Source organism: Candoia aspera, chromosome 2 (genome assembly GCF_035149785.1).
Source record: "Candoia aspera isolate rCanAsp1 chromosome 2, rCanAsp1.hap2, whole genome shotgun sequence".
NCBI classification, from domain to species: domain Eukaryota; kingdom Metazoa; phylum Chordata; class Lepidosauria; order Squamata; family Boidae; genus Candoia; species Candoia aspera.
The window spans coordinates 150,665,301-150,716,743 of record NC_086154.1 but is presented as its reverse complement, the minus strand read 5'-3'; the positions used below and the strand labels follow the sequence as shown (position 1 = coordinate 150,716,743).

Genomic DNA, 51,443 nt, shown 5'->3' with positions numbered 1-51,443 from the left:
CCTTGATCTCTGGTTAAATTACTGAGAATTTTTGTATTATTGGCCACTATTATTGGTAAATTTCAGTGTTTCTGACCTTTCCTTCTACTGTCTCCATCAACCTACTCCTCCAAACGGCTGTGTATATATAGTACTCCTCCCTATATTCCGTACATCTAATAATATGGACTATTACCCACAAAAAGCTATGCTATATTAAATTTAAGTCTTCAGGATGTCATAGGACTCATTGATGTTCTTGCTGTAGTATACTAATGGAATATTGTTCTGAAAATTATCTGGATTTTTGCAAGTATAAAACTGAAAACATAATGAGGCCCTGTATACAAATGGAAGGAATTATGTCCCTCAATAACCTGAACTTGGTTCTCCCTAGCTGTTTCTGGCTTACATTTTTCATAACCCAGAAAAAAATGTGTAACCTGTTCATATGGTACAAAGAGTGGCTGTAATTATTACACATGCTAATCTGGTATACACATTATATTTGTGCACTCTTACATCTATTTAGTTTCAACATTCATTACAAAGATTATCCAAAACTTCCTGCCTCCTCTGAATTACATATGATTATTGCTGTTCAGAGAAGAGAAAGCACTGATTTTTCTATCATGATGTTGGTGAGGAGTTAGTATATAAGATCCAGTGGGAGCAAAGTTTTGTACATTAATACAGATACCCAACAGTAGTTATAGAGATGATTTTTGATAACAATCTGAAATCTAGCTCTTATTGATAAATGATGTTTAGAGTACACAACATTGAACTGAAGGTGGGGGCTCACATTACTAAACACGCTCCATTTAAAAATAAAGTGCACATAATTGGCATGTAAGGAAGAAGAGGTCTAGTATAACTTTCTTCCATACATGCTAGCTTCCTACGTGCAGATGTTTTTGGCGAGAACCTTGAAACAACTTGTACTGTAAAATGGCCAGCTGGATGCTGAAGGTTAACAAAAATGATATAAAGTAAAAGCACTAAAGCAAGCCTGGTTTTACCAGAGCCAATCCAAAATACTTTGAAATCGCATACCCTCAAATCCACAGAAACCTCTTATTAACATGAAGCACATTCCACAGATAAATTCTATTGCACATGTTAACTTATACGACCAGGAGCTGTGCAAAAGCACAGGGAGGTTTTATGCAGCTTTTATGCATTTCAGTACAAGTTGTGCAGAAGAACTCTCTGAAGGATAGTACTCCATAAGGTATGTTCATATCCCACGGGGTAGTCCTTAATGTTATTCAAAAATCTGCCACCAGAGGCAGCCAGCTCACTTGACTTACAAAGACTTTGGCTTTGACCAGTGTTTCTACAGAAGTGTGGAGCATAATCAGTGCTTGCTTTGTAGCCAAGCGGAGGTACCAAATAATTTTCAGGACTTCTGTGGTGTGGAACATGTGTCGTCAGACATATTTATCTGATGAGGGATCTGACAGTTTGAATAAGGCAGAAAAAGGAACAGTGGCAGGACAACAAAAAATGTTAGCCTGGGACAATTAAGAAAAATATGTGTACATTCTCTCTCTCTCTCTCTTTCACACACATACAGACACACACAGCCGTGACTGCTAATACATTCTGATCTCAGCTTTTGTCTGGAAAATACAGATTTTTCTTATGACTGAAGTCAGGACAGAACTCTGATCTCTCTTCGTGAAGCACAACAGTATTCCACCTTCCAAACCTCCCTATGTTCCTTAGATACGAGCATTCACCAATGGATGGGGAAAGCAGGGCCAAGTCTGGATCAGCAGACAGAAGTGGCTTCAGAACCCATATAAATATCTCCACTTCCTCCACAAGGCCTCACAAGCTATATCACAGCAGCTGCTGACAGTACAACATTCAAGAGGAAGTTAATGAAACACATTTAGCAGCATGAAAGCGGGTGGGCTGCCTTCTAACGGCAAGTTCAATGCCATTTCAACCTATTGCACGTGAAGATAGGATGTTTCCAATTTACTGCTTTGCTGCAGACACCAAACATGTATATAAATTATTTTAATCTTCTGCAAACCCACCAGCCTGGGTTTGTACTGCTAGTTGTTAATAAATAAAATCTCTATCTTGGGATGAATTCTACGGTAGAAAAAGTCAGCCTTCCCACCAGGTACAAAAATAAATACGGGGCCATCTGTTTTAGGGAGCTTTTCTGTAGTCCTTTGTGTTGGACCCTGCTAGTGGCAGAGAAGTGTAGGATCCAGGAGTGAAAAGGCGTCCTAGAAGCACAGACAGTCAGCAGTCCAAAGTTTCTTCCTAAGAAGCTGGGTGTGGCTCAGGATTAGGGCATGAATGGAACTTGGCTGTGCAACTGTTGAGGCCATCTGGAATGGTTGTGATCGTATTTTGCAGAAGCTGTATGGACAGAAAACTGAAAATGTTGCCATCTTCTTTGGAATGGAAAACTTCTTTTTTTCTCCCCGTTTCATTCAAATAATGGGAAATTACGGAAATGTGGAGCACAATCCAGCAGGATATTCACTTGTACAAATCCTACTGAAATTATCAGGTGCTGAACAAAAGTGCTATTTTGCCTTTGGACTGTTCTTGTTAAATTCACTGAGGCTGGCACAGGAGAACATTCTGAAAGAAAGTGCTTCATGATATTTCAAAACATATTTACAATTTCCCAGCCTTGTAAAAATAAATGGGGATTAGGGTCATATATTAATCACCCTTTTTCACTTTTATAGACTGCTATGACATACAGCCTGCATTCTTTTCCAAAGAGCCAAAGGAACTTCTACAACAGATTACTGTTAAGAGTGGGGTCATTTTTAACTCAATGGGATTTTTTTTGTTAATGCAGAATACATTTATATAGTAATGGTTTATACTCGCCCATGAGAAAAGCAAGATAGAAACTGAGTTAGCTAGTTGGTTTCTCCAGATCTCTTACACAGAACAGGTTGGGACTTTGTAACACCATAAAACCAGAGGCTCCTCAGACTAACCAGGAATCTAGTTACCAAACTTTGCACTAATACTATGTAGAGAATGGGCATACAGTACTTAAATAAAACATTCCATCTTAAGAATTTTTATATGGACCATTTTGACTTTTCCCCCTCAAAATGTGAATGTTGGATTTGTTAAGATTTTCAAACAGTCTGAAATTATCCCTTAATATTTATGTTTTGCTTTGTCACAAAACAAGTTACAGTCAAAGCCTGCTAAAAGAGTATGTCTGAAAAAATATCAAAGAATATGGTCCTTTTAGGAAATGCTGGCCTCAGTCCCAAACTGGAAACAATTCATGACTTACTTACTTCTAGATAAGTATGCTAACTGGATTTCAGCCTGTGAAGGCCAAAGACCTGAAAGAAGGCCAAAAAAACAGATGAAGCCTACTAAATCCTAACAAGGAATTTTGTTTTTAAAGGCGGAAAAGAGAAGCATATTATTCTGGGTCTAGAATTTGAGGCCATTCAGACAAGGCACCCTTAGTTGCCTCTCTTCATTTGCAAATGTCAGGATGGACAATGCTGTTGCTTCTAGCTTTCTTGAATATTCTGTGCAAAGGGAGAGTGGGAGTGCTATTGGGACTTTGAGCCCTTTGTCACCCTCTGAGGCCTTGCAAATGCTATCTCAGATCCAATTAATGGTGATTTTCATATACAGCTCATTTTTTGTCCGAGCAATTCATCTCTTATACCAGATGATTTAATAAAAATAAATTGTTCTGAATCTTGGGAAATTTTGAGTGGATGTGCCGTTAACTCTCAAAAGATCTGACACTGCCCCCCTCCCCCAAATTTAGTTGATCAAGTGAAACAGGGATAGAGCCAAGTTACAGATCTTCTCATGGGCCTTTGACACTACCAATTATGAGAACCAATCCAAAAGGAGGTAAAGTGTAACGGCCACCAAAGGCATGCAGCTGTTGAAAACCACAGGAAGGAAGACAAAGAGGCTGAGGAACCGTAGGGAGCGTGTCAAGATCTTTTCAAGTTCATTATGAGAAATGGGACTGGTTTCAGGGGGCTTGTGGACATGAAGGCCCTCACCCAGCCAGAGGCTGCCATGCCCTATCAAGAAGCCCTGGCACTTGCCTTGTCCATGAGCATCAAGAGGGCTGGATGGCAGGTCTGTGGGCCGCTTTGGTAGGGGCACTAGTGTCCGGGCTGGAACTACAAGGGGCATCACCATAGCCTCTGGAACGACCGGCCTCAAGGTGTTGGGTGCCACAACTCTCAAGCTAGCAAAGGAGTCAGAGTCCTTCACTGGACTCTGCTGGACATTTCCCTCTTCCAGATGATTTAGAAAGCAGCCTTCTAATAAGACTGGTGGGCTATCACGGCCTGGTCCCACCAACTCAGGTGGTCCCTGTGTTGCATATCCTGCCACAATTCCCTCCTCCTCACTATCTCTGGAGTCATCACCCCGTTGCTTAGCATAGTACAGTGTGATCTCCTTTGCCAGGGAACTGTTGAGTGCTCTCTCTGGGCCTGTCCAGTTGACTATCAGGTCACGATCAGTCAAGACACTCTGCCGCAATGCAATGAGAGATGGCACAGGGCTGGTGGTGGTGCCTGAGCTCTCCTCAGACCACTCTCCTCTTCCTCCAAGCTCCTCTGCTCGAAGCCGGCTCAAATGGGACAGATAAAGCTGTTCCAGTTCTCGATCTATGGCATCTTCCTCCAAGCGATAGGGCAGCTCTTGGTATCTTCTCAACTGTTCCTCCATGCATTCTTCCATGAAAGAGCCCTCTGTGGTGAGGTCACCCTTGCCGAATTCAGGCGCATCCCACTGTCCCAAGGGATGGGTTTCGGTGCCTAGCATCAAACCCCATGGCACTTTCAGCTCCTCATGAGATGTAGTGTGGACTTTGGTAGCATGTCCCTGTGGGGAATCAGTAAAATCTAGAAGATGATCTTTAGAAGGCTCCTTCTTTTCTGGTGAGTTAGCGGTGATTGTGAGTTCTGGAATCTAGGCAGTGAAGGAAAAAACAGAAAAGTTATACAGAATGTGAAAAGGAGAAGCAAAATATTATATTTATCTACAGTGTGATGAATGCTTATAGCTACCTATGGAGAGGTAGAAACAGAGCATTAAGTTTCATCTAGATAGTAAGGAAAGTACTTTTTTCTGCCTTAGGTATTATAACTACTACAAAATTGCATACCCATAGAGGAAACAAACAACATACTTTACTTTCCATTTCCATTTGTTCCAAAAAGTATTGATACAATATCTTCTTCAAAAATACGTACCGGTCTTTGCAAGCACACTAACTGGAAAAATATGCTATAGGTCAGAAAAAGTCTACATGATAATTAATTGAATGATACAGTTATTCTAAAAGGACCTATAAAAGTGTGGTGTTCAAGCTCTGCTTCTTTTACTACCTATTTTTTAATTGTTCTTCCCTAATACGGGAAAATTATCATTTTTTATTTATTACATTTTTATCACCCATTTCTTCTGCGCACTCAAGGTAGCATACAGTCTTTCCTTATGTTATTGTCAGAGTGCCATCAATGCTCAAACCTGGTTCTCTCCTGTCCAATTCTGCAATCTTAACCGCTATATAACAGTTGTTTGCTGCCAAGATTTGATAGCTCATGTTTGAGGGTTGAGGGGGCTGCAAAAATATGTCTAGGATTACATACAATCTACAGTTACAGGATGCCAACCTTTATTAAAATTTTACTCTCAGTTTGTATCAAAACTGTTGTTTTTCAGGGTAAAAATGATAAGGTTTGCTTCAAACAGCAAGTACCATGGAGTATTAAAAACTGCTTATACTGATATCGGTGTTAGTGATATATTTACTTTAAGTATACTTTTTTTCCTCAGTATGTACTGCTTTGGTTAAATGGACAAATTATAAACAAATCTCATATATTTCTGCAAAACAATGCTGATTAAGATGGTCATATTAAAGCAACAAGATAGTAGCCAAACTATGTATGATGTATTACGAGAACAGCAATTTTATTATAAATATTCTTCCAGAGATTTGGGATAAAGATTACATATAACAAGTAGCTGATATTTGTATCACACTAGCATTATGTATGAAGATGTTAAAAATAGTAATTCAAATATTAAAATACAAACCAAGATGATTTCATCACAGACTAATAGGAAAAAAGTAATTCAGTGATTCGTATGAAAATGTCCAGAAAAGAATAAAAACATTAACACCTCAGTGAGAAAACAAAGATTTTTTTTTGATACCTATAGAATGGTAACAAATGATCTAAGTACATAAGTTTTTTTCAAATGTACTAGTACAAGGAGCTGTTTGCTACACTAACAGGTATATTGGGATGAACTGTACTGTAAATATGAATCAGTCAATCGATATTAAATCAATCAAAGAGAATGCTGTGGAGGAAGAACTCTTTCTAGAAAGAAATGATATTGTTGAAGTTTCAGTGTTCTGAAACAGGTTGCATCTTCAGAGTGATGAGTGAATAAGAGTTTTTAAAATGTATGTAGCATGATTTTTTTTAATAATTCAATCTAATTTTCAAAATCTATAAAATACTAAATTTCTCTTTAAAATACAATTAAAATTATTTTAATTTTAATTGAATTAAAATTAAATATGAATATAAAATATTCCATTATAATTTCATTAAAATATTTTATCTTGATCCCTAGTGAGTGATGGGCAAAAGTCAAAAACAACATGCTAGGTTTGAAATAGTGGTGACCATTTGAAAGCAGTGACAGAAATCTGGCTATTTTGGTAAACTGGAATCGGATCTGCATTCTTATAAAAAAAAACAGTAACTGATTCGCTGAAGAGAAGTGTGGAAAAAATTGAGAACTGATTAATTACTTCAATAAAAACATCACCATGGAGGAATTATATACAGTATCTCCTTTCACTTTCACAACTAAGGTTGAATCCTTACTCTCTGCTGAACCCTCAGGTAAAGCAGGTATTAGTGGAAATTTCCTAGATACAGTAAAAAATAATTTGACAATGTACAATAATTTCTTAGAGGAAATTTAACAATTTAAGCCTCAACTGTCATGTTCACTGTTTCAATGTGCACTGTACATTGTAACGTTTCACATGCCATGGTGCTGACACGCATTTCTGTTGGGAGGGAGCTGCTGTGAATCCTTGTGCCAAATCCAAACCCACAACCGGGAGACTTGAGGAGCCGACTGGCTTGATGCCCGAGTTAACGGTCAGGAGTGGAGAATGGAGCCTCACACCAGAACCTTCAGGGTTACGGGCGGATTCGGGTTCCAGCCTTGAGGGAGAGCACCAGAGCAACCGGCACCCAGTGAATCGCCCGCAGAGTTGATCACCTGGGATGAAACGGAAGAACCCCGGCCAGGGACGTCCCGGGCGTCCTGGAAGTATTGGGTCCCGCTATCCCCAAATGTCACGGTATTAGAAGGGAGACAGCATAACGCGCGAGGGAGGGAAGAATCTCAACCCCCTGAAAGGCTAAGAGTAGTAGAGGTTAAATTGGAATCGATGGAGTACATGCTTAAAGCCCTGTCTCTGTCATGGGGGGGGGGGCAGCCGAGGCGCGAAGGAGATTCCAGCTCCACGCAATCATCCTCCATCCCCTCACCCGGACCACCGGCAGAGCGGGGCTGGAGACGACACCGGGATGAATCTCCACCCCGCAGAGCTCATCCATCAGTGTCCCCACCCAGAGACAGGAGAACTACTGTAACCTGGGGTCCAACCACTCAAGCAGGTGCTAATTCGGCTCCAACAGGAGCGGGGGTGAAAGACTTTTCTGTCAAGTTTGACGGGGATCCAACTAAGTTGTCTTTCTTTCTCACTAATGCTAAAAGTTATATGAAGCAGTTTGGACCATGTTTCCCTTCCAAAGAGGCTAAAATAACTGCCATTGCCACCAAGCTGAAAGGACGAGCGGCTGACTGGTATGTGCGATTAAGTGAGGCTAGTTCCCCGGAGCTTGAGGATTTCAAGGAATTCATGTGGGCATTAATGCTGCATTTTGAGGATCCTCTAGCCAAGGCAAGGGCTAAAAAGGCACTGAAGGATCTTACCCAGGGCCAATTGTCTGTAGCTGATTATGCCCTGGAGTTTAAGGCTTTAACTGGGAAAGTCCCCAACTGGTCTCAGTCAACCTTAATAGACCAATTTAAAGAGGGACTCAACAGGGACGTCCTGCGGTGGCCGTTGTGTAGAGACGACCCAGAGACCTTGTACAAATGGATCTGCCTGGCCGGCAAGGCTGAGCATGCCCAGCATACCTACATGCAAACCAAACATCCTGAAAAGCAATCAGCTACCATGAGGGGACCCCGAAGTGCCGTAACTGCTACTCAGCCAGGCTATAGAGCCTGGGAAGAGGAGAGAGATCGGCGTTATGCGAAGGGTCAGTGTCTCTGATGCGGAAAGGAGGGCCACCGAGCAGCTGATTGCCCAAAAGCCAAAGCTGGAGATCGAGCTGGGAAGCCGCCGGCCAAATCGCCACCCTCATCCCGGTAGATGATGGCAGCCAAAGGGGCGGCTGACGCTGAAGAAGTACCCTACTTGTCGGGAGAGGCTGAAGATGACTCTAAGGAGCTGGCGGGAAACGCCAGCCACCTGCCCTGAAAAGCGCCTGCGGGCAGGTGGAGGAGGATGGGCGCGAAGATGCCATGGTGAGTGCTGACTGTCCCACTCTAGCAGTGAAAGTGAAATTGGGCTCCCACACAAAGACTACAGAGGTCTGGGCTTTAGTTGACTCTGGGTGTTCCAGGTGTCTGATTCACCCTGATTTGGTTGCTGCTTTGGACCTGCCCAGCTTTCCCCTCCAGCAGTCTTTGATCTTCACACAGTTGGATGGTTCAACAGCAAGGGGGGGGGGCGGCCCATTTCACTGGAACTGTTGCAATACAAATGGGCAGCCACCGTCTTTAAAATTTATAGTAGCACCCGTTGGCAACCCCTTAGTAATTCTGGGAATTCCCTGGTTGACTTATCAAAGCCCCCATATAAATTGGGAACACAGAACTCTGACTTTTAAGGATGGGTTTTACCAAGCCCCTACCGTTGAGAGAGCTTCAAGTGCGGGGGTTGGAAGGGCTGCAATGGCCACGCCGTGCCCTAGTGTGGCACGTTTAGAGAGCTTGCCCGATCGATACCAAGATTTTGCAGATGTTTTTGGAGAAATGGAAGCAGATCAACTACCCCATCGGAAAACTGATTGTGCCATAGAGTTGGTTCCTAACGCTCAATTGCCCAAGCCTAAAATTTATCCAATGACTCAGAAGGAGCTTGGGGTATTACGGGACTTTATTGACAAAAGTCTGTCAAGGGGGTTTATTGAACCTGCAAATTCCCCAGTTGGGGCCCCTGTGCTATTCCGGGAAAAGAAGGATGGCACCGTTAGACTCTGTACGGACTATCGGGGGTTAAATTCCTTCTCGATCTGCAACAAATATCCTCTACCACTAATGAAAGATATGTTAGCCCATTTGTCAAAGGGCAAGATTTTTTCCAAGCTCGACCTTCGTGAAGCCTATTTTCGCATTCGCATATGAGCTGGAGATGAGTGGAAAACTGCTTTTAATCGTCCACTGGGTTTGTTTCAGTATAAAGTCCTCCCTTTTGGGTTAGCAGGGGCGCCCGGAGTCTTCATGCAATTGATTAATGAAGTATTACATGATCATTTGTTTAAAGGGGTCCTGGTTTATTTGGACAATGTGCTCATTTACACTGAATCTGAGGAGGAACACGAACGCCTTCTCAAACGGGTGTTAAGTAAGCTTAGAAATGCCAAGCTTTATGCCAAGCTTTCCAAATGTGAATTTCACAAAACCCAGCTTGACTATCTAGGCTATAGGGTGTCTGACAAGGGCATTGAGATGGACCCTGGAAAAATTCAGGCAATTTTAAGTTGGGAACGTCCCCGCACCTGGAGGCAACTACAAAGTTTCCTAGGGTTCAGTAATTATCATCGGCAGTTTATCCAGGGGTTTGCTGAGATTGCTTTGCCCCTTACTGACTTGCTACATACCAAGGGTTTGGGAGAGACATGCAAGGTGAAAAACCCTGGGGCAGTGCTGAATTGGACACCTGAATGCCAGGCGGCATTCCAGAAGTTAAAAACCCTCTTCACTGCTGAGCCTATTTTACAGCACCCCGATCCTGAACGCCCCTTTGTGGTTCAAGTTGATGCTTCTGACTCCTCAACTGGGGCTATATTGTTACAGAGAGATGTTGAAAATCATTTAAAACCCTGCGCTTATTTGTCTAGAAAATTTTCTGAAACTGAATGCCGGTGGCATGTTTGGGAAAAAGAGGCTTTTGCTGTAAAAGCCGCGTTGGAAGGCTGGCGTCACCTCTTGGAAAGCGCTAAATGCCCTTTCGAGGTTTGGACTGATCACCGGAATTTGGAAGCCCTCCGCACCCCCCGGCGACTCAGTCCTAAACAAATTCGCTGGGCTCAATTTTTCAGTCGCTTTAATTTCCAGTTAAAATTTATTCCAGGAAAGAAAAACTTTCTGGCCGATGCTATGTCATGTTTACCTCAGGACTCTGACCACGTGGCAGATATAGTGGGTACTGTTCTTACTGAACCACAATTGGGCTTGGTTGCCGTCACTCGGAGCCAAACCCGTGCGCAGGCAACCCCACCCCCAGCCCCGTCTGGGAGGCAAAAAATGCAAGTTCCTTGTCAGTTGCTGAAGGACTTTCTCCAGGCACTGAAATCTGACACTTGGTTGCTAGCTAATAGTGATGATGTTTCTTTTGAAAACGGTCTAGCATGGGTGGAACACCACCTTTATGTGCCTGAAACTTTGAGGGCTGATGTTTTGCAGCGTTCTCATGATGACAAGCTTGCTGGACACTTTGGTTTTGTAAAAACCTTGCATTTGGTTCGCTGTCAATTTTGGTGGCCAACTTTAAGGCGTGATGTAAAGGACTATGTTGCTTCCTGTCCTGTTTGTGCCATGTCAAAGCGAAAAGGGGGTAAACCACAGGGGCTTCTGCAGCCAGTGGCCAGCCCATCCCATCCCTGGGACGAGATTTCTATGGATTTTATTGTGGACTTACCTCCCAGTCAGAAGAAAACTGTCATTTGGGTTGTAAAACATTTTTTCTCCAAACAAGCCCATTTCATTCCATGTGCGTCCATCCCGTCGGCCCTGCAATTGGCCCGCCTTTTCCTCATCCACATCTACTGTCTCCACGGTAGCCCCTCCCATTTGGTCACCGACCGTGGGACACAGTTCACTTCCCAGTTTTGGAAATCATTTTTAAAATTGATTGGCACCAAACAGGCGCTGTCCACATTGTCGCATCCTGAGACTGACGGATCTACGGAGGTTTTGAACTCTGCCCTTGAACAATTCCTTAGAACATACATAAACTACCATCAGGACAATTGGGTGGACTTGCTGCCATTTGCTGAAGTGGCTTACAACAATGCTGTCCATCAAAGCACCGGGCAAACCCCTTTTCGTGTGGTTTCTGGTCACGATTTTGTTCCCGTCCCTGAGCTGCCACAAACCCCTCCCCAAACCTGTTCTGCTTCTGATTGGGTTGTTAAGCTGGCTGATTCCTGGCTGGTGATTCAACAGGCTTTGGCTGATGCCCAGGCTGCTTACAAGTTTCAAGCTGACAAATGTCGTTCTTTGTAACACGATTTCAAAATTGGGGATCAGGTTTATCTTTCTACCAAATTCATCAAGTCCCCACAGCCCTCAGAAAAGCTTGCTCTCAAGTTCATTGGTCCTTTCCCTATTGTTGGTCTTATCAATCCAGTTGCTGTTAAGTTGGACCTGCCTCACAATTTGAAACACTTGCACCCTGTTTTCCATTGCAGCCTGCTCAAGCCTGTCCACCACTCTTCCCGCTGGCATCCCGAACCACCTCCTCCAATCATGATTGATGGGGAACAGCACTTTGAAGTTAAGGAGGTCGTTGATTCTCGCAAGCTTCGGGGCACCCTCCAGTACCTGATCCGCTGGAAACACTTTCCTCATCCTGAATGGGTGCCTGCTTGCCATGTCAATGCTCCTGATTTAGTTAACCATTTCCATTTGGCTTACCCATTGAAACCTTCCGCTTAATGTTTTTTTGGGGGGGGCAGTATCTCACGTTCACTGTTTCAATGTGCACTGTACATCGTAACGTTTCACATGCCATGGTGCTGACGCGCGTTTCTGTTGGGAGGGAGCTGCTGTGAATCCTTGTGCCAAGCTCTGTATCTGTGTTTGTTTCAATGGAATGTGTTTGGGTTATGTGCTCGGCTCAAGGACTTTTCCCCGCGGACCATCAGAAGCCGTTAGGAGCACCTGGGATTGTGAGCCTGGGAAGATTCTACGGGGGGAGGGATCTTGTTTGTACCAAGGGTTTTTTAGTTTGCATTTGGCACGCTTTTTCCATTCTCAGCTTTCTTTGTGATCCTGCATACTATTCTTTAATAAATCAGATATCTTTATGAACTTGTTCATGAGTCTGATGGTGTTTTAGGATAGGCAATCATCACATCAACAGGGGGAGTAATATATGCAATGATCCATTATTATTATTATTATTATTATTATTTTATCCCTTTATATATTTTGGTCAACTCAAGGCAGCGAACAAAGCTAATGCTCTTGCTTCCTATTTTCTCCTGAACAGCTGTGGGGTTACCGCTACACCAAACTGGCATTCTAATTCTAATTCTCTTACAGTATATACTGTACTATAGATTGGAATGGCATGTGTTTTGGAAAATGCATACATTCAAAATGTCCATGCAGCAGGATATTTCAAAGGGGTATCAAAAGTTATGCTAAACTGTGAACAAAAACTGAAGTGTCACATGTGCAGCTTTGTCACAGATAATGCTGAAAACATGATAAAGAGGAAAACAGAAGGAAGCTCCTTAGTAACATACAGCTGCAGTGCCATATATCTTCTTCCTCGCAAAATTTGATCAAGCTCTGTATGTGGTTTTTAAAAAATTAACCTATTCTAATAAACAGGTGAGAAGAAAACTGATTTCATCCTAAGTAACGAACCTCAAAGAAAAGAGGAACATAGTACAGGTAATCTTCGCTTAATGTCCATTTGTTCAGCAACTCCTCAAAGTTATGATGGCACCAAACAAAGGGACTTACTATTGGTATATTGTTTTCTGCTACAGATTAAGGTTACTGTCCTAACAGCCAGGAACCACGCTGAGACAAGGAATAGGTCTCTAGTACCTTATTACTGCTACATTAGACAGAAAATCCTAACAAACTGAAGAAGCGTGGGAAAAACCCAGACAGATAAACCCCAAAGGTTAAGGCGGGTCTGATCTGTGTCTCTCTGAATGGCTGCTTAACTCCTCAGTACTACGCATGCGTTTTCCCCCCTGGATAGAGGCCCCCTCCTGCTCACCATCAGTACTCATGACAGTTACCATGGTAACTAATGATTTTGGCCTGGTGAAGAGGTTGAATTTAATTGTCCACTTTTCAGGTGTTAATAGTTGTTAATAGCCTGAAGCAAGGGCAGTTCAGTTTTCCTTCTCTTTAGGCATGTAGAGAGTATGCAGCTGAGGGAGATCTCTCTCCTCTTTGAGAGCCTGTGAGAATGCAGAAGCCTGTAAATATGTTTTTGTGCTTTCTGTAAATAAATTTATTTTTATAGAAATGCCTGGTGTGTGACTTTTTCTGATCTCTCCTGAGAGCCTGTGAGAATGCAGAAGCCTGTAAATATGTTTTTGTGCTTTCTGTAAATAAATTTATTTTTATAGAAATGCCTGGTGTGTGACTTTTCTGATCTCTCCTGGGCCAAATGCTTTCTAGCATTCTGCCAACAGGTTATGGGCCCAGTAAGCAGCCCAGTAAGCCCAGTAAAACCCAGAGAGATCAGCTCCACACCTCATGCACAATTTAAAGGCAGGTAGCAAAGACCTGTGAAGATTTTCTTTGGAGCTGCCTGGAGATTTTCCAGCAACTGCCGGTCTACAGAACAAAGAAGCCAGCTGGGGTGACTTGCAAAAGAAGGAAGAAGCCATGGCTACCTCCCAGCTCTCAGCGATGCTTCTAGAGCACCTATCAGAGACCAACTATTTGAACTGGGCCCTGAAGATGGAGATGTATCTTCACAGAGAGAATCTTTGGCTGCCAATTGGTGAGCAAACCCCCCAAAATCCCGGTGCTGAATGGCTTAGACAGGATGAGCAGGCTAGAGCCACCATTATCCTGGGAGATGAGGACAATCAGCTAGTCCACGTGTGAGGTATGCAGTCTGCAAAGCAACTTTGGGACGCTTTGAGAGACTTGTATGTAAAGGCAACAGCAGGGAGTAAAGTTACCCTGACAAAAAAGCTGTACAAAGCCTACCTTGAAGAAGGAGACAGCCTTCCTGAGCACCTGCATTATATTCAGCAGCTGTTGGTTGAGTTGCAGGAGAGAGGAATGGAATTTACACCTCTCACAAAATCCTATATCCTCCTGCCCTCACTGAATGAAACGTGGGACACACTGATTTGTACCCTGGAGGCTATGCCTGAAGCAGATCTCACCCCATCGTATGTAACACAGCGCTTACTCGCTGAATGGGAGAAGAGAGAGGAAAGATCCCCCCCATCTCTTCTGGAAAGCTGCAGTACCAGAAATCAAGGGAAAAGAAGGGAAAAGAAGCTGAGGCCACAGCGCTAGCCAGCCAGCGATGCTTCACTTGTGGTTCAGCTGGACATTTGCAGAAAGACTGTGCCTTGAGACCCAAGAGTAGAAAGACAGAGAAGAAGAACACAAAGGCAACACAGAAGAAGGCTCTTCAGACAACCCAAATTGCACAGGTTGCTGAGAAGGGTAATTCTGATGTATGGGTATTAGATTCTGGGGCCAATTGTCATTTATGTAATTGTAAAAGCTCTTTTGTGTCACTGTCTAAAACTGAAAGACAAAGTGTATATTTGGCTAATGGGTCTGTGACCAAAATTATGGGACAAGGTGACTTGTATTTATCCTGCTTGGGAGAAACTGTAAAAGGTGTGTTCTATGTGCCAAATTTACAATCAAACCTTTTATCCGTGGCACAATTATCTGCAACAGGGTATGTCATGACATTTAAGAAAAATGGTTGTGAGATACGTAAAAATGGAAAATTGTGTGCTACTGGTATATTAAAAGACTCCTTGTACATTGTGCAAAATGCAAGGAAGCTAAGCTGCAAGGCTGCAGTTGGCAACACTCCATATCATGACCAATGTGTACACCTGATGCATAGAAGATTTGGTCATGCTAATTTCAAGTATATAGCACAAATGCCACAACTGTGTGCTGACCTAAAGATAAAACCCTGTGACAAATACTTAGATTGTGTAGTTTGCAAAGAATGCAAAACACTAAAAGCTCTTGCGAGTAAGCACAGTGACAGAGTTACAACTAGACCTTTGGAAATTGTACACTCTGACATTATTGGTCCTTTTGCTCCAAGTCTTGGACAAGCAAGGTATGCAATGACCATCATTGATGATTTCTCAAGATACACATTTATCTACATCTTAAAACATAAAGATGAGGCATTTGAGAAATTTAAAGGTTTTGTGACAAGGGCAAATGGAAAATTCCCTAGGCCTGTATCTGCACTCCAATGTGATAGGGGAGGAGAGTACCTTTCTCACAAATTCAAAAGGTTCCTAGTGGAAAAGGGGATAGAACAAATTATTTCTAACCCTTACACCCCTCAGCAAAATGGTGTTGCTGAAAGAAAGGGCAGAACCTTGCAAAATGCGATGGAATGCATGCTTAAAGATTCACATTTATCTTTTAAGTATTGGGAAGAGGCAATATCTACTGCCTGTTATGTACAAAACAGATTGTATAATTCTGTGATTCAGGACACTCCATTCCATTTGTTTTATGGTGTGAAACCAAAGGTAAACCATCTTAGAGTGTTTGGTAGCACTGCTTGGGTTCATATTCCAAAACAACAGAGAAGGAAAGGAGGCCCCACAACAAAGAAAGCCATCTTTGTTGGCTATGAACAAAGCCAAAGGAGTTACAGGTTCATAATGGGAGAGGAAGTAATAATTAGCAAAAGCGCTTCTTTTGCTGAACAAAACTGGGGGAGATTAAATTCTAGCTCTCCAGTTGATCTGACCACCACAAGAGAACAGCAAGGACTTGCTGATGGTGATCTTTTGCCTGATGAGGACATTAAACCAGAAAAGCAAACTGAAGATCTGTCTGATGAGACAGATGCTTCTCAGGAAAGTGATAGGAGTCAAAATTTAAGCCCTGTATTACCTTGCAGATCTCAGAGGAGTAATTAAGGTGTTCCTCCATCACGTTTTCAGGCTGAAACAGTAAAGGCTTTTCACATATTCACAGAACCTGAGTCTTTAGAACAAGTGAATGCTTTACCACCTGAGATTGCACAAAATCGGCATTCTGCCATGCAACAGGAGTTAGCATCCTTGAAAGAAAACAGAACTTGGAAACTGGTAAATCTACCTCCCAATGAACGCTGTCTAGGTTGTAGGTGGGTTTTCAAACTGAAAAGGGATGCTGATGGCAAAATCCAAAAATATAAAGCAAGGTTAGTTGCAAAAGGGTTCACTCAAAGGAAAGATTTAGACTTTGACAAGACTTTTGCACCAGTTACCAGTCCTTGAAGTTCTGGCCACTGCAGCGCCCCCACGGTCATATGAACAAAATTTGGGCCCACTTAGGTCCACTTGCATTTACGGCCTTTTGGCCAGCTGCCTACCCGCTGCTGCCAGCTGCCTCTGACACCCAGCCCTGCCCCCTGCCCCCACACCCACCACTCCATGTGCCACTACTGTACCAGCCAGGGTCTTCTTTCACACTGGTGCAGCCAGGGCTTCTCTCATGCTCTGTCCAGAGTTTCTTTCAGCCGGGGCCTTCTTTCACACACCAGGTTTCCTCAGCGAAAGAAGGCCCTGGGTGGGGCATGAACAGAGGCTGTGGCTGACACATGAACGGAGGCCCTGGGTGACACACAATAAGGCCCTAGCTGGCATGCAAACTTAGACCCTGGGCAGGGCATGAACAAAAGACCTGGGTGGCACATGAAAAGAGGTCCTGGCTGGCATGCAAACAGAAGCCCTGCGCAGGGCACAAGAGAAGACCCGGCTGCACCAGCATGAAAGAACGCAGTGCAAAAGGCAGCCCTGGCCGATACAGTAGTGGTACACGGTACAGCGGGCACAGTGGCAGCGGGCAGGACTAGGCAGCAGGGGCAGCTGGCGGCAGTGGGTAGGCAGGTGGCCAAAAGGGCAGAGGTGGGGGGGGGAGATAGGCAGATGGGGGGAATTTAAGAGGAGGCAATCCCTTACCTTACTGAGGTGCAGGTCTGGGACGGACCAAGCTGGGAATGGCTTGGATCGGGGTGAGTCCTCTCCTAACGACCGGTGGGATTCAGTTAACAATGGCAATGGGGACTGCTGGGATTGCCGTCGCTAAGTGACATAGTCACGTGACATCGCAGGTTACAACCACATTGCTTAGAGTCAGAAATTCCAGTCCCAATTCCAGTCGTTAACCAAGGACTACCTGTATACTGAAGCTACAAATATATCCTTAGAAATTTTTTGGAGAAATGGGTACTGCACTGCTGATCTGTTGTGATTTGGAAGGGACTACAAGAGATGCTAAAGAAACAAAAAATCTAATCAAAACATTAAACTTAAGGCAATAATGAAGTGGTGGGATCAAGTACTAATTTCAAACATTTTGGGGGAAATGCTATCAACCCCAGATCACTGTTGTCATGACACAAGCATCTCAAAAAAAACACCAGTTATACTAAACGTAGTATGTTAGGTGAGGAACTGTTTATACAGGACATATTTAATAATGGAGCTTTAAATGAAGCCACTTCCCTGAAGTGGTGGAAACTCTAAGTCAGCAACCTTCAACCAGCTAATAAGCCAACCTTTCACTGGACTGGCAAGCTGAGGTTGTCATTATTTGGCATTATTTGATCAAATCAAACAAATTAACTGAGTGTTGAAAAAGCAAGAATAATATATGCACTTCAGCCATGAATAAAAATATCAGTGGAATGGGCAGTATGAGATCTACTTATGTAAATATTAAGGATAGTGTGCATTTACAGCTGTGATGACTTGAACATTAAGAGTAAATGAAGTTTAGGAAAAAAGAATGAAAGGAAAACTGCCAGCTGAAAAATCAGGAAACTGCTCAGTTGGAAAGGTGAAATATATATATATATATATATACACACACATACACACACATACACACACACACACACACATATACATACACACACACAATGTTTAAAATATTATTGAACCCACTATAACTATGTTATTTGTGTCTGTATGATTTATAATTCCTAATATATTATCATTAAGTATTATGTATCATTTCCTAAATTAGCACAATTATTACCTAAAATATTGCACAAAGTATACAGATAGTCCTCAAGTTATGATCACTTGTTCAGTGACCATTCCAAATTACAACGGTACTGAAGAAGGGGAACTTACGACCAAAATTGTGGTCGTCACAGCATCCCCATGGTCACATGATCATGATCCTTGCGCTTGGGTGCCTGGCTTGCGATTACGACATTACAGCAAGCCACAGCCATGAGATTGCCATTTGTAACCTTCCCTGCCAGCTTCCCACAAGCAAAGTCAATGGGGAAGCTGGCAGGGAAGGTCACAAGTAACTCCCTAAGTCGCTCCTGCTGCTTTTTCTCAGAGTAGCCCCGCTACGGAGTATGAGATCTCAGGGACCTGCAGCACCGCCTCCCCCCCAGCGGCACCTGCGCACCTTCCCCACTCCTTGCTTGGGACTCCTGCCCCTTCTCGCTTAACAACCCATGTGATCCTATTGTTACAATGGCAACCGGGACTGCTGTCGCTAAGCGGTGCAGTCATGTGACATCATGCTTTATGACTGCATTGCTTAGTGACAGAAATTCCACTCCCAATTGCTGTCATAACCCACGGACTACCTTTACTCTCATGTTGTGTACAAATATGTTTTGAAGTGTATGAAGAATTAGTCGTGGTAAAGTCAGTCCACCCTGAATTTGTTGCTGTTTACCTGTGTTATCGGAGATGAAGGCTGCATCACAGAAGAGTTTGGAAATTCCTTGGACAGATTTCCTTCAACGCTTGTTTCTGCAGTGAGAGACAGGAAAAGTATGGAGAGTGTTGTGGGATGACAGAGAGGGAAAATACAGAATTAGCATTCAATATGGAGAACTATCTACTTGCAACTCGCAGTCTCTGAACTGCTGAGTGGAATCAGCATTTTATACTTCAGTGAGCCCAGAATGGGGTCCTGGATATCTAGTGTCTTAATAATCTTAGTTTACACATATTTTAAACATAATTTTGGGAGCCCCTACAATCACCACTGAACTTATACAATACCAATGATTCAATAAACAATAATCTAACTAACAAATCTGAGGACACTGTTGGCAAAAATACCACAAATCCATTGTTTCTTCTTATTTATTTAATGATGTAGATCAGGGTTTCTTAAACTTTTTTCTCTCAAGACCCCTTCCCACTTTTAAAACTTATGGAGGACCTTAAAAAAGCTTTTGTTTCTATGGATTATATTTATTGATACTTATATTAAAAATTAAAATTGATGCATTTACTGCCATTACCACTTCTCATGATTGTTCAATGGGATTTTAATATTGTATTATTTTTCAACATAGGCTGGCAAATAATTTAGATTTCGCGGATCCCTGAGAGGGTCTTAAGGTACCCTCAGGGGTCCTAGGACCACACTTTTAAGGAACACTGATGAAGATCTTTAAAATACATACTATTTCAGAAGGACTTTGAATACAAGACCGTACAAAACAAAAGTGAAATAAAGGGTTTACAAGTTTAGAAAACAAAAATTAAATACAGTTGTTAGGGTCCAGAGATACCCTAGTTGACTGGTTCAAGGTTTAGTGTACTTTCTGGTTGTCCATCAAGCCATCAAGAAATAATAGAGGAAAGTTATGGATATCAAATATTACTTTTCATCTTATGCTGAAAAGATACACTTTTCAGTTTAAATTTTTTTAAAACTTAAATTAAAAAAATAAACTGAGGACTTCTGGTGGGGACATGGACTGAACAGCTGTGCTCGTGGGCTCCGTGGGCAGAACTGACAATGCAGCAGCTTTTTTGGGGCTCAGGGAGGTTTTTCCTGAAGCCCAGAAGTGTTTTACCAGGAAAGGAAAACGCTCGGAATCAAAAGGGACATTAAGACCAGCTACCCCATTTCTAAATCATCCAATTTATATATATTTTTAAAGTATATGTACCCTAAGAGAGGCTTTCCACAGCAAGGAGAAGCAGGCTTTCTTGGTGCTTATTGTTATTTTGGGGAGTAATTCTTTAGAAAAATTCTTTTTAAGTTTTGGCTTGTTTTCCATCCAAATATTAAGGGAGATTGAGAGTAAATAATTGTCTCCCTGTTATTATTTTGTACTAAATTTGAAGAAATTAGCATTTTCCTACACGTTGAATCAGCTGTTTTGAACTTTCGTTTTTCTGCTTCTACTTTCTCTGGGGAATTGTCTGCAATCTCACTCTCACTTAAGTAAACACATTCCTTCGTATTTTTGACTTTTGCTGGTTAAACTTTTAGGGGGTGCCATAATCTACTGTGTGAGACATGGAGGACCTTAAACAGACCTTCTCAGACTTCCATTGAGACTTCAAGCAGATTTTTTCTGATTCTGATGAAGTTTTTATGCAAGGCATTCGGGATATTCTGGAAAATATGAGCTTTAAAATGTCTCATCTGGTTGGGGATGACGTGGATGAAATTGAGGAATTTAACAGTGTCAGGAATGTCTCAACTTCTGCTGAGATGCTGGAGGAAGATTGGATAGTTGAGTTGAAGAAATTAAAGGGAGAGATCGAGTTATAAGCCATAAGTGAAACTGATCTTCTGATGGAAAGCCATGGAAAAGAAGGGGTTATTATGTATAGGTGGTTTCCTGAAGAAAAGTTGGAGTTTTTGAGGGGGGCAGTTGGGCTGTTTGATTTAAGAAAAAAGCTTTGTGTGTATTGTGGGGATATGTAAATGCTTTGGTTTATTTTGAAGTGGGATAAGGGTTTATCTGGATTGCTTTTAGGGTTTGGTTGATTTCATTTATCTTTAACAATTTGGATTAAGATTATTAAGATATAAAAACAATGTCTGGTTTTTGGTCTGACATGATTAAGATTATTAAAATTGCTGTACAATTAGTTTGGCCTTTATTAAAGGAATGTAGAGAATAGAAGTAGGAAGGCAATAATTAAATGAATGTTATCTTTGGGGGGGAAGTTGATTAGAAGGTGTGTGTGTGTGTGTGTGTGTGTGTATGTTCTTTTTTCTTTAATATAAGGGGAGGGAGCAACTATACTTGGTGATTTTTATAGTGTGTCAATGGTATGATTTTTAGAAATAATGTGATCTTGGTCTAATATTGAGTAAGGGATTAATTATGGATTTGTTGTATATCCTTGCTGTTAAAAGTTGGAAGTCACCTCTTTTTGTAACCTTAACATTTTTTTTCTCTTGTATTTCTATACCTTTTTAGTTCTTTTTTTCTTTGTAGTTTTTTGTTTTTCTGTAGCTTTTATCTTTGTTTGAAACTTAATAAAATTCTCACAAAAAAATAAACTGAAAAATTGTTTGTTTTTCAACAATAAAATAAACTGCAGAAGAAACAATTCAAAGGAACTCCTTGTGTGATTTGTTCCCCCAGAAGTGTGGTAATTATTAAGCTACAATAAGGCTTATTACAACACAACTGAAGAACAACTTTACATTCACCAAGGACTGTGAATTGTAGGGTGAGAACTCTAAGCTCAGCACCATCCTTTGAATTGCTGATCCCGGGGCTATATACTTTTTTGCTGACACCACTGTTTCTAGCTGTTCACCTTGATGGACAGGGACAGAGAAAAGGGAAAGGAGAGAAATAAGGTTCAAGAAAGAGAAACCTAAGTTCCTCTTGGAGGCACAGAGTTGATTTCTCAGCTCTTTTGGTCTTGACAACTGGCTGCAATTCTACATACAAACTACTTCCATTTTACTATAATAATACGCAGGTAGCTCGCCTGCCACTAGATTGTCACAACCGAGAACCTTAAAAATATAGCAATCTAATTCCCATAATGTGTTGTTGCTCTACATCCAACATATTTTTGAATTCAATGCAGCATTAATTTTGCTTGGTATCCATAACTATTCCTTGCAATCCTTTCCTAGAACTATCTCTGTTCTGCTGCCTAGCCCATGTTTCCAGGACAAGAATTCCCCATTTCTTTGCTTGAACCACCTTACTGCCTTATTTGCTTTGTACAGAGAGAAAGCATTAAACCTGTGAAATTCCAGTTGAGTTCAAAGTCTGATTCTGCATGTGGTAAAGAGCAACCTATAAACTGTGGAACCTTCTTCCATTTTTGGTATCTTGCAGGAAGCCACAGCCTGAATGATTAATTTTGAAGACAGTGATAATCATCACACAAATGCCATGCTTTACATATCTGCACCAGATATATGCAACATTTGTGTGAAGATGTCACTACAAGTATGCTGTCAGCTGCACCTTTTGGTTTCCTCATGCTTGCTTAATGAAAATCCAGGAGTCCAAGTAATGGCTTTTCCTGGATGATATGGTTCTCAAGCACATATCAACACCTTGAGGCTTTTGGCTTGCTTTGAATTTATAACTAAAACCTAGGGGATTACAGTAACCTGGCCAAAGACATTCTGTTAACTTTTTGACTATGGAAATTAAGTCTTATTATCTTTCCTGTACTCTAGAACATATATAACACACATACCTATATACCATCATGCTTCATTTCTTCTTTCCTTCTCTCAGTGTTTCCAATTCTTCCCCACAGTCTAGTATTTTCACCAATATTTGACTTCTCTGGCACCTTTTTGAAATGGCTTTGCTACCATTTGCTACCAAAGGTAACACTGGGAAAATTCTGCTTGGCCATTTGAGAAATGGCTCAGGGAATCTTGCAAGATTCTACCTGATCTCACATTAATTGATATGTTTAAGAAACCATAGGAATGGATCATATGTGGTTGCAGAACTAACTGCTGCTAGTATGCTGATGATATTCAGCTATATTTGTCCTTTCTTCCATGCTGGACTTGGATGTCTCAAGAAGCCTCCCTGTGCAGGTCTCTAAGGTGTAAATACTTAACATCAACAGCTAATTTTGCCTTTCCATAGTGGAGCCCAGTCTATGGAACTACTTGCAGTTGGAGCTGAGGCTGTCCCTTTCATTGCTACAGTTTTGAGAAAGGCTTGATATATTTGGATATTATTTGCATATTATATTTGTATTTATATTTTTATGGTATTTTAATGTTTTATCCTGGTTGTAAACCGCCCAGAGTCCCCGCTTTGGGAGGAGATGGGCGGTGGCAAAATTTGATAAATAGATATTTATTTTTATTCAGGCTTTTGATATTTTTAAGTTTTAAAGAGTTTTAAACAGTTTTTAATCATCTAATATTTGGCTTTTATTGATCATGAAGCCAAAAGCATATACATTTTAAATACATGTTCTTTCCATATTTGGCAAACACTAATTTATTTACCCAATACTACCTTCCTACTCTCCAAGCATTTTTCTCTTTTGTGGCTGATACTTGTCTATGTTAAAAGTTAAACTGAATGGTTGTTGAACTAATACTCCCCCAGTTTAAATTTAGCTATTCCTCTTTCTGTTTATATGTATCTGCTGAGTGCATTCCACACCTCTGGCAAAATTACATTCCTGCATCCATCTGTACACATGTGAGCTTGAATGTGTGTGTGAATAGATGATGTGTAGTAACATTCCTAATTTAAAAAAACTCCAGTAGGGGAATTGAGGATTTTCCCCCCAGTTTCAGTAGGTATAACAAAATGGATCTAACCCAAAGGCTTCATTTAGTTCATCATCCTGTCCCAGTTTTAAATGTTCAATGGAATTATTTACTTCATCTTTATTGATCACAGTGACATTTTCTTCTTTGCCCTCAAATGCCAGACAAAGAAGATCCAGCAAGCAACTTACCTTCAGAATAAATATACTGAGCTATGTCCTCTACTTGCAGCTCATTTTCACTTGACCTGCAACAGAAAGACTTAGTGAATACTGGCTGTTAGGAGTCACATAAATTGTTGATATGGTCCCCAAGATGAATAGGTATCAAATACTTATTACACAATAGACACTTCTGATGCAGCCTATGTTCTCTGCAATTTAAAGTTTTCTTATTAATCAACTTTATAAAAGCATTGATCATGTTGTATTTCACGTGCTAAAGGACATATTAGGAATACAGAATAGGACTGTTATGCACCAGTTCTGATAACCAAGGACAGATAGATGCACCTGAATTCATTGCTTAAACCTTATTAGACCAGACACAGCATATCTTTCTTTTAGATATTTCAGTTGGAGATTTGGATTCAGTAGGAACTCTTATAAGAGGATGTGCTTCTGAACATGTACAGAGTATTAAAAGAATCCCAAGTAATTAGCAGCAGGTCCCATTCAAAAAGAAAAACATTACCTTTGATGCAGAGTAAAGGCTTAGCACAGCTATCAATGAATACTAGCATACATTCATTATATATTAAGAAATATGCAGGACAGTATTTCTATCTATACTATATCTCACTTCTATCTAAACTATAGCTTCAAGAGATAGACAAGAGGGAGAGAGATCGGCAGTCTCTTACACGTAAGAGTCTTATTTTACTAACTATAGGCTGGATGAGAGACAGACATATGGACAGTGTAAAAGAGACCTTCCCCTTATCTACAGTGGTGCTTAAAAGTTTGTGAACCCATTTGAATTTTCAATATTTCTCCACTGTATCTCTTGCCATTAACTTTAGTAGTCCAAAGGTTCTTAGCTGGAAAGAGCTGATGCAATCTGAAACACCCCTTCTCATTGTCTTGGACACCCACTTACTACTCCATCTTCTCTTGAAACTTCTAGAATGGATCTTGGGATAGGAGCTTGGTTGGCACATCAGCCATCATTTGTTCTACAGGATAGTACTTCAATCCTTGCTCTTGTATATCCTGTTTACAGTGCCATTTGATGCCAATGTGTTTTATTTTTTAGTTATTTTTTTCCTGTGGCAACTGAATACAACTTTGGTTGTCTTCATATATAGGTTCAGGGTTAGTACCTCCAAAGTCCTCAAGCAATTGTAAATCCATGACTGGCTTTACAACTGACCTCACAAGATGAAATGTACTCAGCCCTGGTGTAGAACAGTGCCATGGTAACTCTGCTGTAACCAACCGACTGCTCTTCTGCTATACCAAAATATATTCCTGCCTATTGACTTGCAGCCAGCTCTATCTTCAGTCTAATCTGCATCCATATATCCACCAAGTTCAAGGTTCCTGCTTGCTGGGAGGAACTTTAAGTAAGCAGTGCCTTTGAGGCATCTCCCCAGCTGCTTGAGTGGAGTCCAATCATTTTGGGTTGGTGCACTTACTCTTCTATCTGTAACTTCCACTGCTGTACCCAAATGTGGTCTGGCTATTGTTGACACAGAGAAGCTTTCCAAATGCAGTTCTGTGTTTACTGTTATCAGATAAGGTTTGCTCTTCTTTCTTTAGAAAGTTAGCCTCCATAGATTGCTGACTGAATTGGTCACAGTCAGCCCTAGGCATTTTAAAAGATCCATAATTTTCTGTTTCTGGCTGAAGAGATCTCTTTCTTCCTCATCTTTTTCAAGCTATACTTCAGATAACAGGAAATGCTGCCAAGCTCTTTCATCTCTACTTCCTTGGTCAAGTGTTCCAGAATCTTCCTACTATCTTGCTTATCCTCATAAGAAATTATTAAACTATCAACATAAGTCAGGATAAAGGCGTTTGTTACTCATAAACCTCAAGTTTAGGCAGGGATCAGCCTTGCCTTGCTCAAATCCTTCCTTAAGCAACATTTGGTTTAGTTTCTCATTTCACGCACTGACAGCTTGTTTTAGTCTTTTCTGTAGTTTGCACATAAATCTGTTTATAAGTCTGAAAGAACTCTGGGGGCTGTTCCACATGAATTTTCTCCTCTAATTCCCCACGTAAGAGCACAGTCTTTTATATCCAGGTGGTCACAACCTGTGCTTCTGCTGCTGCTATGCTTAAGAGCATTCTGACTAAAGTATGTGTCATAACAGAGGCAAAGGTCATCACAGTCCTCTCCCTATTTTTGGCTACCAATCTGGCTCGGTAGTGGTAGACTTCTCCATCTCCATTGCATTTGGTCTTGAAGACTCATTTGCATTGTACTGCCTTTCTTCCAACATGTAGTTGTCAAGTGTTATTTTTGTAAAGAGATTCCATCTCTTCAATTGCTTTCGACTTCTCAGCTTCATGAACTGGCAACTTCTGAATATCTCCCAAAGTCTTTAACACTTCATCCCTTTTCTCTTGGCCATAAATGAGAGCTTGCCTGGGGGAGTCTCTTTGTTAGATCTCTGTGAACTGCACCTCAGCTTCTCAGTCCCATCCTGAAACAGGCTGTAGTGCTGGTTTGACACCAGAGGCAAGGAACAGCTGTGGTAGTGTTGCATACTAGTGGCTGCTAAAGCTGGCCTTACTTTCTCATCAAAGTAAGTCACACTCATTTTAATCCTACCAGTGGACAGATCTAGGACCTCTGAATTCTTTTGTGTCAGCTGCATATACATCCAACTGTATTTCAGATTCCTTTTTTTCTCTTTAGAAATATATATATATATATATATATGCTTTAGATCCAAACATTCTAATTTGATTTAAACTGAATTTTCTGTCGAACCACAGCTAATAAGGATTGGCTTTAATGGCTAGCCTGTTTAGAAGATAGTTGAAATAGTTTCTTCCTGCCATTTCTCATCCAAGCCTGAGTCAACTAGCATATTCCTACATACATTCAGCAGAAAATTATCCTTTCTTTCTGTCGATCCATGTTGTTCTAGTGTAAAGGGGACAGATCTCTCATGAATAATCCCATTTTCCTTTAAATAATTAGGCATCTGTCCATTCACAAATTCTGTTCCATTATCAGAAGTTAATTTCATCTTTCTTTCAGATATGTTTTCTACATAAGCCAGAAATGATCTGAATTTGCTGAACATTTCATCCTTATGCCTTATCAGATATAAACAGCAAAAACAAGATGTTTCATGAAAGAAAATTATGAAGTGCTAGTTTTTTCCATTTGACTCAATGGGAAGGAAACAGAGGTCAGCGTGGATTTGCTCATTTACGGAGTATTGCTGTGGTGAAGCATTTCTCATACCTTCAGTGCTGTCAGTAGTTTTTGTACTGTGTGATTCTTAGGGACATTTACTATAGATACATACAGAGCAACACTCATTTGAAGTCTATGATTTAGAAACTGATGGTCAACTCTTCCCTTTGTATCTGCCTGATCTTCTCTATATTCTGATCTAGTTTTCTAGGCCAAGATTCAGTGCAATTTCCCTCTTCTCCTTTACAAGCTCAGTTGTTTTTCTCTTATCAGAGAAGCTACAATTTTCCAAGGAATCTACTCTGAAAAGTTTAGATTCTAACCAATATTCCTTTCAACAACAGATCTCCATCTTATTGAGCAATTTCCTTCAGTAAAATCAACTCCATGTATCCTTCTGACTACACAACTAACAATCATTTGGAGCCCAAATCTGGAGAGTACAGTACAACATGCCAAGCAATTGTCTTTTCATCAGTCTACATTTTATTACAGTCTCTCCAGTCTCTTGTGAGCTTATTTGCTTATTTGTTTGTTACTGGATCTGCCCTTTGCAGCTTGTATCAAGAGTCACAAAGGAATCCTTTTTCTAAAACAACAGAGCACTTGCTCTGCTACCCAAATAAACTGAATTCAGACCACTGAATTCTCTGAGCAATTCTTTCATACAATGCATTATTCCTGTGCTTTAGGGTTAGCTCTGCCCTCTTCTTTAGCCTTTTCCCACCCTGGCCATTCTTCTTCCCTTGAGAGAAAAATCCTTGATCTTGGCTAGAACTCCCTCCATCCACATCTTTAAAGGGCTGGCCAGGAGGTTAGTCCCTTTTCATGCAAAATGCCCTCAAGTGTAATCAGCTTTTGCAAATAAAGCAGGCTTTTTCTCCAGCTTTCAAAACAGAAGTTTGTTACCTTAGATAATTTCTCTGTTGCTATTAGGGATTCCTGCACATCTATTTTGGGTATTATCTGATCCAAAGTCAGGCTTTCCTAATGCTTGCTTCAACACATTAAAACACTGGAGCAGAGACATCAGAAGGAAAGCAATCTTGATATAACTTTACCTTGCAACACCTCGTTATTTTTAAGCAGCTTTCGATCCAGTATCTGGTTCACATAGTCTGAGATGCTTGTGCCATCCTGTCTTTTTAAAGAGCACATTATTTTTCATTAAGCAGATGGAACAGTAGGACTTATAGCTGTTATAGATAAGTTTTCTTTAATTAGTCCCAAACCTCACTCACAGTTGTTGGTTCCTCAGTATGAATAAGCATATTGTTATTTCCATTTGTATAAATATGTGCACAGGCTTTTCCATTTCTGGCTTCCCAAGATCTTTGCTTCTTACCTCCAGAGAGTCTTTGGGTTTCCAGAATTTGCCATTATCTAAAGGTTGCCAAGAACAACTCCATATAGCAGACCATTTTTCCCAATCCTGGCTTTTGAAAATTTAAAAAATGGGGTACATTATCTCATGTAGCTGTATCTTGCAGCTGCTTGCTAAGTGTCAAAATTAAAAAGAAAAATCAATAAAAAATCCTAGCTGGGTATTTTGCCACCTTAGTCCTGGGACCTCTGCACTTATGTTGGTAATCCCTAACTCCTGGTTATCCAGTAGCTCATAGCTTTGAAGCTGGTCTGAGCCCATTACCCTATTGGAGATTTGAAGTCAGCACTAGCCCTTGTTAGAAGATGTACTCCTGAACACATGCAGAGTGCTAAAAAATACTGAGTAATGAAACAGCAGCAGGTCCCATTCAAAAGGAAGAATGCTTATAATATATTTGCCGTGGATGCAGAATATAGCCTTAGCCCAGCTATCAATGAATGCTAACAGACATAATATTTGAAGTAAACAGATTTCTTAATACACAGAATAAACGCTTCCCTTTTATCCAAACTACACCTTGAAGAGAAAGGCAAGAAGTTCCCTAGTCTCTTAAACACAGAGACCAATAATAGGCCAGGTGAGAGAAAGATATATGGAGGGTATGTAAAGCCTCTTCCCCACATCTATGAGGGTAGAATGAAAAGTATTGCCTCCAATGTTGTAAGTCATCAATAAGTGGCAGTCCCAATGTGCTACAAGCTCTAACATGTTCTTTAACATCTATTCTTTCACTTCTTGGTGGAGAGTTGCTGTGAAAAAAAGTTGCATTGCTATTGTTCATGAAAGGGAAGCCTGCAGTAAATACTCGTCAGTGCAATTTAAGGAACATGCTGTGATTGAACTGACTGCTGAAGAAGTCTCTCCAACTGAAATTCACTACCAAATGCAGGTTATTTATGGTGATGACTGTCTTGATGTGAGTACTGTGCACTGCTTGGCAAAAAAAATATAAAAACAATGAACTGGGAAGAGCTGATTTGTGTGATCAAGCATTAAGTGGACAACCTGTGACAGCAACCAATGAGTTTCACATGAGAAACACTGATAAACTGACTAAGGAAAATCCCTGGATCACTCAAAGGGAAATTGCTGTTAAACTTGACATTTCACAGGAATGTGTGGGTCACATTACTGATGTTCTTCAATATCAGGTTTGAGCAAGATGGTTCCTTGCATGCTGATGACAAAGATGAAAACTCAAGAGTTGAAATTTGCCAGCAATTGTTGTCACACAACAAAAATGAAGGTAAAGAATTTCTTTACAGCATTGTGACAGGCAATGAAACATAGGCTCATCATTATGACCAAAAATAAAGCATCAGTCCATGGATTACCTTCACAAATCTTCCAAAAAAAAAAAAAAATTCAAAACCCATGCTTCGATAGGAAAACTCATGGTTATGTTTTTGGGGGATGCAGATGGCATTCACATAGATTTTCTTGAACCTGGCACCACTAGCAGCTCAGAACATAACACACAAAACTTTAAAACAATGATTAAGCACAAGAAGGAATTTTGCTGCAACTTGACCAGGCCTCACACCTGATAAGCCACCCAAGAGGCGACTGTGAAGCTGGATCTAACCGTCTTACCCTGTCTGTCATACAGTTCACACTTGGTACCATGTAACTTCCCCCTTTTCCTAAAATTAAAGAGATACCTTCATGGGCATCTGTTTGACTCAGATAAAGATGTAGAAAGAACCTGACTGAAAAGACAAAATGTGGAGTTCTTTTATAATGGCTTTAAAAGGTTTGCCCATTGTTGCTAGAAGTGTATGGCAAATGGTGGTGATTATGCAGATAAATACAGGTAACGAAAGAGCTCATTTCAAGGATTATTTTCCTGTTTCATTTATTAAAATATCCCTATTTAAATTAAAATTAAAATTATGGAGGTGGAAGAATTACTTTGCATTCAAGTCACCATCTGCCTTAACGTTCACCAGGCTCCTAAGTGCAAAGAAAAAATGCAAGCCATTTCAAACTCTGGGAGTTCACTGCAGCATCCAACCAAAAACATGCAAATCAACTGCCATGACGAAATTGTGGTTTGTGGTCAGTTCAAAAGAGAATCTGCCTTTAGCATGTGGGAATATGATCTGTATAGTGTTCAGAAACACGTCTTAACCAAAAGGCCACAATGGCAATATATCCGGAATGACATTAAAAGTTGGGAGGTAGGATCCTCTCCCCTGCATCCTCTGCTTTTTCTTTTAATTTTATTTTTTAAAACTATGTTTTACGTATCACAGAAACTGCAAATGAAACTCTGAACACCTGCTGCTAAAACCAAGAGATTGTTAGAAACACAAAGTAAAGCTCTGAAGCTGGCAAATTTGCATACCCTCCCCCAGACTGTAATTATGTCACACAGCCCTCTCTAGTTTCATACTGGGGTTTGTGGTAAAAGGCACAGGTCTCACGTGTCTGTGCAAACATTTTGCTAGGAAGCCACCTCTTTAGAAGCCACCTTCAGAGTCTGTCTACCTGAGAAGTATAGAAGGATAAAATTTAAGGCTGATCTCATCTCGTTTCACAGCTGCGCAACTCTTTAGTTCTTGCTTCTGATTTAACCTATAAAAACTGGAATCAGAAGCTGTGAGCCTCTCTACGTTTATATGGCAAGAGAAGCAGAGTACTTCAAAGTAATGGAGAGTGACTGAAGGTTATGAGTACAAGTTAATATCCAAAGTAGATGGCAATAGCAGATCCATTTCTGCCAGCAATCTATATAAAACTATGCATGTATGTATAAATGTATTTCATACAAAACAGAACTCTTGTAAAGTAGCCAAAGAAATAGTGTGCCAGAGCATGGAGAGAAAAACACACACACAAATTATCTATCTATCATCTTTATATATATAAACTTTTATTCAAATAATAAATGCAAGCTAATCTAAAAACAATGGTTCCAGTGTAATGCAGTATAGAAATATAATACTGAATCATCTTAATCTGAAAGGAAGATAATTTATTTGTAAGATTCATACCTTGCTTTTCTCCCAGGGCTCAACATTTACATGTAACACTGCTCATTCATTTGTTCCCCACAACAACTTTGTAAGATTTGCTGAGCTGAGAAACAGCAACTGTCCCAAAGTTACTCAGTAAGTTTCTGTGGTGGAAGATGGACTTAAACCTGCGTCTCCCCATTCTGGTCTTAACCATTACACCCTACGTGCTCTCAGTTTAGGACAATAAATTTAGGATGACCTAAATTCAAGACAACTTCCCTCCACTGAAAAAATATACAGTGAAAAATCCAGTTTTGTTATATCATTATCTCCAAAGGACTGAGTGGTAAATGGGACTGGACTGGTGACCTTTGCTTATAAAAGTTGAGGGGACTGGAGTCACTTGCCTCTTCTTGGCATCTGGCTTACCTTCCTTGGTCTAAGACTGTTTTTGTCCAGGTAAGAGCTAGGGGGAGGGGGGAGGGGGGAGGGGGGAGGGGGGAGGGGATGGTGTGGGTGTGTATGGATGTGGAGTAGTACACTGGCCAGCTGACCACAGGGTCTCAACCAGTACTCTGGTTTTTGGGTGCTGAATGATTTGCAGACGCATCCTGGTGCCAGATTCAGTCAGCTGTTTTGGAGGTGTGTCATTGGTCACAGCATCTCCCCAGAGCAGTACAGCTTCCCCCAGTGATGTTCAGAAAGTGACTGAAAACCTGGCTGTTCTCCCAGGCCTTGGGGCAGAGTACTGGTTGAGACCCTGTCAGATATTTTGTTGGTATACACAATTTGCCTTCTGGGTACTTATGATTTTTTAAAATTGTTCTTACTTTCTTTTAATGTAAGCCATCCAGAGTCATCTGGAGTTGGGCAGCCTCCAAATCGTATTAAATACATACATACATATCTAGTAAGTGATGGGGCCTTTTGATATGCATCACTGAAACTGGTTTGGTGCAGAAGGGGGTTGCCCTTTTGGAAATGTGCCCACCTGAGTTTTGGATGTGGCACCAGCCATGACTCTGGGCTGGTGGCAGGGAAGTGGCTATTGTCAGCCAAAAAGTTTGATGGCTTCCAGGGGTAATGCTCTAGAGACAATGGATGTGAGATCCTGTTTGTGAAATTGAGCCTTAAGGTGCAGATGGGTTGCTGCTACTGTACTGGCATACAGTAGAGCAGTACAGAGATAGCCTTGAAGACAGTATATGGCAACCATTACAAAAACATCAGCTTAGCCTGGAAAGACAGGAGGGTGTCAGGAAGAAACTCACAATTTGCCCACCTTGACTCTCTTTAGTATAACAGCAAGGGAAAGAGAAACTCTGTCAGGGTTTCAAGATTCTGTTATTATAGCCTAGTGTCAATGAAGTAGAATTCTAGTAGTTCTTGCCGTGTCTGTTTCCAAGTCATATCTACCTCAAAGGCTGATAAATCAGCCTCCCTGTCTCACAGCTGCTTCCCTACCTGAGCTGCTCAATGCTAGGCCAAGTTGTTGCTGGAGTTCCCTAGACCTATGGTTCTGGGGAACTTCAATTTGCCTTTTGTGAGCCCAGAATCAGAGGCGGCTTGGAATTTCATGGCCACCATGGACTGAATCTAGGTTATTGATGGCCTAGATCACATGCTAGATCTGGTTTTTCTCTTAGAATTGTAGTAACATGATCTGGAGTTGTGGGATGTTGTCATCAGTCCCTTGTCATGGACTCCCTGCTGGCCTTGGAATTTTCTGTGGTTATCCCCTGGTGCAGGGAGAAAGTACTTGTTTGGTCAGCCTTCCCCAGGCACCTAATGGACCCAGTGGGGTTCCAGAGGAATCTTGGAGTTGTCCTTGAAGCTTTGTTGCACAGCTCAAATGAGGCCTTACTCATTGTTTAGAATGAGTGGGAGACAATGGCCTTGGATCAGATCCTGTCTGTGTGGACTCTGTTATGGCCTAAGGACTGGGCTCCAAAATCTGGGCGAACTGGGCCTGCCAGGTGCTGCACCAACAGATTCATCAATGGCAGGCCTTTCCTCTGCTAACACCAAAGCTATTCAGGCTCCTCCTTGACTAGCACTGAAGCCTCTCTGGCCAACTGGGGTGTCAGGAAGCTGGGGGAGAACCCCTAGCCTGCAGGTCTGATGCTCCATCAAAGCCAGCACCTTGCAAGTAAGCAGCAAGCCACTGACTCCTCAAGCAAGCCAAGTGCCTTATTATCAGCAATCACTAAGTGAAAAAAGACTCAGCTGAGCACACTCTGCGGGGAGAGGATTTACACCGCTCAGGTTGTTGCTGGAAGCAATTTTGGCATCTGGTATCATACTCCATGTTTCATGCTTTCTGGCTCCTGATTCCTATTATGCTCTCGACCTTGGCATATTCCTGACCAAGTCCCTGGTTTTTCCCTAAGCACTTTCAAATACATGTTTTCAGTTTACAGACTGTCTGACCCAGCTTTATGCCTCCTGCTCAGACACCAGTAAGCTGTTGTGCACATGCATGCTCTTCATTCTCCTTCCCTAACTGTTCCTGCACTCTCCTCATGCCTCTATCTCACTCTGCTACCACCACCTGTCCAGCCAAGCACTCAGCTTGTGTGTGCTCAGGTCAATGCCTCCACAAACCTCACTGCTCCAACTGTTACCTCCAGCACTCTCCTTGCAGCTCTCCTACCACTGCATCTTCTATCAAGCCCTCTCCCCAGCGTGTGCTTGGTTCCTAGCATCTCTGCAAGCCTTGCACATGATTGCATGCACTGCACCTGCCAGTTGCCAGCCTGCTACATAGACATTTGCTCCCTTGGTTGAAGCCAGGACATTCTTTGTGTATGTGGATCCCAGAGAGCCTCCTGATTTTCAGGGGAACTCTGGGAAATGAAGTGCACCCACTTCTATTTAACATCTGTATGAACCCACTGGGTGAGGTCATTCATTAGCACAGGGTTAAGCATCAAATATGCCCTTGAAAAGCACTCAGAAACTACAATTGGTCCAGAATGCAGTGGCAAATGCAGTTCTGGTGCATCACAGTATGTTCATGTGACACCACTGCTATGTGAGCTGCACTGGCTCCCAGTAAGTTTCTAAGTTCAATTCAAGGTACTAGTTGTCATCTTTAAAGCCCTGCATAGCATGTGGCCAGGTTACTTGTGGGACTGCCTATCTCACATGGTTTCTGCCCATCCCACCAGATCTGGTAGGATGGGCATGCTCTGGGCCCTTTCTGTGAAACAGTGTCATCTAATGGGACCCAGAAAAGTCTCCCCACTGGCCTTTCAGAAGGCCTGGAAGACCTGGCGTTTTTGCCTGGCGCTAGGGCCAGGGTATTAGTGAAGCCACATGTGTATTTCTTTTGTTCTGTGAGAAAGCTCATGAGGAAACTTGGTCATTTTTAATTATGTGTGGCCTTATCACTTTTACCTTGTGTTATTTTATGTATCAGTAAGCCATCTAAAATTTTTTGGTTATGATGGATGGCCATATAAATTATTCAAATAAAATCTTGCTTCCCTACTAGCCTAGTTTGCTAACTCCAGTTGAAATCTCACCTGGAGATTCCTCCTTCCCCCTGCCCCAAATAAATATGTGCATGAAACAGTTTTGTGTGGCATATGTATATGAGACTACCTAGGTGTAATCAAAATTCTTTGAGCCTGGGTTTTGGAATGAACATTTACAAAATATTGCAGGAGCAGATCAGATGTGTTTCCTCCTCCTTATCAGGCAAGCAGGTAGTAAAATCTCTCTGCATCAAGAATCTCTCAGGAAGAGCATCAAAGGCATCAAGAAGGCCCCGTTTTAACACACTCACTGATAAATGGGGACTAAAGTATACCTATCCAGATTCCAAGATTCTATAACCTATCCCATTTTTTTCTCACAATAAATCTGTCATGAGTAAGGATGGCGAGCAGGGGGCTCCCATCCAGACTGTCAAGCACATGCGTAGCACTGAGGAATTGGTCAGCCATTCAAAGAGACACAGATCGGGACCGCCTTAACCTTTGGGGTTTATATGTCTGGGTTTTCCCACGCTTCTTCAGTTTGTTAGGATTCCTGTTAAGTACTAGCAATAAATATTAGAGACCAGTTCCTTGTCTCAGCGTGTTTCCTGACTGTTAGGACAAAATCTGACTATAAAACTCAGAAATCTAGCTTTCCTGGTTATAAGCAGCCTTTGGAATCAATGCTATACATACTAGAAGACGTACTTGTAAAAAAGAATAGGGTCAAATTTATACATGCATATATTCAAATTGCTTTGTAAAGTAAGATGCTCCTAATCGATTCTGCTCAAATTAACTGATCCTCTTTATGCATGTACACTACCATTCTCTCTTACGCACACATAACCGCACACAAAGAAATACTGTATACAAATACACACAGATACTTTTTCCCCTCTTTTTCCAGAAGATGCAACAAGAAAGTCATCTATTACAATAGCAATAGAATGGAGAAGGGGTACTTTACTTGCATTGAGAAGGAAACAGAAGAAAATAGTAGAACTACCAGATCTGGGGTGCAAAAATCCACACAACCTCTAGATGCCAGCAAAGAGATACAGAATACTCTAATTTTTGCATCCCACATCTGTTAACCCTAAGAAAGGGAAGAACAGAGAGGGACCAAAGGTGATAAGTGATAAGAAAGGGAAAGAAAAGACTGTTTTGATGTTACAAAAAGATGTGAGCAAATCCTCCCAAATATTTACTAATCTTCAAATGCATTCATGCTTTTCAGCAGGGGTATCTGCAGTCATGTACTGTATACCTTCTGCCTATTTGCTCTCCATAGTTTATCAAACATGACCCCCACTAATTCACAGGTAAGTATTTGGAGGAAAAAAAAGTATAATTTTCCTATTGAGTTAATATTTAACACAACATGTCTAAATATAATGGGAACCTACTCTGTCCATATTCATATGTAATCATACACTGACACTTGTTATAAATGCTGTGCCAAACAAACCCTAAACTATATTACAATGTCTCTACTCTTGAATGTAGTAATATTATGTAGTAACATCTGTTGAAGTAGAAGGAATAATTCAAGCATGAACAGAAATATAACAAACACATTATTCCCTGTAGTAGAGTATCTCAGCTCTATAGTAAGGTATCCCTATAAATTGCAAAATTCTGGAGTGTTTTGCTTACCCTGCTTTGGCAGAAGAAAAGTATTCATCAGTTTGCACTGCACCTGAAGCTAAATATCTAAGACAAGCTCTTTTCTGGAAACTCATTCAAAATGTAACTTCAGTAATTTCTCCTCAAACTCTAAATCATGTACTTTGTGCAACATCAATTCTATTCTGTCAACCTCCATCTTCAAAGGAGCCCCCCCTTTGCATAAATTTTCACTCTGTCTTGAAGCGGACTTTACCCATAGAGTAACTACTCAGGTATCCAGGTTAAGCTTCCAATTCTATCATGTTCCAATCGTGGGATTATGTTTTACTTCTGTTTTTATACAAGGGTGGGACATTTCAGATACTTTCTAGCATGGCCTATGGTGAGGAATGTTGGGAACTGTAGTTCAACTAAATCTGGAAGACCACTGTTCCCCAGTCAAAAAGGGGATATATGATGTAATCTCTTCTGGATATATTATACCCCGCTAATAAACATCTGCAACAAAAAGTACTTGTATACTCCTTCACGCCAGACCATGAAGGCATAATACTTATACAGAAATCATACTTCCTCTGAGGATGGAGAGTGGGTAGAGATAAAAGTTTTCTTTTTCTTTCTTTTACTAAGATGGCCTTACCCAATCCAATACACTCCAGACATTTCAAATCACATCTTCTATCATTTTCTACACAAATGATTTGATTTGGTGTATTTGTGTGCAGGGCTAATGTTACTATTCAACTGGACATCTCTCTAATCTCTAATACACCGACACACAAATGAATGCAAAGTGTCAAAAGAATATTCCTGTTGCTTCCACTATTTGCCCTGTAAGAAAAATATAAAATGTGTCTGTAAATAAAATAAATATTAAAATAACGCAGATTTGCTTACCAATTTCAAATGGGATCCAAACAATATTGCCTATCTATTGTGCCAGTAAAATAATTTTCTGAAAGCCCCAATGATGTTCTCCTTACTATCTATTGCTACTTCTTGGTATTTAGCCAAGATTAGGAGGACAAAAAATATGCCATGGTTCCTGGGCAACTGTGCGCTACAAATCTCACACATTTTTAGTCACTTTTGGGTCAATGGTTGAGCTGAAGAAGTCCCACAAGGTAAAAAGTTGCTAGAGTAGGAATACAATGCTAAACTGGGGCAAAACTGAGCTTGGTTTAGGCTCAATCCTGAAACTCAAACTACTGGCTGGAAAGAAAGGCTAGCCAACAGTAAGTATATCCCCTCCTGTATGTGAGGGTTTCTAAAAAATGAGAGCAGATATCTGTGATAGGCAATAGTAAGTTTGTAACTTGTATCTTATTATTCAGTGGAAAAAATCAGGTTTAGTGCACAGTACTTTCTCTTCCTTGATTAGATAGCAGAGGAGGCAAGTCACAAGTTGTATAGACTCTCCAGCTTTGGAGGACATGGCTGTTGTCAGAAATGAGATCCATGGATTTATGACTCACACATTATACTCTTCACCCAAGGTGACTCTCGCAAGGAAGGAGCTCACTGTAATGTTTGAGCCAGCAATATGTATCATGTTAGTTGTATCATGTTAGTTGTACAGAAAGAGAAATACCAGATATTGTGTGCTGAAACTCTGCACCCAATCTCTCATGAGCGTGGATGAGCTTTTTCTTCAAAGCTTTTATTAATCTTCACCCAGCACAAATTGAAGGAAAGAAGATAGAAAAGCAGGCTTCATTATGAAGGTGGCAGTTAACATCAGCATATCCTCTTTGTAGCCTTACTTGACTTTTTAAAGATACCTCAGTCTAAAATTCATGTTCAAACTGAATATTATCATCATCCAAAATATTGCCAGTAAGCTCAATTACTCAACAAAAAAAGCAGTACTGGAATAGAAATCACCCTTTTTCCAAGACAAAGAAAATTTTTAAAAAACGAAAAGAAACATTGCAAGAAAGAGAAGGAAGGAGTTTCAGAGGAAAGTTACCACAGCCCAAAAAGCTCTGGAATTAACTGGCACTTTCAATGCCATACAAAACCATCTTCTCAGCAGATCAAGAAGTGTGTAGGAGCACATGTTAGAGGCAGAGCTTTTTATAACCTCTTTCAAATAGATATTTCACTTGAATGTATACTGCTGGGGCACAAAGTAGAAATGTGTAACTTCTTCATGCTAAGGGGTTCCAGGGGTTGTTCTTCAGAAAGTGAGTAGGGCCAGAAAAAAAGAGTAAATTAGCTAAATTAATTTAATGTTAAATCTAATTAATATTAATTAATTATATAAAGCTAATGTGCTTCCCCTGAGTATTTATTAATTTCCCTCCTTGGTGGCATTCAGCAGCAATTTTGGAAGGACTGCATCCCAGGGACTGCAGGCTATGCAATCCTGGGGCAAAGTGTCCAGAAGTGAAGGCAGACACAGAGTCACCATTGGTAGCTTGAATGCTTCAAAACACTTGTAGATTTTTCTGAGGGCAAGCTCTGAAAAAATTATTCTATGATTTTCAATGTGCTTCACTCTGAACCAGGGAAAGGTCTGCTTTGGGAGACCCCTGTTTGCTTAGGGTCACAAGTACATAATTTCACCAGTACTGGCTTCTGTCATCCATAATTTCTTTGATTGTTGTGAGCTGCCCAGAGTTGTTGAGAGTTGGGCGGCATACGTTTAACAAATTATTAGTATGAGACTGCCAGTATATTACTGGTATCACTAACATGTGTTAAGTATGCATGTCTAATTGATGTTTTTGTTTTTAATGGACAGTTGCCTAAATCTGATGGGAAAGCAAAACTGAAGTTTATCCAGTATTCAGCTCACTGGCAGATAAGTGGGCAAAAAAAGCTGCAAAGTTATTATCACCTCATGAGTGAAGTAGTTGCCACAAACACTATTAAGACTTAAAACATTGTTTCTGTCCTGACCCATATTCAGGATAAGATATGATTTTTATTCATTCAATTTCTATAGCCGCCCATCTCAACAAGTGACTTTGATGCTCCAAAAGCACTTTCTGTTGGCTGAGAATCCTGGAAATTTTATCCCAGCATATCTGCAGAGCTCCAGAAGGGAAGGTTAGAAGAGACTTTTCCATAACTTCTTCCCAGAACTGTGAAATATCACCTGACAAAGCAACTTACAAAGGGCATCACTGAACCCGCACATGAATGGGTGGGGATTTCTGCTGAGAGTAAAAATCAAGATGTAATCTATTCATTTTAAATACTAACATCAGAATAGCAACAGACCACAAAGAATAGTTGTTCCCACTTGAGGGTGGCAGATAAAATCATTTCTAACTTTTTATTTTTTAATTCTTCCATCTACAGAGACACCTTTTAAAGCACATTTAAATATTTTTGCATACATATTTACAACTCTTTTTTACCATTTAAAAGAATAAAAAGTACTTTTCCCTCTAGATAATGATAGGTAAATTTCCATGGTCCTTTATATATTGCATTCCCAACAAAATCTTTTCTTGTCTTATATTTTAAATTGTATAAAAATATTTTGTTACATACCCTAGTTTTTAATATGAAGCATGACAAGTGGCAGAAAAACATGTTAAATGCTTTATCTTCAAACCAACTACAAAAATATCAGCGGAGTATATGGGATTAATAGATACATGAAAACGCCACTCAAGTTGTGATAGTTGCTCACTTTAAATATTTAACTCTGTCCTGCCGTCTAGTGGTCACCTGGATTTTTGCAGCCCAGATTTGGTAATACTATTTTTGCACTTATTAATTTAGGATTACTTCTGTAATCCTTGTGCCAAACTGTTCTACATTTTTTCTTATTGCCTGAAACTGCTTCCTAGAACACCAATATATTGCCCCTTCTCTTAAATCATATGAATTCTGCCTCAACATCCATCTGTTCTATGAAGACTTTGGCACTACCCACTTGTCATAAACAGGCTGCATAAATCTGGATGACTATTAGAAGACAGCAAAGAATTAAGAGTTTACCGTGAGTGTTTGCTGCTATCTAATGCTCAGCCAGATTTCTGCAGGCCAAATACAGTAGCCCTCTCAGCACATAAAGCTAAAGCAATTGTGTATAGCTTCCCTGTTGACCTTACTTCCCTCCTTTCCTGTTGTTGCCCCTGTGCTGAAAATCAAATGGTAAGCCTCTTGAGGCCAGAATCTACCTTATTATACACTTTACACAGTGGATTAATACATTTTTAAGGAAAACCAATATTATTATCCTCATAATGAAGATGAAAGGAAGATGCTGAAAAATAATGATTCTATACAGCCCATTTAAAAGGTTCATTATAACAGTATTGCTACAAGGTTATTGAGATAAGAGAAGGCAGTAAGGCTACAGCAGATAGGGTGCTGGATAAATCTGAAGTGTGAAAGAGATGTATTGACTCTACTGTTAGATTTTAAGGTCATTTGGAGTAGATTGACAAGAGTTTCCAATTCCTAAATATCAAACACCAGCAGTAATAAATGACTCCACCCCCTCTAAATCTAGGCTGATATCACTACTTACTCTGAAAGGTAATAGTGTGATGAGTAGGTATGTGTTATATATCTATGTGTGTTTGGCTACCAGATCGGGGTGGCAAAAAAACTCTAAATTTTTTGGGCTAAAACAGGTTGGGTTATACGTGCTGTGTGTATGGCTGTTTGCACGTTGCACTACCTGTAAATGGACTCGGGCAGTTGTATTTATTTCCTGCCAGTGACAACACTAAACAAACCACAGAAGCTCCTTTCATAGCATGCTTAGTGTAGGGCTGGGCAACATGTGTCACTGGAGCCCAAGGGCTACAGTAGGCAAGATGACACTATTACGTGGATGGAGCTCTCTCTCACATGCAAGTACAGGGATAGGATTTTCCTTCTTTCCTACAGGCTCTGCAAGCTTTTTAAATTGCTTTTAAAACTATGTTACATGCAACTACAAAACTGAAGTAACTGCTACATGGAAAAAAAGAGTTTTCTGGACTGGAAGAAATAGAAACTGAAATTAAAATTTCTGAGTAAAACATCAAGCAAGCAGGTGAAGTAATAACAGACTTTATTTTCTTAGGTACAAAAAATCATAGGGATGGTGACTGTGGCCATGAAATAAAGAGACATTTGCTGCTTGAGAGAAAGACTAAGACTAAGATCAAGACAGAGTATTAATGTATGCAGAGACATACTGACAACAAAGGTATGAACTGTCAAGGCCATAGTTTTCCCAGTTATAAGATTTAGCTGTGAAAGCTGGGCCATCAGAACAACTGAATAAAGAAAAAATGATGACTGAGTTGTGCTGGAGGAAATTGTTGAAAAAACCATGGGCTCTAAGAAGAATCTTCAGCAAAGGATCGTTACCTTGTCGTGGTGCTGGAGCTTGAGCACCTCAATGATGCCATGAGCTAAACCGTGAAGGGCCACCCAAGACGGGAAGGTCGTGACAGAGAGGTCAGACTAAATGCGATCCCTGGGGAAGGTAATGGCAACCCACCCCAGTATTCTTGCCGTGAAAACTAAATGGATCAGTACAACCAGAGATATGTTGGTGTACCATTGGAAGATGAGACCCCCAGGTCGGAAGATGGTCAAAATACTACTGGGGAGGAACAGAGGATGAGTTCAACTAGCCCCAGACGTGATGATGCAGCTAGCTCAAAGCCGAAAGGATGGCTAGCGGCCGACGGTGCTGGTGGTAAATGGCGAATCCGATGTTCTAAGGATCAACACACCATTGGAACCTGGAATGTAAGATCTATGAGCCAGGGCAAATTGGATGTGGTTATTGGTGAGATGTCAAGATTAAAGATAGACATTTTGGGCGTCAATGAACTGAAATGGACTGGAATGGGCCACTTCACGTCAGATGACCACCAGATCTACTACTGTGGACAAGAGGACCACAGAAGAAATGGAGTAGCCTTCATAATTAATAGTAAAGTGGCTAAAGCAGTGCTTGGATACAATCCAAAAAATGGTAGAATGATCTCAATTCGAATTCAGGGCAAGCCATCTAACATCACAGTGATCCAAATATACGCCCCAACCACAGATGCTGAAGAAGCTGAAGTAGAGCAGTTCTATGAGGATCTGCAGCACCTACTGGACAACACGCCTAAAAGAGATGTTATTTTCATCACGGGAGACTGGAATGCTAAGGTGGGCAGTCAAATGACACCTGGAATTACAGGTAAGCATGGCCTGGGAGAACAAAAAGAAGCAGGACATAGGCTGATAGAATTTTGTCAAGACAACTCACTCTGCATAACAAACACTCTCTTCCAACAACCTAAGAGACGGCTTTATACATGGACTTCACCAGATGGACAACACCGAAATCAGATTGACTACATCCTTTGCAGCCAAAGGTGGCGGACATCTGTACAGTCGGTAAAAACAAGGCCTGGAGCTGACTATAGTTCAGATCACGAACTTCTTCTTGCACAATTTAGGATCAGACTCAAGAGATTAGGGAAGACCCACAGATCAGCTAGATATGAGCTCACTAATATTCCTAAGGAATATGCAGTGGAGGTGAAGAATCGATTTAAGGGACTGGACTTAGTAGATAGGGTCCCGGAAGAACTATGGACAGAAGTTCGCAACATTGTCCAGGAGGCGGCAACAAAATACATCCCAAAGAAAGAGAAAACCAAGAAGGCAAAATGGCTGTCTGCTGAGACACTAGAAGTAGCCCAAGAAAGAAGGAAAGCAAAAGGCAACAGTGATAGGGGGAGATATGCCCAATTAAATGCAAAATTCCAGAGGTTAGCCAGAAGAGATAAGGAATTATTTTTAAACAAGCAATGCACGGAAGTGGAAGAAGACAATAGAATAGGAAGGACAAGAGACCTCTTCCAGAAAATTAGAACCATCGGAGGTAAATTCCAGGCCAAAATGGGTATGATCAAAAACAAAGATGGCAAGGACCTAACAGAAGAAGAAGAGATCAAGAAAAGGTGGCAAGAATATACGGAAGACCTGTATAGGAAGGATAACAATATCGGGGATAGCTTTGACGGTGTGGTCAGTGAGCTAGAGCCAGACATCCTGAAGAGTGAGGTTGAATGGGCCTTAAGAAGCATTGCTAATAACAAGGCAGCAGGAGACGACGGCATCCCAGCTGAACTGTTCAAAATCTTGCAAGGTGCTGCTGTCAAGGTAATGCATGCTATATGCCAGCAAATTTGGAAAACACAAGAATGGCCATCCAACTGGAAAAAATCAACTTATATTCCCATACCAAAAAAGGGAAACACTAAAGAATGTTCAAACTATCGAACAGTGGCAGTCATTTCACATGCCAGTAAGGTAATGCTCAAGATCCTGCAAGGTAGACTTCAGCAATTCATGGAGCGAGAATTGCCAGATGTACAAGCTGGGTTTAGAAAAGGCAGAGGAACTAGGGACCAAATTACCAATATCCGCTGGATAATGGAAAAAGCCAGGGAGTTTCAGAAAAACATCTATTTCTGTTTTATTGACTATTCTAAAGCCTTTGACTGTGTGGACCATAACAAATTGTGGCAAGTTCTTAGCGGTATGGGGATACCAAGTCATCTTGTATGCCTCCTGAAGAATCTGTATAATGACCAAGTAGCAACAGTAAGAACAGACCACGGAACAACGGACTGGTTTAAAATTGGGAAAGGAGTACGGCAGGGTTGTATACTCTCACCCTACCTATTCAACTTGTACACAGAACACATCATGCGACATGCTGGGCTAGAGGAATCCAAGGCTGGAGTTAAAATCGCTGGAAGAAACATTAACAATCTCAGATATGCAGATGATACCACTTTGATGGCTGAAAGCGAAGAGGAACTGAGGAGCCTTATGATGAAGGTGCAAGAAGAAAGTGCAAAAGCTGGCTTGCAGCTAAACCTCAAAAAAACCAAGATTATGGCAAGCAGCTTGATTGATAACTGGCAAATAGAGGGAGAAAATGTAGAAGCAGTGAAAGACTTTGTATTTCTAGGTGCGAAGATTACTGCAGATGCTGACTACAGTCAGGAAATCAGGAGACACTTAATCCTTGGGAGAAGAGCAATGACAAATCTCGATAAAATAGTTAAGAGCAGAGACATCACACTGACAACAAAGGTCCGCATAGTTAAAGCAATGGTGTTCCCCGTAGTAACATATGGCTGCGAGAGCTGGACCATAAGGAAGGCTGAGAGAAGGAAGATAGATGCTTTGGAACTGTGGCGCTGGAGGAAAATTCTGAGAGTGCCTTGGACTGCAAGAAGATCAAACCAGTCCATACTCCAGGAAATAAAGACAGACTGCTCACTTGAGGGAATGATATTAAAGGCAAGACTGAAATACTTTGGCCACCTAATGAGAAGACAGGACACCCTGGAGAAGATGCTGATGCTAGGGAGAGTGGAGGGCAAAAGGAAGAGGGGCCGACCAAGGGCAAGGTGGATGGATGATATTCTAGAGGTGACGGACTCGTCCCTGGGGGAGCTGGGGGTGTTGACGACCGACAGGAAGCTCTGGCGTGGGCTGGTCCATGAAGTCATGAAGAGTCGGAAGCGACTAAACGAATAAACAACAACAACTAAGAAGAATGAATAATTCAGTATAGTATTAGATCAACTAAATCCAGACTACTCATTAGAAGCACGAATAATAAAATTAAAGCTTAAATATTTTGGATATATAAGCACAGACAAGAATTATTGGAGAAGACTCTGATGCTTGGAAAAACCAAAGGGAACTGAAAAAGGGCTACCAAAAGACAGGTGGCTAGGTACTAACACTGATGACACAAGCAAGAGCTTACAGGAAGACAAAGAAGCAGTTACCAACAGACAATCCTAGTGAAATGAGGTTCATCAGGGTACAAGGAGTTGAAATACTGGTGGACCTTGGGTTTCTGATTAGGGTAGCTAGATGCAGCAAGCCTAAATGATACTCATATACCTCGTTTATTGTTGCCCTTGACTTGCAAGCCAACCCAGAGGTGCACAGAAGAGCAGCAATTATGGTGAGAGGCTTGAAAGCTAAATTCTATGAAGAATGGTTAAAAGAACTGAGTATGTTTTGCCTAAAGAACAGAAGGCTAAGTGAGAATGATAGCAGTCTTTCAGTTCAATGTCACACAAAAAGGGTGTAGATTCCTTAAACACTTCTAAGAAAACCAACAAGGAAACCTAAGCAAAATCCATTTAGAGCTAATTGCACAAAGTACTTGTTGTAGCATCACAGAATGGCCACAAACCTTCCTGATATGACATTACATTTCTAGATGCCTCTTTTGTCGGACAATATACAAAAGTGTCAGGAGGAATAATATCCACACTTCTCCATGCTTTTTACCCTGGGTCTCCAACATGGCACCTGTAGGTACCAATGTGCTTAAGGATAACCTTAACCCCCATGACCTTACACTCCATGCCCCACCTGGACTATATATTCATATATATATATTCATTCATTCATTCATTCATTCATTCATTCATTCAAAAAAGCACTTTGCATGCTTCAAGGCAAAGTGCCAACCTCAAACATACTTATTTATGGCCATGCTTCTGGGGCCTGCTTATATCATGGAGGACTTTTTAGAAAATAAAGGTAAGAAGTAGAAAACGCAATTATCTATTTATAAATTTGCCCACCTACCAAGAAAAATGACAGAAATAAATGAAGTGGTAGAAATCATCCTGGGAGTCTAGAATGAGTAACTGAGAGAACCATATCAGTTTGCCTCCTAATAGATTCCACCAGAAATCCCAGCATTGTAGGTTAGATTGAGAAATCAAAACAAAACATCATGGAAGAGGACAATGGGAAATCACTATCAAAACAAAACATCATGGAAGAAGACAATGGAAAATTACTTTTGCTACCAAGAAACTACAGTATATAGATGTACAGTATCCATACAGTATAGTCATTATGAACTGAGTTTCACTTGAAAAATGTGGCAGCCATTTTTGTAACAGTGCAACATGTCTGAAAATCCACCCACCAGCCCCCAAAACTGGGGACTCCTGAGGTCCATGAGATAATGGATTTTTATGATTTTAGAAATAATACTGAGGACTTTCTCAGAAGGAGCCCAAACTATCACAACAAACCTATGCCTAGACAAGGAAACACCCGTTTGAGCTTCCTCAGACAATTATGGCAAAACAATAGTTGAATCACTCTTATACATGTTTTTTTTTTAATCATATGGCATAGCAGTTTGGTGTTCATGCTGCTTTTTTTTTTTCCTTTTCTTGCGGGGAAATCCTTGTGAGGTCCAGCAGCCAGATGTGTAGACTATTTAGCCGTGACAAGTCACGTTGTCTGGGGTGCACCACGAGGAGGCTAGTCTACATTGCACTGAGTTGTACATGGTGAATGCAACAGATACAAAATTATTAAACTTCACATTCTCTTTAAATTTTAACATTCCCGGGGGTCAGGGGAATCTACATTTCTATCCAACACTTTGCATGCAGACAGAATAAAATGCATGATAAATGGACACTGGGTGTTCAACCTTCTCTGCCCTTTGCCAGACAGAAAAGTGCTATATATAAATGTTATACTGCATTTAGAACACAGAACTGTGGCATACGCAATTTTGACTATGTTTTGTAACTTATGCTTTTATTATTCCTTTGTAATGTAAGGTACCTGGAGTCTTGGGAAGGAAGGCAGGCAGGTAGGCAAGATCATTCCTCCCCATGTTCTGCTATTAATGTGGGCCTCTGTATCCATTGTCAACCCTACTCCATGGTTCCCTTAGTATGTTTTTAAGAAAACTCTTATCCTTGGACCAATCATTATTCATGAGCGCATAGTTACTCATAAGGAACTTTGCTTTAAGTCAAGTGAACTTTCCTTAACAACTCTAGTGGGAGTGCCTTGCTTTCTCCTGGATGAACAACTAAGAGAATATATTATTTGCCATATTTGCAAATATGTTTATTGTTTCTCCATACCAAACTCTACCTACCTAGGCATACATCTTTTATGCCATAGTTGTAAGCCCTGTATTTTTAGAACTTAAATGGAGGGAAACGCTCCTAACTACACACATTAAATAAATGGAACATGGTCGTATAACAGTATTCCTGAGAATCAGATGTGTTGCTTCCAGACCAGAACTCCTTAAGGCAACTAAGCAGTTTTTTATACAGCATTTACTATATTATAATATTCAACAAATTTCCATATATTGTGTTTGTTCATAGGTAAATCTCATTCAGCAATGGTCTCTGCAGGTTCTACCCATTTTGTTCCTTCCTGTTAAAAGTCTGGAGGGATCAATCGTTAATAACGTCTTAACTGACCTTTGAATAGCCTCTCTAAATTAACACAACTTTAGCTGCTGTCACTATGGGTTGAGAAGCTAATCCCCGTCATAATCAAAAGGAAACAGTAATATGGACAGAACCAGCAAACAGGAAATTTTTAATTAAATGTAAAGAAGGAGTAAAAGCTTCAATAGTGTTTTGTTTGTCTACCATGGCCAGGCTGATGCTAAAAATCACTTTATTGCTTTTCCCATGTGCACATTCAAGTATCCATAAAAGTGTTTTAAAAACACCCGAGAACAGAAAATACTAGGCTGCAAAATTTTTGATGATTTTTCATATTCTTTTTCCAAAACATGTCTATGAACAAGGTAAGGCAATTCCAGAAAAAAGGCTATTGCAGAATCAAGATGGGAAAAGCTGTGGAATGCTCTGCTTATAAAATACACAGCACTGGTGATTTATCACCTCTCCGTGATTATCTGCTTTATTACAGTACATAGAAAAGGAGTTGTGCTTATGTTGGTTCTCAGTTCTGGCCTAGAGAGGACTGTTTTCACAAACAGCACTGAAAGGAACAAATTCACCTGTTGTGTACACACCATCATTTCTTACACCATAACCCAAAAAATATCTTTCTTGTAGTGTGAAAAATATGCTATTTGATCAAAATAAGTTACTCAGGAATTGACAATTCAGTATCCTTAACAACACACTAAAATCTCCTGCCCAGTTCATTAGGTAAAGGGAGCCAGATTGCCTCAGTCAGAAAATCTGGGGTTATCAGTAAACATACAACATGAGGACAGGAAACTATAAAGCAGTGATAGCTCATATGTACCCCCGCCTTGACATTGAATTGGTACAGTCCATATGCAGATTTACCACTGAAATGAAAAGTAGGCCTAAGAAACCTGAACCAATCAGGGCCCAAGATGCATATGTGCATACCTTTAAAACAATCCATGTTGATACATTTGCTTCTGGAAACAGTGCTGCATGTGCAGCAGTTGCCTTTACTGCATGCATAAATGTAGGGAACCTCCCATAAAACATTTTATCTTTTAAAATCTGGACACAAATCACTAGAGTATACATTTGCCTTAAAACAGTCCTCTTCAACTTTCTACCTTTTTAAACATTCACATTTCCCATAGTTAGCAAAATGATGCTTTCTGGATCATGTATGAAAATATCTTGAGGCATTAAATGGGATGGGACAGGATGAATCTCACACCTTCTGTGCTGATTACATCGTCTTTAGAGATACCCATCTCACATTATGAGAATGTTCATATATCAGGACAAATCAAAAAGTTCCAAGAATTCTACCTTACAGTTAACGGCATTATGTGTGTTTTCATTATGCCACTTCTAACCTTTTGCTAACAGAAGTGCCTTAAAATCCAGATATTCCCCCTTGTTTATTGCTGTTCCAGGATTTCTGGCTTCAGCTTGTTTACAGGGACACACACCAAAGATCTTGATTCACAGATCACAAAAAAATCACTGTTTGTTCGGGCACTCCCACTGACAGGAGGACCCAAGTAAGAGGGATTAAGCAGCATGCATCAGCACTCTTTTTCCTTCATAGTAAACTAGATTTCTTGGAAGGCTGGCTTCTATCACATGTGAATACAACTAATGAGTGTCATTCACATAACTGAGGGAAACAGAACCCATCAGCAGCAAATGAAAAAGAGAAAATGGGCAAGAATTTGAAGCAAACTTCTCTTAAGTGCCTAAATTAATAAAACTTCTTTCTTGTCCATTTGTGTTGTTAGCCTATGTAAGGTGCAAGCTACCTGGAAAAGAGAGACAGATTAACTGACAACAGCACAATATTAGGTAAAAAAAAACAAAACCCTGGTATAAATTCTGTCCTCTGGGAGGGGAGCAGAAGAGCAAAGATACTCAGGTCTTGGAGCAGAACTACAACTCACATCATCTTTGAGGTTGATGGTTGTAGGCCAATTGTTCTGGAGGGCACTAGGTTGGAGAAAGTTAGATTAGAAGAATGGAGCTGATAACTCAGAGATGCACCTTATTCAGGAAGGCATATGAAGGGCACTGAAAGCATTACCTGATTTTGATTGGCCTCATACAGCTCTTGAGCCGACGTGATTCACCTTCTTTGCAAGACCTCATGGGTAGAACCTGGGAAGTCGCTGCCCCCTTCAGTACCACGCTATAATTCTTGCCCTGATTATTGGCCCAGTAAACTCCTTCATCGGTCTGATAGCGCACCACAAAATCAAGCCGGGCTCCTCCTTCTTCCTCATCTTCCTCATCCTCATCACCAAAATCCAGGCGGAAGGCAAAGCGGTCAGTCAGGCCTCCATCTGGTGAACCCCCTGGAACATAGAGGGCGGGGTAATCCCGGTGACTTTGCCACCGGTCTTTGCTGGCCCGCACATGCACAGCCTTGTGGTAAGAAATGTTGAGCACACGCACAGTGCCGCGTAGCACCCGTGGCTCTCCAGGCTCTGGTGGCAAAACCTCTTCCAATTCTACCTTGGCCTGGCGCAGCCGTGCAAGCTTCTCATCCTCACCTTGTCCCACTGGCTGCAACACAAAGGATGGCAAAAGGTAGGGGGTGCTTGTGGAGGGTGGAAGGGAGGCCGAGGAAGGCACCACCTCAGGGGGAGACTCTGGGGAAGGTGGTGGCCAAGGCTGGTAGCGCCGCCAGCTTGCCAAGGGCAGGCCCAAGGCATCAGCAAACAGCACATGCCGGCCTGCGGTGTGCTGAGAGGGCTCCTCCATGGGGGTGGCAGCCGCAGTGGCATGCTGGGAAAACAGTCCAGGGTGCCCTTGAGCATGCTGGGAGGGGAGACCTTGGCTGTCCTGCACTGCATGCTGGGAAAGTGGCCCAGGCAGGCCTGGGGGATGCTGAGAGAGTGGCCTGGCCAAGCAAGGGTGCTGGTGGTGCCCGTCATCCTCCCCGTCGTCCTCTGACGAAGAGCAGCTCTCTTCGGGGGCGCTGGGGTGCTGAGGCCTGGGCACCGGGGAGGAGCGTGGCATGAGAGCCCGGGCTGGGGGATCTTCCTCCTCCTCTCCGTCTTCTTCTTCTTCGTCGTCGTCTTCCTCCTCCTCCTCCTCCTCCTCGGCCGCCTCCCGAGTGAGAGGCAAGGGAGGCTGTGGCGGCGGTGGCGGGGAGGAGGAGGAGGCCCCCGCGCGAGCCATGGCGGGCGGCTGGGAGGACGGCGGACTAGCGGCGCAGACAGCAGCTGCTGCTATTGCCGAGGCTGCCGGGCGGGGGACGACGACAGCGAGCCGGGGTGGAGCGAGCCGGGAGAGGGAGGTGGAGCGAGCACGGCAAGCCGAGGAACGGCGGAGTCGGAGGCTGGTGTCAGGCAGGCTAGTGGCTGCACCAATCGGAAAGCAAGGCATAAAGGGGGAAGAGACCCTCTTCTCCTTTTCCCGAGAAAAACCCAAAGGCGGGCGACCCTAGCCGGCAGCAAAGCATTGGGCAAACCGGTCAAGACCGAGTACTCCAGCAGATCTATGCCCGCCGACGCGCAGACAGGGGAGGAAAGGCTGCGCACGCCGTCGCCTCCCTCCTACCAAGTCCCCTCTGGTCGGATGAACTCACGGCCGACAGAAA

The 51,443-nt window shown here is 41.4% G+C and overlaps 1 protein-coding gene across 1 annotated transcript; it reads right to left on the bottom strand.

Moving 5' to 3' along the window:
* Nucleotides 1-506: 506 nt before the first annotated feature.
* Nucleotides 507-51,086, bottom strand: PPP1R3F (protein phosphatase 1 regulatory subunit 3F). The gene is made up of 4 exons (XM_063294273.1): nucleotides 49,923-51,086; nucleotides 23,976-24,031; nucleotides 18,982-19,058; nucleotides 507-4,938 (listed from the first exon to the last, which is right to left on the bottom strand). Exons 1-4 carry the CDS (start codon nucleotides 51,020-51,022, stop codon nucleotides 3,835-3,837), a joined length of 2,337 nt encoding a protein of 778 aa, XP_063150343.1. The 5' UTR covers nucleotides 51,023-51,086; the 3' UTR covers nucleotides 507-3,834.
* Between the last annotated feature and the right edge of the window lie 357 nt (nucleotides 51,087-51,443).

Bases quoted from the DNA above. Each gene is read 5' to 3' on its own strand.
- PPP1R3F (XM_063294273.1), bottom strand. From the start codon at position 51,022: ATGGCTCGCGCGGGGGCCTCCTCCTCCTCCCCGCCACCGCCGCCACAG. The intron at 19,059-23,975 runs GTAAGTTGCTTG...CTCTCACTGCAG, and splicing joins TCAGTATATTTATTCTGAAG to AAACAAGCGTTGAAGGAAAT. The intron at 4,939-18,981 runs GTAAACAGCAAC...TTCACTGCCTAG, and splicing joins CTTCATCTCCGATAACACAG to ATTCCAGAACTCACAATCAC.